Raw genomic sequence first — 72,089 nt, 5'->3', positions numbered from 1 at the left:
TTTGTGCACGCAATAACCGTGTTCCTCAATCGCTTGGTTTAGATTTTATATGAATTTAAATTTAATTATTATATATTAGAGAAAATTATAATAATTATTTTTAAAATTTGACATAATTGCAAGAATTACTTTTTTTGTTAGAAATAAAGTGATTTATTTTACTCTTTACTCTCTCTTTCTTTTTCTATTTTCTCTCTCTCATTTTATTTAAAAAAAAAAAAATCAGTGAGAACGAGTCACTGCCAACCATTGGGTTGTTTGAAGAGAAAGAGACGCTGGGATGAATTTAGACTAAATTTGAATTCATATAGGAGAGAGAGAGATAGAGAGATAATAATGTTGTCGCTATTGTTGTGAACCCACACAATTGCTAGTTAAGAGAGAAAGAAAAAGAATAAAGACTTAAGAAAAGAGAAAAAAATGAAAAATAAGAAAAAAGTCTTTAAATATAAGGTTATTTTAACTATTTTTAATGGTTAATTAAGATTGATTAGAGAAGAAATTGCAACATAATATTAAACTTTATTCACTATATATATATTCTTAAATGCTAAGGGTAGTTCTTCAATTATCCTAAATCTCAAGAGTACTGTATGTAAAGTTTCCTATATATTATTGATTTTAAAGTTTTGAATGTAGGATCAATTCAATTACAAAGCATCATAATCAAATTAAGTCAACTTAATTAAATTAAATTTGGGTTGAATTAGGTTAGGTCTCACTTCTAAGTTTATAAAATTATGTCTGAATTTTAAAATTTCAAATCTTTTAGACTCTAAAATATTTATTATCACTTAAAATTAAGTAAAGTTGAACTCTTTATGTATTAAGTTGACTAAATTAGTTTCAAGCATGGAAAAATAATTCTATGCAATGTAGATTTTATTATTTTGGATCCTATGTTATGTTCCTTCTAACATAAGGGCAGAGCTTTGTGAATTTGTATTTTGAGTTTCGTATTTGTTGGGCTACTAGAGTACCATAAAAGGTTTGTAAAAATAATAGTCACTCTAACCTTATTATAGTACACAATGTGATGTTTATGCTTGCTTTGTATGATCTAGTTTACTATTTATGTTTGAAGATATCATAATTTGATTATATAATCACCAGTAATGAAAGATGTTATAATACCCCAAGAGTTTAGAGAATGTAGTATATATCAAGAATAAGTAAAGAAACAAACAACACTACCTGGATATCTTTTGAACTGAATGTGGATAAAGAACTCTTGAGTTAAGTGTGTTTGAACCATGATAGCTTAAAGATGGGTGACCCCTACAAAGTTCATGTAGAGTCATCAGGGTAAGTTGATTTGGTCATTTCTATCACTCGATGCGAGATTTTACAGATGTCTCTCCAACGATGGTTACCTCTCTTCTATTCTGTAGAACCGAGAACAAAACTAGTGAAATAGTGCATTGACCAAGTTCCAGATTAAATCATCCACAATACGTGTAGCTTTGGAAGATCTGAGTATGAATGTTGTAAATATATATAGTTGAGGATCTTATAACTCAGTTTATATGGTTGGTGAAGATCCACATAGAGAAAGATGGTTGCCTAAAGTTTGCAAGAGATTTAAAAATATAGCATATATTATTTATTAAGATAGTATTTGTTAAAATGAGTAAGATAGGTTGCATCAAGATAATTTATCTGTAAAATTTAAAATAACTTATCCGAATAAATGTGAGATAAATTTATCTAAAAAGTTCAAGATAAAAAATTACATGATTTTTTTTTAAATAAATTTAACTAATACAATAGAAAGTACTTTTATCCAAGATGTTTTTCATATCTCATTTTTTTTTTCCATCTATATCTTAGTTAACAAACACAACTTAAAAAAAAAATATCACATTTTATCACACATATATACCTAATTTTAATTTTGTGTATGTGTGTATTACATAGAAGCAAATTTGTTAATTAAAGATGTATAACAATATTCAAATTAGAGCCAAAGTAATATAATAAGATGCATGATATAACTATAACTCAAAATTAGACACATGGTGTCATAAAAGATGACTTTAATTTCTATTATAGGGAAGGATTCGACATTAATGAGATCTCTATGGAGGGTCATTTTTTTTTAGATTACGCGCTATCAGTCGCGTTCCTGTCAAACCCGTTCCAAGATCATCACGAGAAAGGTAAATCAAGGATGTGCTTAGGTGACCAGGGTTTGAAACTGCGTCTACTGACACTTACTAAGGACTATTCCTAAAAAGATATAAATTTACCTCATCTAATAATCGATCACACACTGACAGTCTCCAATATAACTTTACAACCCTCTCATTTGTTACTCAATTGTACTCTTGGGGACATGAGGGTCACTTGATCCTATATAAAGAGAATTTAGTTCTCGCTAAAGTAGGTAAACTAGAGTACTATCTCTTGTATACACTTGATTGCCTGTAAATAAACCATGCTCATTGAAAAATGGTCATTAAGCTAATCCTTAGTTGATTAATCCTCGTAAGTAGACATGGCCAAAATTGAACCGGACCGGCGGTTCGAACCGGAACCGGACCGACCGGAACCGGACCCGGAACCGGCCGAACCGGAACCGGACTGAACCGGTGAAATTCGGTCCGGTTCCGGTTCAAGGTTCCGGGGAACCGGAACCGCCGGTTCCGATTCCGCGATTCAGGTTCCGTGAAACCGGAACAACCCCCCCTCCCCCCGTGCAGCACCCCTCCCCCCCCCACCACCCCCCCTCCCCCCCTCCCCCCGTGCAGCACCCTTCCTCCCGTGCAGCACCCCCCCCAACGGTCCAATTCTAATTTTATTAATTTTTTTTTAATTTTATAATTCCTATCTATATATACCCCTCCCTCCCCCACTCATTTCTCTCTCTCTCAAGTCTCAAGTTATTATTCTCTCAATTTTGTCTCTCATTTAATATTTCAATTTCAATTTCTTCAATCTTCTCATTTTGTTATTTATCAATTTATTCAATTATATTGTTAATTATTTATTACTTGTTACCATATCCAAAATTGAATACAACAATATTTAAAAAAAATTAAAAAAATTCGGTTTGAACCGGAACCGTTGACCGAACCGGTCCAAACCGTTGACTGAACCGGCACGAACCGGAACCGGAACCGAACCGTCCCAAACCGCCCTTGGGCGGTTCGGTTCAGGTTCAAAGATTTCTTGAACCGGAACCGGCGGTTCATGAACCGTGGCCATGTCTACTCGTAAGCATAAGTAATATAGAGGATCGATCCAATATGATAAAAGATCATCTTGTTTTATACCAAAAAAAAAAACCCACCCATAACAAACAAATTTGGGGCAAATTCAATGTAACCCATTGAGGGCAAAAACTTAGACAAACTAAGAAATAGTATAATAAAAAAAATATATTTTTTGTAATTTGAAAATGCATATTCTTTAAATATTTTTAGTTTAGATTTATATTTTCTAATTATATTTTTGTTAAACAAAATTTTATATATACATATTTAGTTAAAAATTAGAAGATATATTTCTCGTAATTAAAAAATATGGGTTAATTTGTCCTGCCTTTAATGACATATCTAAATTATTTCAAAAATATGGCATGTTCTTTTTGTATTGAAGTCAAATTTCAGGGTGAATAGTGTAATTTTCTTTTATCTTTTTGCTAATTGCCAATTCATTTCATTTCAAACACTTGAACTTCGACTGTTTTTTACGTCACACTGCACAGTGTAATTTACTTTTACTGTTTCTGTGTAATTATATGATTAGAGGATAATCCGTGTTATGTTATGTATATGAAAATAAGAAAAAAAAAAAGGGGTAAAGTTTCAAATAAATTATTATTTTTTTAGTGCTATTGTATTTTAAAAAAGACTGAAAAAATTACTACATTTTCAAACTCGAAATCAATAATTTAGTCGCATGTTAACCATTATAATAAATATTTTTTTAAAATTATTTAACAACGTTTTAATTTTATAAATAGTATCGTTCTATCCCCCGATCAAAATAATTTTGATATGGCACTATCTAAATTATAAGAATATTCCTACGTGCTAATAGTTTTGCTTGTCACGTGGATTGTCTGAGAGATTGACACGTGATAAGTTCATAATCTAGAGCGGAGTCTGAAAAATTCGGGTCGAACTGCAAAACCCGTTCCAACTTGATTGGAGTCCTCGGGAGTTGTGCACCTTCATCTCGAATTTTATTTCAAGTACCCTATAATGGACTTGTCTATAAAAAATAAAGGTTCTTACCAAATATGACAAGCTCTCCAACTCTTATATTTTCTACTACTCGTATTTATTCTACTGACTTGAGCATCGGAGTCTATTCTGAGGAATTTTAGCCTCATCACTCCGTTGTCTTACATGTTGTATTCTCAAGGTCTGACATAGCCAACTCTAAAGTTTTATTCCCAAAGTCTATTTATCAAGACAACATGTGATGGTCGATCTCAAATACTATCATCAAATTCACTCAATCACTAGCGCAATCAAAATAACTTTGAACCCACATATTTGCAAGTGCACAAATGGAACTTCAACTTCATATTTGAAAAATAATTTATATTTTTTGAAAGTACAATGATCAATTTAACTCAGACTCTTAAAATATAGTGTTCTTTCGCCTATTTAAAATATAATGATCAATTTGGTCTTAGAATTAAAGTATCGTGGATTAATTTTTCACTTTGCTTAAAAAAAATCAAATGAAAATTTATTGGGTGGTGCTTTACAGTTACAATTTATTTTTTTAATTAAAATTTTAAACAAAATAAGTTTTGATATTGTGGTAAAGTATTCATGAATTTGTTATAATTTAAAGAAATTATAGTTCAAATCTTATTAACATAGTTATAGTGCATTTGACTTCGAATTAATATCTAAAGTTGAGTTGAGGTGAGGATGAATTTAAGAGAATAGTTTTTTTATATTCTATTTTTGTTCTTTTATAATAACTAAAAAAAAATTAATTCATTGTGTACCCAATAAAAAAACTCACCCATACCCTTCTCTACTTTTTTTCCCTCACTTTATATATTTTAACAAATATATTTATTTTTAAATTACTTATAAATTTATTTTTATAGAATAAATTTACTAAATTATATATTCTGTGATTAAAAATTATATACAGATTTGTTATAATATACTTTATATGTAATAGTAAAATTTACATATAACTAATATATATATATTTATTTTATACATATTTAGATATAATTGAATTTTACGTCATTTTTAATTATTTAATATTATAACTCAATTCAATTTTATTATTTTACCAAATAGTTATACTTGAAATTCACTTCCTATCACTTACCACTCCTCACCTCAATCTCAAATGGGACTTTAATTTTTATTTTTAAATAACATATTAAAAATTATTTTTTAATTTAGAAATATAACAAAATTTTAAATAAAAATATTTTAGAAATATGATATTTTTTTTATAAACATTGGGTTATGCCAAGTCTCATCTCATTTGAATTCAATTTAATAAAACAAATTAAAAATAATATTTGTATATGTACTTTTATGAAATTAATATGATAAATTAGTTCTTTAAAATTATACACAGTTTATAATCTTGTGCAGAAATGTCACATTATTCTTAAACATTAATTAATAATTTTATAAAAAAGATCTTTTTATTTTTCATAGTGTACAATTGGTGAACAAATTCAGTTACAAAAATGATTGGGCCCAAATCAATATTAATGGGCATTGCATTGGGCTGGGCTTCATTTTTTAGAAATAATTTAAAGTTAATTTTTTAACATTTTAAGTTATGTAATATTTTAAATTAATAAAATTAATTTAAATAAATATATTTTAAGCTGATAGTTATATTGCTGTAGTTACTAGAGGTCGTAGCTGCTCGTCCATGGCTCAATAGATTGTGAATCGTTCTCCCACGACAGTGCGACCGATTGAATCTCTTGAAGCACCGTTAATGGCTGCTTCAACCTTCACTGCGCCCATCTTCCATGTAAAACCGGCTGTTTCTGTACCGAAATTCACAACGTCCAGAATCAGAACCAGACCCCAAACAACCAAAGTCAAGGTTTTAGCCCCTTTTGCGGCTCTTTCCGACCCTTTCGTCCTCCAAATCGCTGAAACCCTAGAAGACTCTCTCGCCTCCACCTCCGCTTCGCCGCCGCCGCCGCCGCTTCTCCAGAAGCTGAGAGACGCCTCTTCGGAGTCCCTTCTCTCCACTCCATGGCCGTCCCGCAAAGACGAGCCGTTTCGGTTCACCGACACTTCGTTCATAAAGCTCTCCCAGATCGAGCCCATTCTATCGCCGCCTCAATCTCTGGATTCTTTGGCCGTTTCCTCGGATTCCAATTTGCCCAGCCTCGTCATTGTCGATGGCTACCATATCAATTCTCTCTCTCGAATCGACGAATTGCCCAGTGGAGTGTTTGTTGGGGGCTTATCCAGCCTCGGTTCGGAAGCTATTATGAAAAGAGTGTCTGAATTTGTGGCCAGTTTCGAAGGGGACTTGTTTTGCTCGCTCAATGGGGTAGGCGCCCCGGATTTGATAGTTGTGTACGTTCCCGAGGAGTGTAGAGTTGAGAAACATTTGCATTTGAAGTATTACTCGATTGAAGGGGCTGATAGTGGGTCTAACAAGTTGCCGGTTTCGAATCCTAGGGTTATAGTGTTGGTGGAGAAGGGAGGGGAGATAGGTTTGATTGAAGAGTATGTGGGAGATAATGGAGAGAAGTGTTATTGGTCAAATTCGGTTACAGAAGTGGTGGTTGGAGAAGGGGCAAAGGTTAGCCATTCTTACATTCAGAACCAATCTCTGAATGCTGCACATATCAAGTGGACCTCAGTTCGGCAGGTAATTTTCATAACTTGCTCGAATTCTTATCATCATGCTTATACCATTCATATATCTGCAATCTTATCATCACGCTTAATGTTACCATCTGTTTTCTTACTTCAATCCGAGTTCTCATACTCTTTCCAAGCAAATTATGCAAATTGAAGTCTTTTGTGTTTGAGTGTGTGATGGATTGGATTATTCAGTTAGTGAACATTCGGCATAAGATTTGTCCGAAGACAGCTTCTGTTGTTGCTGATCCAACTGAGAGTTCTATTATTGAATTTTTAACCAATTTCCGTCTTCAATAATTATGCACTTAAAGCCTTGGGTTTGATTTTCTTTTTGGACCGTTGGGCTCCTTTTTATTTATTTATTTTTTGTATTTTCTTGATTGGTTACTCGTAAGTTGTGTACAAATCATGCTAGGAAGTTTTGAACCGTGTTAATCATAGACTATATGCTGCCAACAAGAGGAAATCAAGCATAAACAAAGGTTTGAGCGAAATTGAGAAAGAAATAACTTAAAGTAAACAACAGGTTCAAGAATCATAAACCATCACCGCACAAATCTTTTTAGGTGAATTTGCATTTAAACTATTAATCTCTTTGCAAGATTATGTAACAAGATAATTCACTGTTCTGGTTTTTCCTCTAAACATGAAATCAGGGTTAGGATATGAAACACATTGCACATTGAACACACATGAACTTGTCACATTAAACACACCACACATATTGTGAAGCACTCCTCACACTTATCTAAGTACTCTTCACATTCCTAAACAACTCTTTACTTCATGTTCCCATTCCTAGTATCTAGTTTTGAATATTTTAGTTTATTTTTTCCAATGCTTCCCCTTAAACATAAATATTTGCACCTCCATTAATTTTCTTTTTCCTCTGTGTCAAAAAATCCTTCTTGTGAACATAGTGTTAGTGTGGCACCTGCATCTGAAGAAGGGAGAACAACGACATTCAAGAAATATTTCCTTTGAAAACTGATCTGGCATATGGGCTCTCAACCTTATTATGGCCATAAAAATAATACTGCCTTCTTGACAATTGTTATACTTTACCCTCTTCTGCAACTTCTGACTTCCACGGGGTATGAATTTATCTAGCAACATGAGATGTTTATTTTTGCCATTTTCAGGAATCAACAAGCACCTATGAGCTTACAGAAGTAAGCACTGGTGGAAAGTTGAGCAGGCATAATCTTCACGTGCAGCAAGTTGGTCCAGATACGGTGACAGAGTTATCAACATTTCACTTATCTGCCAGTGATCAAATACAAGATCTACATAGTAGACTTGTGTTGGACCACCCACGAGGGTTTTCTCGGCAACTTCACAAATGCATTGTTGCTCATTCTATGGGACAGGCTGTATTTGATGGGAACATCAAGGTCAACAGGTAAGTGCCTCTGAAATTTCTTATTGTTCTCAAAGCACATGGTAGCTTGCCATCATAGTCCATCATTGGCTTATCTATTTGCATATCATTAGTGGTGCTAAAACTTTATAAAATAATACATGACTTCTATATTGTTCTGCTGAGCCTATTACCTGGACCATTTAGTAAATGGTCATTTGGGCTAGGGTTGGCAATTCATGTTCATGTGTTCGTGTTTGTGTTGTGTTGAGCTGTGGGTATAACAGAAAGTAGGTCAACACCAACACGACCCAATTATTAAACGTGTCAAAAACTTAAACACGAGCACGACCCATATATTATATGTGTAACACAACCCGACCCGTTTAACGAAAAATCATAACAAGATTAATAACACAACAACACGGCATGACATGATTAATCTGTATAAAGTTAATTTCTAAAAAAATTAAAATTCTAGTATAAACAATAAGCAGGTATCCAGCAACACTCTGTCCTATAAGAAGCTACAAACCCTTTGGGCCACCTAGGAGATCAATGCTCTCCTAGGTGTGTTATTAAATTAAAAATTAGAGGATTTTTATCATTATAATTAATTTAACTTCTCTTGTTAAATTAATTCTTTTCCCCTTGGCTCCTCTAATGAATTGCTTAACTCATTTTCCTTTGGTTAAGTAAGTTAACCCAACGATCACTAGAGAGTCTCACTCTTTAAAAATTAGAGGATAATCAATATCTCATAGGTGTGTTATTAACGAATCGCTTAACACATTTTAAAAATTAGATCTATTTAAAAATGCAACCATTTATTCTAAAATCATGATTAAGGGTGATAATCAGAGTTTCAATGCCTCTAAACGTGTTTAGATTGAATCTTAGTGATATTACCATTTCATACTCTTTTTGAGTAATCTTTAGCCCATCTGTAGACTTAAAGAGGCTTACAAAGTTTTTCTTTAATATGGTTGCTACTCAATATCTCATTGAAGTCGAATATTTAAAATACACAAATAGTCATCAAAATTCATGAAAATTTCACAACTATAACACTCATAATATGATCTTGTGTAAAAATATCAACTTCAAATAACAGTGTTTGATCCTTCGAAAATTTTCATAAAGTTGGTGGTTGTTCACAGTTTTGTTGTTGCTGTGGCACATTTCTGTATTTCGAGTATTTGACTGATCAAATATCTACCTTTTCATGAGAGTCATGCACCATTGGAAAGCTCACTTGATGAGCTACAACATACCCAAAAATCATTTTATTTTATTAAGGTTTGAATTTCTTGAATTTGACTCCCTAAGTCAGCTGGTCTAACCAAGCAACTGTACTGCACAATTGTTACCAACTTGAGCATATCTTTTTTCTCAAAAATAAAAAAGATGTGAAACCAGGTTTGCTAGAAACTAGATTTCCTTAACCATCATCTGGATTTTTCTTGTAATTTAGTATATTGTCTACCATTTTTAGGAAGCTAACAAAACAGATTGAATTGTACTAGTGTTTTGTTTTAAACTGTTCAGACAGGTTTCACAAGAAAAATTCATAACTAAATGTAGAAAAAATCATTTTTCAATGATTCTTTCTCCAAAAGTTCAGCAACACGCCTTTGTTTTTAGTAAAAATGTAGTTAAACATATAACCATATAGGCATATACTATAAAAAGCTAAAATGGTATCTGTAAATAACCATATGCCAATTTCTCATTCCAAAATATCTATGATACAATTGACTTACAAACCGATATCCAAATAGTCTACATATGTCTAGATAGGGTTTGTTTGTCATAAAAATAACATGTCTCTAACACAAAAATCCATCTTCAAAGATGGTAATCCAAAACATGCTGGACATAGGGATATTTAGATTTGACACAAAACATGTATATATGTAAAACATGTTTATTGCGTAAGGGAGAATGATTTCCTTCAAATATCAATCTACACACACACACACACACACACACACACACACACACATATATGTTTTTGTAGGAAAAAAATACATTTGGGGTGAGCTATACATTTGTCAAGCATTACATAAATATTTTAACATGTATTGCATTTCCAACAACTTTCGAATGGATCGAGATATACACATGTAATATGCTTTTTTCAAAAATACCTAACAAGCATATGGATAGCAATTTTCAGCATTTTTTTGTAAGGTATTCAAAATAGCAGACGGTGAGATCATCATGAGATCAAATCATCATGTATTTGCATTTGCACGTAACATGTATTTGCATTTTGCATTTTGCTTATGTAAGAAAAATTTACTTATACGTCTTACCTTTATAGTTTCTCCATTGTGTGCCTTAATTTCTCCTTTGCCTTTATTTTTTTTAAATTTCTCTTCCTTTTATATGTTTTTTTTTTTTGACTTTTCAATTTCTCTTCTTAATTTAATGTAATTTGATCATCTAGATTGAATAAACTTTTCATTTTATTGATCAGTTTATTTTTAAAGGTGAGGAGTGGCACGGTTTGACTATTACGTATTTTTATATATTTTTAATTTCACACTTACTAAATCAAATTAATTTTAAGTCTTACTATTTTGTAATGTGCATTATTCAATTACTAATGGAATTTATCTTGACCCAAATTTTACAACTTTTACTTAGAAAATATTTTTAAAATTTATTTATCACAAAAATTATTTTTTTAAACCACTCAAGTGTCAAAAATTTGAATAATCACTCTGATACTTTGAAGTTTTGAATAATCATCTATTAAACTCATTTTTGACGACTTCTTCTCTAGAAAATTTTGGTAATTTTGGTGGTTATACTAACACTCCAAATTCCTCAAAATTGATACTCCAAAATCCTAAAGAGTTTTGAGTAATCAGTAATCTCAGTAGTATATTAGAACTTTTAATTTATTCATCAATCACATGTATTTTGGCAATTCTTGTTTATAAATTAAGATTGCAAAACTTGGGGGTGTTGCAATATTTGTGATATCAAAATTGATGGTTGAGAGCAGAAAGAAGTCTTTGAAGGATGTCCTACTGTTTGAGTCAGTGCAGATGTAGTGGCATGGTGTCTTAATTTCTGGGTTGGCATGTTTTGCATCAGACAAACTGACTGAGGCCTTTTGGGTTTTGGACTTGATAAATAATCTTTTGCAGATATGCACAGCAGACAGATGCGGGGCAACTTACAAGGAGCCTGCTACTCGAGCCTCGCGCAAGCGTGAACGTTAAACCCAACCTCCAGATCATTGCAGACGATGTCAAGTGCTCCCACGGAGCTGCAATAAGCGACCTAGAAGAGAACCAATTGTTCTACTTCCAGGCTCGGGGAGTGGACTTGGAGACGGCTAGAAAGGCTCTCATCTTCTCGTTTGGAGCTGAAGTGATGGAGCGTTTGCCTTACAGTTTTCTCCGCAAGAAATTTGAAGGTCAGATCAAGGAATTGATTGATCCCTCACCACCAACACCACCACCCCTTTACCGGTGAGCACTGAGCAGTACTGATGATGGAATTGGATGCTGCTTTACAAAACTTTCCTAAATATTACCTTGGTTTGCAGAAGAATATAATGCATCTTGTCTTCTCAGGAAATTTTGTAATTTATCATAATATTAAATTAAAAAAAAAACATATTTTTTCTTTACATTTCTTTTGGGTTTTTAGGGTAGATTGAAAGTTCCCTTCTCTTCCACAACACTCGACAATTGTAATTGATAATTTGATATGTGTTTAAAGATACAAATGAGGGTCGTTTTTGATTCATTTTTGTTTCAAAGTTCTTCGGAAGTGAAATAAAAAAATTGTCTTTGGCTATTCATTTTCATTTTTAAAATTTTGGAAACATGAAAAATTTTCTTTGCTCTCTCATCCCTCCATAACTGTTAATAGCTTTTTGGTCCAATTTTTGGACCCAAATAGCATTATTCGTCTAGAATTTATAATAAAATACTAAGTTTATATTTTTTTCATCATTTATGGCTGTTAAACTATGGTCACAACGAAGACAAAAAAATTGTACAAAAGAAAAGGTATAAAAAAAAAAAAAATCAAACACAAAAAACTAGAGATAAAATAATTTGTCAGATAACATGGGATGTTTCTATTTTTAAATAAAAACAAAAGTTAAAGATGAAAAATAAAAATAAAACAATTGAAATCAAATTACTGCTTTTAAACCGTTTTATTGAGGGCCATAATTTCCATAAGGCTAGCTAATGCAAGAATTATTTGTACCTATTTGTTTAAGAATTATTAGGGTGTAATTCCTTCATATTTAATAATTAAAATTTAATTTGTATCAAAATGTTGTAATAGTATAATTGATTTTATGTTAGGTGTGTGTGTGTGTGTGTGTGTGTGTGTGAGAGAGAGAGAGAGAGAGAGAGAGAGAGAGAGAGAGAGAGAGAGTGAGTTTAAATTTTGTTCATATATATAATAAAATTTTATTACCTTAAAAATATTATCAAAATCTAGAAAAAAAAAAACATCAAAGTATTTCTGGATTAAATTTGAATAATAATATAGTTAGATATAAATGTATACTTTCCATATATTTTGATGAAATTTATAAATAGGAGATGGAGAGCCGTCTAATTTTTTCTTGCTTTTCCATTCCATCCATATTAATTTAACTAACTTTCTATATTATTCCCTTATTAAGCTTCAACTTTGGCGTGGTAAAGTTATTAGCAACGTCACCCTCCGGTCGCCGGTTAACTCAGAATGTCGCCGGAATCTGTTCTATTGTCATTCTTCTCACTACTTCTACTTCTGGCAGTAACAGTAGCAGGAGGACGAGATCCCTGCGATCCCACCACCCTGCCGGACCCACGGTCCCTCCGATCCGACCAATTGACGGTCCTGATCAACGGCTACGCTGAATCCCGAATCCCCCTGCTCCGCTCGATCGCCGCCGCGTACTCCGCCTCCCCCTCCGTCGCTTCCATCGTCGTCCTCTGGGGAAACCCCTCAACCCCCTCCCAAACCCTAGCCCAGCTCTCCCGCAACCTCTCCGCCACCGCCTCCGCAGCCCCGATCTCCGTCCTCCGCCAGCGTTCCGACAGCCTCAACTCTCGCTTCTTCCCCCGTCCTTCCATTGCCACCCGGGCCGTCCTCATCTGCGACGATGACGTCGAGATTGACGCCAAATCGGTCGATTTCGCCTTCCGAGTCTGGAATTCGAACCGGAACCGCCTAGTAGGGTTCTTCGCGAGGTCGCACGACTTCGACCTCGCGTCCCGGTCGTGGATCTACACGGTCCACCCGGACAAGTACTCGATCGTGCTCACCAAGTTCATGATCACCAGAACCGAGAGCCTCTACCAGTATAGTTGCGGCGGCGGGCGCCCGATGGCGGAGGCGCGAGCGAAGGTGGACCAGATGCGGAATTGCGAGGACATCTTGATGAATTTCGTGGCGGCGGAGGAGGCGAGCGCCGGGCCGATTCTGGTGGCGGCGGAGAGGGCCAGAGATTGGGGGGACCCCCGGAACGAAGGGCGGAGAGAGGGAGTGAGAGAAGCGGGGTTGAGCAGCAGGAGGAGCTATCATCGGAAGAGGAGGGGGGATTGTATAAGGGAGTTTCATCGGATTCTGGGGAAGATGCCATTGAGGTATAGCTATGGCAAGGTCGTTGACTCGGTCGGCGAACAGGGGCTGTGTTGGAAAGCCGGGAAATTGGTGTTATGCGATCGGCAGCTTCCCGCCTGAAATTGCCTCTGGCCGGAACTGCTTCGCCGACGGCTGCAAGTCTCCAAAAAATTGTGTAGTATTCGATTGTGATAAATAGTGATCTTTTCATGTACTAACAAATTTCCCATTATTCCTTATAACTTATTCATCTATATTTATATTATTGTACATGAGATAATTTTTAAAATAATTTTATCGCTATATCAATACTAATTTTATTTAAAAAATTATAAAATTTAAGCAATTATTATTGACGATTTTATTATATTAACCATTAAATAACATAATATTTACTTAACGTGGATAATTTGAAAATGAAGTGTGGCCTCGTAGGGGTGGTGGGACCCACATATACTCCCTTTGTTACACGAGTCACTCTTATAATTTTATTAATATATAATTATGTTAATATATGATAATATTGTTAAAGGTGTAATTTTAAGTAAAAAATTAAAATGCAAATTGACCATGCAACAAATAACTTTGGTTACTTTTTCCCAAAACTCCTTGAATATTTAAATTTAGTTAATTCTCATATAATTTTTAAAATTAGCTATAAAACCTTTTCACTATTAACTACACCTTTAATAAACTTTAGGCGTTTGACCCAAATATCTCTTGAACTCTTAAGTTTTACTAAATTAATTCTTGAATTTTTTTAAAGAGGTCATAACTGTCCTGCCCATTTTAGGAAAGTTCAAAAATGTATTCAAACTAAAGATTCAAAATTCAGATAGTGTATGATCAATTAATCTAAATCTATTATTAATGGGGTGTCGCGACTAATTTTAAAAAGTTTATAGATGGATTGAGTAAATTTTAAATTTTAAAAAATCTCCAAGTTAAATAGCCAAGTTTAAGGATATATGATTAGTTTACTTAAAAGTAAAAGATTTTAAATAAAAATTTATCACTTAATTCATCATATTGGTATCTACTCATCATTATATTCTCAAATAAAATAAATACCAACACATGTATATTTCTTCCCATAAGTTATTGATGTAGCCTTGTATGTCAAATCATATGTAACTAGCCTACTATGGCCTACTTCTATTGAAAATTCTTGTTATCAATGTTCAGAATTGATCTACTGTGATTTGTTAGCTTGCACGGAGAGAATAAATACGAATACAAAGAGAAGAAATAAATAGAACAAAGAACAAATTATACGCAAGAAAATTTTATATGATTCGGCCAAAATGATATCTAATATACGACTATCCTCTGATAATTTCGACAGAGTAACAGTATATTATTGTTCATTCCTTATTCAATAGTTGTCGACCCCTATTTATAGAGTGAGGTGTTTAAAATTTGAATGAGTTCTAAATGTAGAAGGATTCTGCTTCGTGGATGGCATTTCCTTATCGTCTTCGAGTTATCAGGAACGAACGCCGTGATTTTTGGGATTTGATTTGTCTCAAATAAGACATGTGGATATCGTCTCTGATTATTCTGTGATTTTCTTGTTATATGGGCTGAACAGTTCGGCCAACAAACAAAAAATATTGTTGGGAACTCGTTTGATTTCCACAGTTTGAGCTTGAATTTCGGCGATGTGCAACCTTACTTTGACGACTTCGATCTTGGGCCAGTTGGATTTTGAGAGATTGGACTGGTTTGCTGAGCCGTGTCTAACATATAAGAAGTGGTTTAGAAAATACCCATAACACTTGTATATATTAAATAGGGAAAAAATACATAGTATTTTTCAGATTTAGGCAAATTATGGATCGTATCTTTGACATTTCAGAAAAAACACAGATTGCTTTTGATATTATGTTATAGTTTTTTCCTACCTTTAACAATGTTAAACTGTTTTTAAATAATTAAAACACCCTTTATTCTTTTTCTCTAAATATATCTCTTTAAGCTATTTCTTTCTCATAACAATGACCAATCGGTCAAACCACCAACTACCATTGCCCTGGTTTTTCTCTCAGTTCAGAGAAAGAAAATCAATGTTGAATCACCCTACTATTGTTTCCATCATTGCCAAAGAAGACGATTGCTATCGCCATGATAGAAGGTTTGAGACTCTTGCTTGTATCCTAACTCAAATACTAACCCTATTATTGGCTTGCCTTGTTGACGGTTAAATTGTGAGCTTTAGGATTTAACTCCCAATTTAGGGGGTTTAAGAGCTTGAATTGGTGTTCTATAACTTGGAAATCTCCAGAGAGTTTTGTGATCCCTAATTGGATCTCCTTGAAAAACTTAAAAATGTTCTTGAAATCTCCATAGAGTTTTATTATTCTGAAAAACTGTTTTGTAAAATAAAAAATTAGAAAATGTATTCTGTTTAGAATTTTGAAAATAATTTTTTAATGATATTTTATTCAATAAATTTGATTATTTAATAAATTAGAACTATTTAATACTAATATATTATTAAGAAATATATACATTTTAAAGTTAATGAGTCTTACAACATTTTTTTCCGTTACAAGAATAAAATAAAATAAATAAATAAATTACCCCATCTTTTATGTGTTTTGGTTGTTTTGACTAAAAATATCCAAAATAACTTTTAGTTGTTTTGAGTTTTATTTACAAATTTTTTTTTTGTTTTTAAAAATAATATAGTAAACATGTTTTTACTGTCTTAAAAAATTGAAAACTAAAAATAATCTGAAAACAACAAAAAGAACGGGCCCTTAGTTGTTGATTGGGTATTGGGTTATCTTGATAGGTGATGTTGGTCGTTGATTACTTTTAATCCCATGGCTAGACATTGTTTGTTCTTTTTGTTGTAATTCATTTCTATGATTCTTAAACTATGTCACGAATCGCCATTATCTAGGTCATCTCATCACCATGGTCATCATCTTTCTCATTCTCTTTTATTTCTCTACTCTAATCCTCATTTTGCCTTCTCTTTATTTTCGACAACAAATGCGATGTTTGTTGATGTTCAACTAAATCCCAACAACCTTTGGGGTTGTTATTGAATACTCCAATAGTTGATGGGGTATTCGATGGCCACTGTAATTTTTTTTTTTGTTTTTGTTTTTGAAATTTGAAAAGGATGGGAGAGAAAAAAGAGTATTTTTGTAGGTTTATGTCATTTTTCAATGGCATGGGAGATTGTTACTTTTGCAAAATATAAGAGATAATTTTTACAATTATGACAAATCTCAAGGGTCACTAATGCAGTTTACCCATTTAATAATGATACTATTAAGTAGAATGGTAATTTTTGCCTTCTATAATTTTATTTTCAGATTCCATCTATCTATTCTATTTTGTTTTTATTTACATTTCATTCAAAAAAACAAAGAGCACTATATGTTAAATCAAATGTCTAAATCATCTCGAATTCAATCATCAACTTCAACATTTTGTTTTTGATCAACTAAGGATGCGTTTGATTGGCCACATTTTTTAGAAAATGATCATTTTCCACCCAAATTCTAAATTTTACGGTGTTTGATTGTCTAAGTTTTCCAGGAACTCCATCGCGTCAATCAACATTACAAACCAACTCCATCGTAGACCAATTCCATTGCGTCGAAAATAGACGATGGCCGCTGCAAACCAACTCCTAGAATCACTGATGGCGGCAGCTTCAACGACGACGTCTACATCGACGACGAATGGTGGCAAGTGCAACTGCGGATCTACTACTTTGCTACTGCGGGTAAGATATATATATATATATATATATAGAGAGAGAGAGAGAGAGAGAGAGAGAGATAGATGGGGATGTAAGGAGAAGGAGATGGGTTTGGGAAGGGGATAAAAAGATGGGAAAATGCAAGAAGAAGAATGAAGTGGGAATGGGATGGGGGAAAGAGAGATGAGAGGAGGCAAATGATGGGATTGAGGGGAGAGAGAGAAATGAGGGAGGCAGGGAGGAGACATGTGGATTTGGGGGAGAGGGCGGAAAGAGTGAGATGAGGGGAGGCAGAGAAGAGACATCGAGGTGGGGTTGGGGGCTAATTCCATGGAAATTAAATTGTAATCAAACACTAAAAAATAGAAAATTATAACAAATTATAGGTTAAAAATTAAATTAATCAAATATTCTTAATTGATAATTTCTATAAAAATGATTTCTAGGCAATTCAATTGTCTAGAACTTTTTTTTTTTTCCATACAAGTTCCATATTTGCAATCAAACACACCTTAACTGTTCAATTTTTTAATTTTAGATGTGTGACTTAAACACTTTTTGAACTTTATATATCACCAAATTAATCCTTGAACTTTCTCAAATTGGCCAAGACACCCCTTTACTTTAAGTAAATTAATAGTAACCCCCCTAAACTTTGAGTTTTAAGTCTAACTTCCCCTCTCCCTCTCTCCCCCCGAAACTTTGGATTGTTACCTAGAATATAACCTAAAAGGTAGCGACTTGGGTTTTAAGAAATTTTGAGTATTCTATAAAACACTCTTTGTAATTTGAGTATGATTTTAAGTTTGTTCATTAACGAGAAAAAATCAAACATAATAAACACAAACAAGCACAAATAACACACAAATTTTGTAGAGGTTTGACTTTAAGAGCTCATATCCTTTTTTTTCAAACTAAAACTTGAAGTTTTTACGATATTAAATGATAAAATCAACTCTAGCTTTTCACAAGGTTATGAACCTTAGTATAATCCCTTTGCTTGACAAGAACAACTCTTCAAGCAAGTATATAAGTCCCTTTCAATAAATATGAGATTCTCTCCCTTAATGTGAATAAAACAAAACAATAAATTACTTACAATCCATTTCAAAGTAAAAAATACAAAGAAAAAGTGATGAACAGAAGTAGATCAACTTAATGAATGCTTTAGTTCTTTGAAACAACTGATGTAATATTCAAAAAATTTAGAAATTTTGGATATTTAAAAAAATATTTTTAAATTAATTAAAATTATACTTAAAATGGGGTTTAGTGATAATTCAACAAATTATGAGACTTTAAGAGGATTCCAAGAGAAACCAAAAAAGTAATGAAGAATTGGGCCTAAGCATCATTTTTTTTGGAAAATATAAAATAGGCCGATTTAACTAAATTAAGGAGCTAACTTTGAACACAAATTTTGACCAAATCAAATGATATTGAGTTGAGCCCAATATTAGCCATCATAGACGAGGTTAAGACGAACTTGTTGAGTAATTTGTAAATTTATTAGAGTTTTGAATTGATGAGGATATATGATAATTTTTGTCAATGATGATGATCAAAATAGTATGTTAAGGTTAATATATGATAGAAAAAATAATTGAGTAAGGCATATAGATTAATCGAGTATAAATACTTATTACTCGAGTAATGTAGTGATATCTCAAGTCAAAAAGATGCGGTTCTTACAATCTAGTGTAAATTTCTATGTAATCAAGTATTTTTTTAATGTAAGTCTTTTATTCTAGTAAAAATATTTTATACTCAAGTAATGTTCTCTTTAGATAAGTCTTAAAATAATATCAAATAAGGCATGTTATTTCAATCGAGTAAATCATGTTTGTAATCGAGTAAGTAGAAGTTGTGTAAAAGATAATTGATTACAAGTCATAATATATTCGAGTAAAGATTATGCATTCTCGACTAAATAGGCTTTGTACTCGAGTAGATAATGTAAGTTTATGGCTAAGCAACATTAATTGAGTATGTAAATTTTGTAATTGAGTATTAATCCAAGTGTGCTCAAGTAAACTTATTTTATAATTGAGTATATAACTTCCACAAATGAGTTAAAATCTCATGACCCATTGTGTGATCGAGCACTTGAAATGTTAATATGTTAATCGAGTAAAAGTTTATGTTTACTTGAGTAAATATAGCTTTTCAATCAAGTATGTATTGTAATTTTTTTTTTTAAAAATTTAATCAAGTAAAAACAATTTGTAATCGAGTAAGTCAAAAAAATAGTCGATTACAAAATATCTATACTCGAGTAAGGACACAACTTAGTTGATTAAACAACAATTTGTACTCGAATAATATTTGGTAGAATTTGAAATTTATAGCTGTTACAATGCATTAAATACAATTGGTCTCTAGCTACTTTTCACAACATTAAATGATCTTCAAACAAATTGTACATGAATTTTGATGTTCTAACTGATTTTTGAGATGTTGTAAAGACAAAAAAATGGCAGTTAAGAAACAAAAATAACATTCTCTCTTTGAAAGAGAACTCAGTAGATGCATTAAAGAACAAAACTCTATATAAGGAGCTAGATGTCTAAAGAAAAACAGAATGTTGTGAACTTGAAAAGAAAAAAAAAAAAAAAACTCTCGAGAATTCAAAGTCTTTAAAGAAGTGTTGTACTATTTACATCCATCAAAAGGAGAAGAGAGATTGAACTTACATTTTTTATTCTTCTATCACTTTGTAAACCCAAGAGAAGAGTCTGTAATCTTGTTCATATTATACATTCTCTTGCATTTTATTGACATTTCTATTGTGATATTGTAAAAGTTAAACCTTATCTTAATAAAAAACATTAGTTGTGATTGATCATGTTTAAAAGCCATTGGTTGTAAAGGTTTGTAGCTGAATTTATTTTGAAAGTTATTTAAGTAAGTTGGTTGGACAAAATCTTTGGTGAGGAGCTAAGATAGTGGAGTAGACATAGCCAGACCACTATATATCTTATGTGTTGCATTCTTTCAATTTGTTTTTTTTTTTACTTTAACCTTTAAGTTTCTCAAATTTTCTTAAAAGGGAAAGCTTAATTCACCATTCTTTAAACTAACAAAGTTTTAGAGAACTCATGCGGCTTAAGTTTGTCAAATATCAATAAGCAAGTGAAAGATTATTTAAGCTTGAAGTTGGTTCAAATGCAGGATAGGTTAGTCAGATAACCTACTTTGAACTAGAATAACTTTTGAACGGGCTCAAGCTAAAACAAATTGAAAGATAAGGGTCAAAGTAGACATAAGAATACAATATCACAATTGGATTTCACAATTGATCGTTGCATTAGAAATAATCAAGCTCGAAAGATTGCAAAAAAAGTTACCCAAGACACAACGAACAACTTAGCTAAGCCATTTTGAGTTAAAATTTTGAGCAAACAATTACAAATCGAATTGAACCATTTTACAACACTCAAAAATGGCACCACATCGGTCTTTTTGAAACCAATTTTCAACCTTAGATAAGTAAGATATCGAAACTGAAAATTGATGGAATAATCCAAAAAAAACCAATGGAAATCATTGACAAACCCATTGGACAATACAAGGATCGGTCAAATATGAGATGAAATTGTTTGCATTTAACAACAAATGATTGAAAATTTGGAATGATGGAGAAATCTATGAGAAATCTAAAGAAATCTAGTCAACAATGACAAAAATCAAGTAGGAAATTGGATGGCGCATACATATGTATGCAAAATTAGAAAAATTGGTTTAAAAAATTGTGATGATAGCAGACATGCATGGTTGGGCTATAAAAGCAAAACACAACCACTATTAGAGGTGATTGACAATGATGATAGGGTGTCAAACGATGACTAATAATGGCTGGTGCTTGATCGATGTTGTGATGGTGGCTTGTTAGGGTCCTCAAACTAAGGTATGTTTTCTTTTAATCTAGAAACACCAAAAGAGAAAAAGTAAGAAGAACAAGAAAAATAAGAAGAAAAAAAAAACTAGAGGTTTGAAGTGGCCAAGGAACTAGTCTGATGAGTTAGGTCATTGGAGTAGACGAAGAGTCGATAATAGTTTTAACATTTTTCAGTGATGGGGGAATGGAAAATGGTGGATAACAACGTGATAGAGAAGTTTCTAGTATGAAAAATAGTTACTAAAGGTGATTGGAGGTCAGTTGAAATGTCATCGATGCAGAAGCAACTAACGAAGAAGAAAATGGAGGAAAAAGCAATTTTTGAAACTTTTGAAACTTTTTAAGGTGACAATTTTACCCCCAAAGTTTTGGGTTATTGCACATAAACTTGCTTATTTTTGTTTACCATGCATATACCCTCCAATTCTATTCAAATTGTAGAGTATGTTGCAATTTGCATTTTATTATACACGAGTGTGGAGTTTATGATTATTGTATTAAAACCCAATTTTAATAGCACACATGCATATCTAACCATATCATTATCTTTTATGACTTGGTGGATAAACGAGGAGGTACATTGTTATTAAGGAAGTGTTAGTATTTCACCCCAAACCAAATGACAAGGTTCACTTTATAAATAATGATTTGTGATTATCACCTCATTCGTCATAATGGGTATAACAAGTATATGCATATCATGTATTTATTCATATACATGAAGGAATCATTTTTAGGGTGTCACTGTTGAATACTGACCGTCAAGTAAATTTTTTATTTTATTTTTATTTATATATAGTTTAATTAATTTAAATTTATTTTTTTATAATTTTAAATGTTATAATTTTATATATAAATTAAATGTTATAATTTTATTTTTTAACTTTATTTTTTTTTGTTGCTTTTTAAAAAATGTGACATGTCTTAAATGTGATAATTGATTGTTAGGATAAATATGTAAAGTCATGTATGGATAATCATTTTTAAAATTTTGATTATTATTATTTATATAATTAATTAATTATTTAAATTGTCTTTATTTTATATATAGTTTAATTATTTTAAATTTATTTTTTTATAATTTTAAATGTTATAATTTTATATATAACTTAAATGTTATAATTTTATTTTTTAACTTTATTTTTGTTTGTTATTTTCTTAAAAATGTGACATGTCTTAAATGTGATAATTGATTGTGAGGAGAAATATGTAAAGTCATGTATGTATAATTAATTTTGAAAAATTGATTATTATCATTTATATAATTAATTAATTATTTAAATTATCTTTATTTTATATAGTTTAATTAATTTAAATTTAATTAAATTATAATTTTAAATATTATAATTTTATTTTTTAACTTTATTTTTTTTGTTGCTTTCTTAAAAATTTGATCTGTCTTAAATATGATAATTGATTATCAAAAGAAATATGTAAAGTCATGTATGGATAATTAATTTTGAAAATTTGATTATTATCATTTATATAATTAATTGATTATTTAAATTATTCTTATTTTATATATAGTTTAATTAATTTAAATTTATTTTTTAAATTTTTAAATGTTATAATTTTATATATAATTTAAATATTATAATTTTATTTTTTTAACTTTTTTTTTTGTTACTTTCTTAAAAATTTGACCAGTATTAAATGTGGTAATTGATTGCGAGGAGAAATATGTAAAGTCATGGATAATCAATTTTGAAAATTTGATTATTATCATTTATATAATTAATTGATTATTTAAATTATCTTTATTTTATATATAGTTTAATTAATTTAAATTTTTTTCTTATAATTTTAAATATTATAATTTTATATATAACTTAAATGTTATAATTTTTTTTTTTTTACTTCCTTAAAAATTTGACATGTCTTAAATGTGATAATTAATTGTTAGGAGAAATATGTAAAGTCATGTATGGAGAATGAATTTTGAAAATTTGATTATTATTATTTTATATAATTAATTGATTATTTAAATTATCTTTATTTTACATACAATTTAATTAATTTAAAATTATTTTTTATAATTTTAAATGTCATAATTTTATTTTTTAATTTAATTGATTATTGTCATTTATTTAATTATCCTTTTTCCCATTAATCTACACTGAAGATGTGTTATATGTTGGACTTGGAGAAATTAAATGCAAATTAAATTTGTGTTTTGAAAATTATGTTAAGTGAGTAAGATTCAAATTGTGTGGTAAAGTGTGGGAAAAAAAAGAAACTTAATGGTAGCATGTAATTTGATAAATTGAGAGAAATAGGAGAATTTAAATGAAGATAAATTAATAAAAGAAAGTAAATATCTCTCTCTTCTTCCTCTCAATTCCCGTTCAACCCTTCAATTTCTTCTCTTCTCCTTTCTCGATTATTCTTTTCAAATTTTCTCTCATTCTTTACTTTTATTTATTAAATTTTAACCGTATTTTTTTACCCAATTTGGTCTTCTGGTGTAACATAGCATCACTATTCTGTCAAGTGAGTGATGTGAATGCAACTAAGAAAAATTAAGCCTTGACAGTTCGTGTGGTTTGCACATATGAGATAAAAACACGTAAAAATGCCCCCCCAAAAAAGTCTACCCTTGAATGCATATTTCAAAATAAAGAGGTTGGTTATCGTTTATTTTTTTTTCCTGTTATTGTGTAATTTTTTTATTTTTTACGCATTGCTTATTGTATTACATGTTAATTTAGGTTTATTTTTACATGGTTTCGGGATAGAGTTATGTGCTTTTAATTGTTTGTCTACCCTTGAATGCATATAAGGAAATATTTCAAAATCTATAATCTTTTTATTGTATTTTCATGATTGTAACACGGTGATTTTATTTATTTTTTACTTCTTTATTGTGATTTTAATTTATTGTAACTATTAAATTATATAATTTTTACTTTAACAATTTTTTTTTTTTTTTTACGATATCCATTCATCCATGCATCGCATGGGTGATCCACTAGTACACATGAAGGAATCATTTTTAGGCTGTCACTAGGTGGTTCATCACTTATTTCGACATATTTAATTAAATGTGTCACAAGTGATCCAAGTTCTTGTAAGGAGAAAGAGAAGATGAATGATTAAAAGATAATTTTTTTTTTTTTATAATTTTGCTTTTAGATCTCGTTGTAGAGTTTAGTTTCATTGACTTCGAACATTTAGAACATGAGAAACAAAGACTTGATTTATTAATTTGATGTTTAATTCTCGATACTACATCTTGATAAGGTTCAATCTAGACTAAGTTCCATTCAAAACTTTGATTAGTCGTCTTAATTATAATTAATGGGATAAAAAAGAAAGAATTCATGAAATATTATGAGTGTAAGTGTAAATAAAAAAATTCCTAAATTTTTTAGGTGATGACACGATGGAAGGGCGAGGTGTTACAATTGGTATTAGAGTTAACTAAGGAGAAAGTTTGCTCATGATGGGAAAGTAGCCTGAGAGGTGTTAGAATTTGAACTAGAAATTGCTTGAACACGTAATTTTTCTTTTGAAAATTCTAATATGAGCTTTGCTTGGTGATAGGATGGCAACATATCCTAACCAAATTTAGGAGGTTTATCGTTGTGTAACATCCTATTAGACTTCTAGTTTAAATGAAAGAATTCTAAGGATTAACAAGCATATAATTAACTTTCTCGAAGCTATTAAATGCATGGTAATAGACTTTCCCCAAGACTTAGAACTTGGAATAGGCAACCCTGATGACTTATGAATGAGTTACATGATTGATATGTTATGCCTTCACTTAACTAATATTTTGGTTAGTTGAATACAATTTGAATCAATTGAGTGAAGATTTTCAGAGAGATATTTGAGTACAATAGGTATATACTCGATTAAGGAATTGTTAGAGCAATATTTGAGTATAGCAAACACATACTCGATTGAACTTCTAAATACTCTAAGGCTCATTTGATAAGACTTAATAAGATAGTCAAGTATGACATCATGTCACTCAACTTATTCTTTCCTTACTCAATTAAAGATTTAAATTATTCGACGAACATCACAGTTAGTTGATGTTAGTTGATTTGTCATTCTAATTATTTTAATAAATCTTTTAGCTTAATACTTGATGTAACGCCCCGTAAATGCCAAATTAAATTAATTTTGGGATAATTGGATTAAAAGAATTATTAAAATAAGTTGTTGGGATTAAATAAAAATTTAATTATATGATTTTATGGAAATAAGAAATTAAGATAATTAATTTTGTTATTTGGGAATTTCTGGAAAGAGAAAAAAATTAAAATAAATTAATTTGTGTGATTTTTAGAAAGTTCAGGCATTTCTGTAATTATTATAGGGGGTGATTGTGTGATTAATGGAAGTTGTGGGGTGCTGGCGTGAATCGCGGAAGAGGGAAAAAGTCACCTTAAATATAATATAAGTTATATATAGGTTAAGTGAAGCTTGCGGGCGCAAGCGGTCGCGCGCGAGACTGCCAGCGGGGAGACGCGGGTTCGAGCCCCGCTGGTGCGCGCGCTGTGAAGAAATTTTGGCTGATTTTCAGCCAAAATCCTTGCCCAAAACGGCGTCGTTTTGGGCAAGGCGGTGGCAGCCATGCGCAGCTGCTGGGCGCGCCACGTGGCGTGCTGTGGGCCGCCCCTTTTGCCTCTTTTAAAGCCCGAATTCGGGCACTTCTTTTGCTCAAACAGTGAGCAAATTTTTACAGAAAATTCAGCAGCGTGCGCGACGTAAATTGTGAGATTTTGGGGCTGAAAAATTCAGATTAAATTGCGTTTAATTCCAGATTTAATTATCCAGGTATGTAGAGCAGCTAGTAATTAATATTCTGTACGGTCAGAATTTCGTTTTGCGTCCAATTTTATTAATTTTGGCAAATAATTGGGATATTGCAGTTTGTATAACTTTTACTGCTTTTGGACCCAACGAGCCTAAGGATATCTCTGATAAGGCAAGTTCTTCTTACCTATCTCGTCGTTTCTGTCGTTGGCGATTTATTGGGCCTCCCTTCGTTTGTTTCGGCCATTAATTAATTATGAAGTTTTTAAACGGTTAGTTTAAGATTTAATTTATTAAATGGATCTCGTGGGTTTTATTCGTTGGTTGCCTACGGGGGTTTGTGCCACCCCCCTGCCTGTTGGGAATGATGCCGTACTCACCCAGGACTAGGTTCTTAGCGGTTCGGGTATTAATTGGATTTTTTGGTTATTTTCTGGCTGGAGCGGTTGTGCAGTGGGGGCTAGGATCGATGGTTCGGTGACGGAGTGACTGTCGTACGGACTACCTTAGGCCGCCGGCGAGTCTCTCCTACCCACTAACCGTTGACCGGTGCCAAGCACTGCTAACTTGCTTAGCCGTTATGTGATTATAGCATGCCTGCTTATATTTTATTCTCGTTGCATGGCTTGATGTGCACATGGGTACGGGCTGCATGTTGGGATTAACATGATTTGGTTATGCTTGGTCACGGGCATTTTAGCTTGATTATGATGCATCCAGCACGGGCATATGCATCGTGTGTGGCTTACTATATGGGCGGAGCATGGCCTGATGCTTGGATGTATGGGCGCCTGGTATCACGTTGATGCTCACTACGCCATTGCATTTTATGTGCATTGCATGGCTACTGATAGTATTTAGTTCTCGGACGGGAGTACCGTTCCGAGGGAGCCTATGGCTCGGTTGTCGGGAGTACCGACGTGGATACGGGTGACGGGAGTACCGCCCCGGGACAGTGCGCACAGGTTTGTTGAGGATATTGTTGCCTTCCAGGGCAGCGGCAGGTTGGTATGGGACTTGGGTGCCAAGTGTCTTGTGTGGGCCCCAAGGACCGGAATGTGCTTTCACTATACTGCACTGTTGTGTTGTAGCGTCTCATGACTTGTGTGTACTTGTGGGGCTGTGTTTGGGATGGTCTCTTCTTTTATTTATAGCCTTTCATTTCTTATAAACTTGCTGAGTCTTGCGACTCACCTTGCTTTCCATCATTCCAGGTAAGGGTAAAGCAAAGGCCGAGGGCGAGGATCGTTCCATTTAGCAGCCGGCCGTGTTGGTAAGGTGTATAGTTAGCTGCCCCCGTCATCTCTGATGTTTTGCTAGAGTCGCTGTCTTTTATTTTTGACTGTGCCAGGTTGTCATTTGTACCTCCTATTGTTGGCACAGGGTCTGTATGTATTTTTATATACTTCATGACCGCTGTATCAGCGGGGTGCTTGTGGGCATGCATGTTTACCGTTTTGCTTCCGCTGTTAAATTTCTTATTTATGCATGCCAGGGCATTTCTGTCTTTTGTCTATTCCTCTTCCCTTCTGTGAGCGCACTCGTTCGGATAGACCGGGTGGTTAGGATATCCGGGCGGGGGTGCTTACAATGTTGGTATCAGAGCGTCATTAAGTCTATTTGGGGGACAAGTAACTGTACACCAAGGCTGTTAGGTAGAGTTAGAGTGTTAGGACGTGTCTGTTATTACGAAATGCGTTCTAATTAATTCTGGTTGTATAGGTATCATGGACGCACAACGTGGGCGAGGTCGTGGTAGACCGTCGGCACGAGGTAGAGGACACCTTGTCCCTACTCCGGAGGTTCAGGCTACAGGTGCGGGAGAGCAGAGACAGCCAGGGCCACCAGATATGCAGGAGACATTAGCGGGTATTTTACGAGCTGTAGATGTACTGGCAGCATCTCAGTTGCGACAGGAGCGCAGACATGATGATAGGACCGCTACGGCCCAGGCGTCGCATTCAGGTACGTCGGGAGCAGGGGACGGTTCAGGTGCTACAGTGCTTAGAGATTTTATGGCCCTGCGACCACCAGAGTTTAGTGGAGGCGCTGATGCGACGGTGGCTGAGGATTGGTTACTAGCGGTGGAGAAGCATTTGAGATCCATAGACTGTGCAGAGGCCCACAGAGTTCGACTGGGGACTTTCTTGTTACGAGGTGACGCCGAGCGGTGGTGGGAGACCACCAGACAGAGATATGGCGATGGAGGTCCGACATGGGCACAGTTCGTCGAGGCGTTCAATGAGACCTATGTACCAGCTTGGATCAGAGAGCAGAAGGTGTTTGAGTTCATTGAGTTACAACAGGGCAGTAAGACAGTTACGCAGTATGAGACTGAGTTCGTGGCATTATCTCGTTATGCTCCTGAGTTAGTGACCCCTGAGTCGCGTCGAGTTAGCAAGTTTCAGAGGGGGTTACGACCAGAGATCCGTCATGCCATGGCTGGTATTGAGGCCCCTGACTTCCCTACGGCTGTTCAGCGAGCCCACGCGGTGGAGAGGGATCGACTGGAGGCCCGAGCAGAGCAGTTAGTCTTGAAGGGTGCAGGGAGCAGCGGTAAGAAGAGGAAGTGGGATGCAGGCAGCCAGAGTTCGGGATTTCCACAGTGCCGGCAGTGCGGGCAGAGACACCAGGGGCAGTGTCGGGAGGTACGTCGAGATGTATGTTATCGCTGTGGTCAGCCGGGGCATTTGAAGAGAAACTGTCCACAGGCGCCTAGACCGACTACACCAGCCCCACCAGCCCCACCAGCTACACCGGCCACAGGGCAGGAGATTATTTGTTTTCGCTGTGGACAGAGGGGCCACCGAGCGAACAGGTGCACCCAGCCAGCACAGAGTGGAGGGCCACGGACTGGAGGTGTGGGGCCTAGACCAGTTCAGAGACAGTCTGCACCTAGGACGCAGGGTGCAGGAGCACCATTACCTCTTCCAGCAGCACAGCGCCCAGGACCTACAGAGAGAGTTCAGATGCAGGGACAGGCATTTGCAGTGTCAGCGACCGAGGCAGCTGAGAGCAGTGATATAGTGCAAGGTATACTTACTCTCTATGGCCATGACGCACGTGCCCTATTTGATACAGGTTCCACCCACTCTTTTATAGCACCCCATTTGTTGCATAAGATCCCAATCCCGTGTAACCCCTTACCATATGATTTATCTATTTCGACACCGGGAGGGACGGTGTTGTTGGGGAGTGAGATGGTCAGGGATTGCGAGATAGGGATTTACGACCAGGTATTTGTGGGGGATCTTGTTGTTTTGGCGATCCAAGATTTTGACTTACTGTTGGGTATGGATTGGCTCTCTCGGCACTATGCTCGGGTTGATTGTCGTCGGAAGGTAATTTCATTTGAGCATCCGGGGAGACCAGTTGTTACATACCGGGGTGTGAAACCAGTGGTGACTACGCCGATGATATCGGTTATGCACGCCGAGAGACTTATTCGACGTGGGTGTGAAGCCTACTTTGCGTTCGTGACCGTGATAGCGGGGGAGAAGAAGGAGTTGGCTGCCTATCCTGTGGTGCGAGACTTTCCAGATGTGTTCCCAGATGAGTTGCCGGGACTACCACCGCACCGAGAGATTGATTTTGCGGTCGATCTGATGCCAGGTACGCAGCCTATTTCCAAGACTCCTTACCGTATGGCTGCCAATGAACTGAAAGAACTCAAGGTGCAATTGCAAGATCTTTTGGAGAAAGGTTTTATTCGGCCGAGCACATCGCCATGGGGGGCCCCAGTATTATTTGTGCGCAAGAAGGACGGGTCTATGCGACTTTGTATAGATTACCGACAGCTTAATCAGGTAACAATCAAGAACAAGTACCCCCTACCCCGTGTGGATGATTTACTGGATCAGTTGCGTGGTGCATCGATGTTTTCCAAGATAGATTTGCGGTCAGGTTATCATCAGGTGCGAGTCAGAGATGAGGATATTGCAAAGACCGCATTTCGCACGCGTTACGGCCATTATGAATTTGTGGTCATGCCGTTTGGGCTGACCAATGCACCTGCAGTATTTATGGATCTGATGAATAGGGTATTCAAGGAATATTTGGATTCTTTTGTCATAGTTTTCATTGACGACATCCTAATTTACTCACCGAGCCCTGAGACACACGAGGCGCATCTGAGCGTGGTTCTGCAGAAGCTCAGAGAGGAGCAGTTATATGCCAAGTTTTCGAAATGTGAGTTTTGGCAGACCCGAGTGGTATTCTTGGGACACGTGGTCTCAGGAGAGGGTATCTCAGTAGACCCAGAGAAGACTAGAGCCGTGATGGATTGGCCGAAACCGATGACAGTGACAGAGATTCGGAGTTTTCTTGGCCTTGCCGGATATTATCGACGGTTCATAGAGGGTTTTGCACGGCTTGCATCTCCCCTGACGAAGCTGACAAGGAAGGGCACCAGATTTATTTGGGATGAGTCTTGCGAGAGATCATTCCAGGAGTTAAAGCGGCGTTTGACTTCGGCGCCAGTACTGACGATACCCAGGTGTGGTGAGTTATTTACTGTATATAGTGATGCCTCGTATGCAGGGTTGGGATGTGTTTTGATGCAGGACGGCCGAGTGAATGCTTATGCATCCAGACAGTTGAAGAGGCACGAAGAGAATTATCCCACACATGATCTGGAGTTGGCGGCTGTCGTGTTTGCCTTGAAGATTTGGAGGCATTATCTTTATGGTGAGAGAGTCCAGATATATACAGATCACAAGAGTCTCAAGTATTTATTTTCTCAGAAGGAACTTAATATGAGACAACGCCGTTGGTTGGAGCTGCTTAAGGACTATGATTGCGAGATCCTCTATCACCCAGGTAAAGCCAATGTGGTAGCAGATGCACTGAGTCGCCGTGGAGCATCAGTTGCAGCTATGATGGTGCAGGAGTGGTTCTTACTGAAGTAGATGAGCGATCTTACTATCTCTGTGGCACCCGACAATCCTACACTCTATTGTGCTGCCATGAGTATCCATTCAGATCTAGAGGGTCAGATTCGCGATCGACAGCGACAGGATGTGGAGCTTGGTGAGATTATGGCTGATATGGAGAGATTTGGCCCATTGGGGTACAGCCAGAGGGATGATGGTTTGCTATTATTCCATGGGCGGATTTGTGTGCCGAGTGACGGTGATATCAAGCAGAGGATCCTAGAGGAAGCTCATCGTTCTCCCTATACTATCCATCCTGGAGCGACGAAGATGTATCAGGGCTTACGGCGTCAGTATTGGTGGAGCGGCATGAAGAGGAGCGTAGCAGAATTTGTATCGCGATGTTTAGTGTGCCAGCAGGTTAAGGCTGAGCACCAGAGGCCTGCAGGATTGTTACGACCTTTATCCGTGCCGGAGTGGAAGTGGGAACGCATAGCTATGGATTTTGTCTCAGGATTGCCACGATCCAGCCGGGGGTATGATTCGATATGGGTGATTATCGATCGGTTGACTAAATCAGCGCACTTCTTACCTGTCAAGAAGACCTATCCTATTCATCGACTGGCCAAGCTATACATTGATGAGGTGGTGAGACTGCATGGAGTCCCAGCTAGTATTGTGTCAGACAGGGATCCTCGGTTTACCTCACGATTTTGGGAGGCGTTGCAGAGTGCTATGGGGACCCAGCTGACTTTCAGTACAGCCTTCCATCCTCAGACTGACGGGCAGTCGGAGCGGACCATTCGGACTTTGGAGGATATGCTCCGCGCCTGTGTACTAGATTTTCATGGGAGCTGGGATGACCATTTGTCGTTGGTGGAGTTTGCTTACAATAATAGCTTCCAGGCCAGCATTGGGATGGCACCATTTGAGGCATTATATGGGCGGCCGTGTAGGTCACCGCTTTGCTGGACCGAGACTGGGGAGCGAGCGTTACTTGGACCGGAGTTGGTGGAGCAGACGACAGAAAAGATCCAGTTGATTCGGGCTAGGATGAAGGCAGCTCAGGATCGTCAGAAGAGTTATGCTGATAGACGACGCCGAGATTTGGAGTTTGATGTGGGTGATCATGTTTTCCTTCGAGTTATGCCGATGAGGGGTGTTCGACGCTTCGGAGTATCTGGCAAGTTGAGTCCTCGCTATGTGGGACCGTTCGAGATATTGGAGCGAGTCGGATCGTTGGCATACCGGTTAGCTTTACCCCCTCAGTTAGCCCATGTACATGATGTCTTTCATGTTTCTATGCTTCGCAAGTATGTGGCAGATCCCGGACATGTTATCGATTACCATCCGCTCGTAGTACAAGAGGATGCGTCATATACCGAGTTGCCTGCTAGCATTGTGGATCAGAAAGAGAAAGTGCTCCGTAACCGTACGATTCCCTACGTGAAGGTCCAGTGGCAGCGACATACCCCTGAGGAGGCTACTTGGGAGCTAGAGGAGGACATGAGGCGACTTCATCCTCAGTTGTTTGCCTAGCCAGGTACGAATTTCGGGGACGAAATTCTTTTAAGGGGGGGAGGATTTGTAACGCCCCGTAAATGCCAAATTAAATTAATTTTGGGATAATTGGATTAAAAGAATTATTAAAATAAGTTGTTGGGATTAAATAAAAATTTAATTATATGATTTTATGGAAATAAGAAATTAAGATAATTAATTTTGTTATTTGGGAATTTCTGGAAAGAGAAAAAAATTAAAATAAATTAATTTGTGTGATTTTTAGAAAGTTCAGGCATTTCTGTAATTATTATAGGGGGTGATTGTGTGATTAATGGAAGTTGTGGGGTGCTGGCGTGAATCGCGGAAGAGGGAAAAAGTCACCTTAAATATAATATAAGTTATATATAGGTTAAGTGAAGCTTGCGGGCGCAAGCGGTCGCGCGCGAGACTGCCAGCGGGGAGACGCGGGTTCGAGCCCCGCTGGTGCGCGCGCTGTGAAGAAATTTTGGCTGATTTTCAGCCAAAATCCTTGCCCAAAACGGCGTCGTTTTGGGCAAGGCGGTGGCAGCCATGCGCAGCTGCTGGGCGCGCCACGTGGCGTGCTGTGGGCCGCCCCTTTTGCCTCTTTTAAAGCCTGAATTCGGGCACTTCTTTTGCTCAAACAGTGAGCAAATTTTTACAGAAAATTCAGCAGCGTGCGCGACGTAAATTGTGAGATTTTGGGGCTGAAAAATTCAGATTAAATTGCGTTTAATTCCAGATTTAATTATCCAGGTATGTAGAGCAGCTAGTAATTAATATTCTGTACGGTCAGAATTTCGTTTTGCGTCCAATTTTATTAATTTTGGCAAATAATTGGGATATTGCAGTTTGTATAACTTTTACTGCTTTTGGACCCAACGAGCCTAAGGATATCTCTGATAAGGCAAGTTCTTCTTACCTATCTCGTCGTTTCTGTCGTTGGCGATTTATTGGGCCTCCCTTCGTTTGTTTCGGCCATTAATTAATTATGAAGTTTTTAAACGGTTAGTTTAAGATTTAATTTATTAAATGGATCTCGTGGGTTTTATTCGTTGGTTGCCTACGGGGGTTTGTGCCACCCCCCTGCCTGTTGGGAATGATGCCGTACTCACCCAGGACTAGGTTCTTAGCGGTTCGGGTATTAATTGGATTTTTTGGTTATTTTCTGGCTGGAGCGGTTGTGCAGTGGGGGCTAGGATCGATGGTTCGGTGACGGAGTGACTGTCGTACGGACTACCTTAGGCCGCCGGCGAGTCTCTCCTACCCACTAACCGTTGACCGGTGCCAAGCACTGCTAACTTGCTTAGCCGTTATGTGATTATAGCATGCCTGCTTATATTTTATTCTCGTTGCATGGCTTGATGTGCACATGGGTACGGGCTGCATGTTGGGATTAACATGATTTGGTTATGCTTGGTCACGGGCATTTTAGCTTGATTATGATGCATCCAGCACGGGCATATGCATCGTGTGTGGCTTACTATATGGGCGGAGCATGGCCTGATGCTTGGATGTATGGGCGCCTTGTATCACGTTGATGCTCACTACGCCATTGCATTTTATGTGCATTGCATGGCTACTGATAGTATTTAGTTCTCGGACGGGAGTACCGTTCCGAGGGAGCCTATGGCTCGGTTGTCGGGAGTACCGACGTGGATACGGGTGACGGGAGTACCGCCCCGGGACAGTGCGCACAGGTTTGTTGAGGATATTGTTGCCTTCCAGGGCAGCGGCAGGTTGGTATGGGACTTGGGTGCCAAGTGTCTTGTGTGGGCCCCAAGGACCGGAATGTGCTTTCACTATACTGCACTGTTGTGTTGTAGCGTCTCATAACTTGTGTGTACTTGTGGGGCTGTGTTTGGGATGGTCTCTTCTTTTATTTATAGCCTTTCATTTCTTATAAACTTGCTGAGTCTTGCGACTCACCTTGCTTTCCATCATTCCAGGTAAGGGTAAAGCAAAGGCCGAGGGCGAGGATCGTTCCATTTAGCAGCCGGCCGTGTTGGTAAGGTGTATAGTTAGCTGCCCCCGTCATCTCTGATGTTTTGCTAGAGTCGCTGTCTTTTATTTTTGACTGTGCCAGGTTGTCATTTGTACCTCCTATTGTTGGCACAGGGTCTGTATGTATTTTTATATACTTCATGACCGCTGTATCAGCGGGGTGCTTGTGGGCATGCATGTTTACCGTTTTGCTTCCGCTGTTAAATTTCTTATTTATGCATGCCAGGGCATTTCTGTCTTTTGTCTATTCCTCTTCCCTTCTGTGAGCGCACTCGTTCGGATAGACCGGGTGGTTAGGATATCCGGGCGGGGGTGCTTACACTTGAATTCCTTAAGTATAGAATCGTTTGAGCCTTTAAGAAAGCAAGTTCTATTCAATCTTACTGATAAGTTAATTGAGTATGGCATTTATTAGTCAATTAATTATTCTATTAAGCTCATACATTACTTGATTAATATTAAAGATACAACATACTTTATAAGAATGCAACTACTTGAGAAAACTGACTTCCTATTCACATTTACTTGATCAAAATCACACATTAGTCGACTAACTTTCCTATTACTCGGCTAAGACAAAACTTACTTAATTAAATCTTTAAACTCTAAAGCATCTTACTCGATTATCAATTTTGAATACTCGAGTAGTATTTGAAATATAGATACAACTATCGTTCCAAAACATTTTTACTCAATTACTTTTTAGCTTACATCGATTGACAACCTAAAGATTCAACTTGATCAATTACTTAATGCTTTATTCAACAAGTCCTAAATCCCTCAAACACTTGGAATATGTTGCTTACCAAGTAGGAAACATTCAGCCTTTAAGATCCTCAAATGTTCTTCCATTTTAGAACATTAAGAACTTTAAGTATTTGATATCAAATAGACAATTTAAACTCTATAGATTAGAACTCAAGAATCATCACTTGAATATATGAATATTCACTTAAGGATTTGATGTTTGTCACTTAAACATCAAGTATGTATTTTAAACACATTGCTCTTAAACCTTGAGTAATGCTAACTCCTAGACTTGATGTGTTACCAAATTAACATACTTTGAACTCTTAGGATATCATCTAATTCTAAGCTTGCTCTAAGCATTCGAGTTATAGGTGAAACAGTGTTTTTCAGAAAAAAAAAAAAAAAAAAAAAGAGAAGCCATGCACGTGGGTGTGAACCTCACGCCGTGTTGCGTGTGGGCTTTGTGGCCTGGCTACATGGTCTCTTGTGCCGCATGCACTTGGGCCATTGGGTGTCAGACGCCCCCTACCTTTGCTGTACCTATTATTAGCAATGAAATATTTTAATCACTAATAGCAACATAATTTTTTGTCTCTAAGGCTTTTTTTCCTATTGAATTTTTTGCTTTAGTGACGGATTTTTCCATCTCTAATTAGATACCGATTTAAAAATCCATCGCTAAATAATTAGCAACGTCCCTTTAAGTGACAAATTTTAATACATGGCTAATTTTGTCACTAAGTAATTAGCGATGGAATTTTAGGCATTTAGCAATGGATTTATTCCATCACTAAAAACCAATTTTTTGGTAGTGATCGAGAGAGTGAATATTTGTACTTGAATTATTAATCAACTAAATTAAAGTTGTAGTCAAGTAAAGTCATATTTTACTCAAGTATCATAAAGGCTTACTCGAGTAACTGTGTCTTACTCGAGTAACATCAAGATTAATCGACTAATGATGCATTAAATTTGAAAAAACTAGTTGTTACAAATAATATTAAATGGGTGTAATTTTTACTTTCTCAAACATCTCAATTTCATTAAATGCATTCTGATCATTCTTTATACAATTAGCATGAAATTTGAGTTCAAATTGAATATTAACCATTACTTTATGCAAAAAGAAAGAATGTTTTGTTGCAAATTTTCAAGTGAAGCCTTTCATCCATTGGACAAGTCAAAGAGTTCATTGAAGAAGCCAAGACTATAAATATCCATGGCATGCACGAGATTGAGGGAACTAACTCAAATGAAGAATTCCCTTGAGTAGAATGAGAAAGAGAAGAAAGAAAAAGAAAAGGCTGAGCTGAAAACCATCCTCTATGTTCATTTGTCTCAAAATCTCTTCTTACCTAAAGAAATAGTGAAGTGCTTTTCATTTTCTATCTTTTATATATACTCTCAACTTGTAATCTGGAAATCCCTCTTGAGCTTTCTTTCATATCCTTCGAGGGTCTATTTTATATTGTGAGCTTCTACTCATATTTCTTTGAGTGTTGTCTTTATCATGAGCTTTTGCTCTACACTTTTTTCTCACAAACTCTGTGAAGGTTATAGCTAAGTCTTTAAAAAACTATTGTAAAGGTTGTAGTTTAGCCTTATAAAAGCTACTAAAAGATTATAACTGAGCCTATTAAAAGCTACTATAAAGGTTATAGCTGAGCCTTTAAAAAGCTACCATTATATAGGATAATGCCTGTCTCTTTAAAAAGGCACTCCTTAGTAGATTTAAGAAAATCCTTGGTAAGAAGCCAAGATAATGGAGTAGGCTGAGTTGTGCCGAACCACTAAAAATTCTATGTACAATCTATTTTGATTCTTTTACATTTGATTTTCAATTTGTCATCACTTTCAATTTATATATTTACAATATTGATTTCAAAGGTGTAAAAAGGTTCAAACAGTTTTTATACAAAATTTATATCAAACTAAAAAAGTTTTGGAATGCCCAATTCACCTCTTGTTGGGTCGACATTCCAACATTTTTAGATTATATTAGCAGAGCTACCAGTATCAATTAGTGTCCTCTTGATATTATAATTGGCAATAACAACAGTGTTAACCAAAACATCAGTGTGTGGAAGCCTCAACCCCAGGGGCAGAGCTAAGTGAGCCCAATGGGGGCAATTGCCCCCACTAGGCGAGACAATTTTTTTATTTTAATTTTTAATAAAGGCCTAAGAGAGCCAAGAAGCCCAAGCCCACCTGTGACCCCATTAGGGCTCCAGCCTCCCACGGTCCCACCACTTCCACTCTCCCAACTTCATTTATGTTCTTCTTCTCATTACAGTCTCTTTCTCTTTTCCAAGTGCGTAAATCAAAGATTTGTTGAAATCTAGCTGTTCGATCTTAGATTCAATCGCATTTTCACCATAAAGCGACCCCGATCTATAAGAAGGTAAGATTTTTAGTTTCATCAGTTCTATTTTCAGTATGGATTCGTGAAAATGCGGACTATTTTTTTGTTTTGATAAAAAATTAAAAACTAGATCTACAGTAATCCAACCGTTAGATCTAGCCCATTTTTGGATATATTAACCCTCTTGACTTGGCATTTCAAATGGTAGCATTTGATCGTGGAAATTGCTGGTCGGCGGTGGTCGTCAGCTACTGCTAGTGGTGGCAGATGTGGCTGGTATTGGATATATAGATAATAGACTTCCACTGCTAGAAACATCAGTGATGATAGATGAATAACTAATCTTTCAATAATCCTATAATTTTATTTTCTTTTAATTTTATGTTCTTTTCATTAATTGTTATTTTTTTACTCTTTGGAGCTTAAACAAAAAGAGATCATATTATCATATTACTTATGAAATGTGCTGACAGTGACAGTTTTGGGTTGAGGAAGAACCACCGGTGGGGGCTGGAGCTTGATTATCAAAAATGTGAGAATGAAAGCTATGAATATAATGCATTCTAGTTGGTAACAACCTTACTTCTAGTCTTCTACTCAAGGTATATGCATTTTACACATTTCTTTACAAGAATAAAATGTTGTTCATATAATCCATTATCCCCTATTCTTATACATTGTTGTTTCTATTTTATTTTTATAAGATGAAAAAATAATGATAATTTGGGCAATTTAGAAAGGCTTGACGTAGGTTTATTGGGCATATTAATCATTGGTTATTTATGAAATTCTTGTTTATTTTTCAGGAAGATATGGAAAGATATTTTAAAAGAAAGTCTCTATTTTCAATTGAAGAAAATAGTGGGGTAAAGAAAATAAGTGTTGAGGTAGATGATAATCATGATATGCAAGAGAATGATTATACACATAAAGCAAGTATTGAAGAAAATTCTAAAGCAAAGAAAGCAAGTGTGGAGGAGGAAATTCATATTGAAGAAAATGAACAAGTTAACAAAGGAAGTATTGAGCAAATTGATATTGCACAACTTCCTACGAATCTTGGGCTAAGAACTCCAATAATGGATTACAATGTTAATCTTAGAGATCAAATTAGAAGAGTCTACTTGCAAAGAGGTCCGTGTCAGCCTCGAAATCATGCATTTCAACGAAAAAAATTAAGACGATTCATTACGGCTTGGTTCAATGAATTTAGTGATTGGTTGGAATATAGTATAAGCAAAGATGTTGCATTTTGCTTATATTGTTATCTTTTTAAAACAAATAATGGGGAACAAGGAGGTGGTGATTCTTTTGTGAAAAAAGGGTTCAGTAATTTTAAAAAGAAAGATAGACTTCAAGTTCATGTTGGAGATGCTAATAGTGCACACAATCAAGCTCGAAGTAACTGTAAAGCCTTAATGAATCAAGAGTAAAATATTGAGATAGTTTTCTTCAGGCAATCAGAACAAATACAGTGTGATTATCGAATTCGTTTGAATGCATCAATTGATTATGTTCGACTTCTTCTACGATAAAGACTAGCCTTTTGTGGTCATGACGAGTCTGAAGATTCAAATAATCAAGGTAACTTTCTTGAACTATTGCAATTTCTAGCCAATCATAATAAGGAGATTAAGGCTGATACTTTGAAAAATGCTCCTGAAAATCTCAAGTTAACATCACCTGATGTTTAGAAGGATATTGTAAAAGCTACTGCTATTGAAACGATTGATCTTATCATAAAAGATGTTGGTGATGCATACTTTTCAATTCTAATTGATGAATCTCGTGATATCTCAGTAAAGGAACAGATGTCTACTGTTTTGCATTATGTGAATAAAACGGGACATGTAGTTGAACGATTTATTGGGATTGAACATGTTTCTAGTACTACTGCCTTATCACTTAAGGCTACTATAGATAAATTATTTTCTAGATATGGGTTAAGTATATCTAGATTGCGGGGGCAAGGTTATGAAAGGGCTAGCAACATGCAAGGTCAGTTTAATGGTCTCAAAGCACTTATTTTGAAAGAGAACTTGTGTGCTTTCAATGTTCATTGTTTTGCTCATCAACTTCAATTGTCACTTGTAGCTATAGCAAAGAAACATGTGCAAGTTACTTCGCTCTTTAATTTGGTTTGTAGAGTGGTGAATATTGTTAGAGCGTCATCAAAACGTTGTGATCTTTTGTGAGAGAAACAAGAAGCCATAATTTTTGAAGCACTCCATAATGGTGAGATTTCAAGTGGCTGGGGTCTTAATCAACAAAGTACTATTACTCGTTTTGGTGATACTCGTTGGGGATCGCATTATGGTACTTTGATTAGTTTGATTTCCATGTTCTCGCTTATAGTTGATGTTCTTGAAATGATTGTTGATGATGGATTTACTGAACAAAAATGTGAGGCAGATGATTTATTTGACTCAATAGAGTCATTTGAATTTGCTTTTAATCTACATCTCATGAGAACCATCTTAGCGATTTCAAATGAATTGTCCAAGGCATTACAAAGAAAAGATCAAGATATTGTAAATGCTATTACTTTAGTGAAAATATGCAAACAAAGACTCTAAGTGATGAGGGACAATAAGTGGGATTTTTTTTTGAAAGCAGTGGTTTCTTTTTGTGAAAAGCAAAATATTGATGTTCCCGACATGGATGGTGTTTTTATATGTCGAGGTTGCTCATGACGTAACACTGAAGAAATGACAAATTTGCATCACTTTCATGTGGACTTGTTCTGTGCTATCATTGATATGCAACTTCAAGAATTGAATGACCGTTTTTCTAAGGTTAGTACTGAGTTAGTTCTTTGTATAGCATGCTTATGCCCAAATGATTCATTTTCTACTTTCGATAAAGAAAAATTAATTCGTCTTGCTAAGTATTATCCTTGAGATTTTTCAAGAGTAGAACTCATGGCATTTGATGATCAGGTTCAAACTTATATTTTTGATATGCGTTCCAACAAAGAGTTTGAAGAATTACGGGGACTCGGTGAACTTGGACAGAAGTTGGTTGTGATGAAAAAAATATAGTGTACCCATTAGTTTATAAGCTTGTGACTTTGACATTAACTCTTTGGGTTGCTACTGCTACAGTTGAAAGGGTATTTTCTGCAATGAACATTATGAAGAATTGATTGCGTAGTAGGATTGGAGACCAATGGATGAATGATAGCTTTGTTGTGTATGTTAAAAATGATGTATTTAACAAAATTGATATGATGAGGTCATTATGCAACGTTATCAAAGTATGAAAAGCCACAAACAACAATTGAAATTTTTTTTTGCATTTTAATGTTATCATTATTGTCTTATCTTGGAAATTATATTTTTTGTATTTAAGTTCACCCCCACTGAATGAAAATCCTGGCTCCGCCCTTGCTCATCCCTTCCAAGTCACAGTCAGAAAACGTTATCATATTATCATATTCTACCTGAGGCTTCTTTCCTAACACAGAATAAATTTCTCCTATAGCTATATAAGTTAGCTTATTCATACAAGAAATGGGTCCCAAATGTCCTAGAATAGTGTTAATGTCTTGTCTAGCCACTTGATGTGGCTGGCCATAATGTCCATGATTCCTAGCTGTGAGGTCAAAACCTTTCAGAATACTCTTTATCTTCTTCCATTCCTTAGCAGAATTTCATCATTATTTACTCTTTTATAAGGTAATTGTGCATTGCCTTAGTCCAACTTTTATTCATGAACCTTTGTGGCTTGTAACCTCTTGCTTAATACTAGCTCCATTTCTTTCTTTAGCTTCCTACACATAGCTATACTATGTCCAAACTTGATATGATACTCGTAGTAAGGTTTATGTATAGCTAATTCAACTCTTTATCTTTCTTCGACTACCAGGTTATTTTAATTTCAACTAATTCTTGAAAACTTTCGATGCTCCGTGGCTTTAGAAAATTAAAATCCTTACGCCATCTCCAACAAAGACAGCAAAATGGCAAAATCCACCAATTTTGTTATTTGTCGTTTCTAATCGAGGCATCTCATTACACCATAATGGCTTGATTTTTGGCATTCCATTGTTCACCCGTGACATTTTTTCCATGGGAATTTATCCCCAAATTTCCTTCCCTTCCAATGTGGAAAAATGTTATCCCCATTATGTCCATTCTTAATTTTGTTTTAGTATGTATAATTATTGATTTTGGCCTTAATTTGTGTATTTAATTTTATCATTATTTTTAACAACATAATAAATTAAAATTAAATAAAAAGACTATAATTATTTAACAAGATAAAAAAAATTATTCCATAAAACTTAGAAAGTTGAGAACAACATGAGCAGTACGACAATGTAAATATTAAAAATTAAAATGCAACATACACTAAATGAAAGACAATTATTTAATATTCCAATAAATCATTTTCAGATCCTCCAAAACCAACAAAATAATGACCAAACGAAGTTGAGAAACTTTCAAGTTCTTTATCCTGTTGTTCACATTTTTTCTTCATGATTCTTCTATGTTCTTTTCGCATAACTCATAGAGTTCCCGATTTGAAATAGAGCTCAAATCTTTTAGTAGAATCTTAGTTTCGAAATAAAATTCTATCGTGCTGACTTATTTTTTATATTACTTTCAATTCAAGCCCTTTGAATTTTCTAAAATTCTTGCCTATCCTCAATTCCCTTACGTATGACTTTAGCGAGTTGATGTTGCTCTTTCCTCTTTTCTACAATCATTTTTGAAAACTCTTCTTCATTTTTCCTTTTTGATTTTGCCTTTTTTATCCCAATAGGTTGTTGACTCGAACTGCAGCTGGAATTTTCTTCATTATTATTCAAAAGAAAATGAAGACAATCTAAGAGACGCTGAGGTAGGAGTCTCTGAAGTTAGAGACCCTATTTGTTAGATTTGAATATCAATGGCACCAACACCAAGAGAGGAGTGAATTGGGTTGTTTTAAAATTTTGATTGAATTTGAAAGTTCTTTTGATGAAAATAAAAAATGAGGATTATTGAAATGTTTGGAATAATAAATGAAAGAAAGAGCATAAGCAAAGAAGATACACAACGATATATAGTGATTCGGATTAAACCAAGCTTAATCCACTACCTTAGTTCATCACTAAGGATTTTTCAATCAATCTACTAAAAACCTCATATCTCTTTGGATAGGTTCTTTAACAACAAGTTAGGAAATTACAACCTCCTGCTTAGATAAGCAACCCCTCTAGCACTAAGCTAGGTATTTCAACCCCTTGCTTTAATAAGTAAGTCATCTAGCACAACAAACTAGGAATCAAAATCCTTCTACAAGCAATGTATACCCTCTAGTAAAACAAGCTAGGAATAATACAAAGAGATACAAGATAAGAGAGGATCTAAGAAACAAAATTCTCAGTTACAAATTCTCTCAAAAATAAAGATAAGGCTTGATAATAAATTTAACAAAATGAATACAAAGCCTTGGAGAGAAACTAAATATACCAATGAAGCACAATAATGAGTTTAGCACTTGGGAGCTTGTAATATAATCTCTTGGTTGTGATGATTCATCCCTTTGATCTCTATTTATAGTGCATTTCGAGCCCATTCAAAAATACAGCCGTTGGAGACTTGAATAAAGGAGAATCTAGCCATTGGAAGTTGTCTGTGACATAAATTATCGACATTTGATGAAGAACTGTCGACAATATTGAAGAATTGTTGACATTTTTTATGCAGGAGCTATCGATATTTAGATACAGAGAGCAAGGTTTGAAACTGTTAACATCTTAAAATAAACTGTTGACATTTTGCCAAGATAAAAATTCACTGATGCAATAAAATTAACTTTTCTTTGAAGATACAAACCACAACATATTTACATTTCTTTAATTTAAGTAAATGTCCACATTTTCTTTTATTTATATTTTACCTTCCATTTACTTTAATACATAAATGTAAATAAGAAAATACCCCTATTTGGATTCAATAAAAATATCTAAAAAATCAAAATCCATAACAATAAGAAATTAGAATTTTGGTTTTAATACAAATTCAGGATTTAACAATTTCATCACTCTCAAAATACATACCTTCTATTTTTTGAAAAATTCATTAAAAATTATTTTAACAACAATAAATATTAGATATCAAAATACCGAGAGATAGTTTTTCAAAATAAAAATATTTTTATATTTGTCTCCTTATAAAGTACTAATCTTCTATACTTAGAGAAAATTATAGATCATTCGGTTTTCATTTTCACATAGGTACTTGAAATTAATTTTTGTTAAAAACCATAAACTTGACTCATGACTTGGGAATCAAAACCAAATATTATTTTTCATCATCAAAACTAACCACTAACCACAAATGTAAAACATCACTTGTGACGATACAAAGTTGCCACCCTTTCTTTGAAACCTTGGTAATTCCACTTACATGTTGTTTCCAAATTTTTTGGTATCCTTCAGGAGAGGCTAGACATGGTCAAACTTAAATTATTTCTTGTATTGGTCATCCCGTGACAACAATATTTTGGCTCGATCGATCTGCAAAATGATATCAATGTACATGTTAACATTTATTTCTTGTAATATTAGAAAACAAATTTTTCAATCAATGCTTACAATATCTTATTTAGAACACAACTTGGATTTAGATTTTTCACTTGTCGAATGCATTCCCGCAATTTGTTAATAGCTTTCGAAATAATCATGTAATAAGTCTGCAATGATCTTAGGGGTCGAGTCTGAATGATACATTTTGATAATGAGTTGTTGTAATCGGTCTCAACTCGAGACTATAATCTCTATTTTGTTTGATTCATACCTACGATCAGGTTTTGAGAAACATCTAGATATACATGCATAAGTGTACGTCTTCTTGAATGGTGTATGAGCAACTTCATTTGTTGGAACTCATTTTTTGTTGATTTCGATGAAGATGACAAAAGATGAAGAGGTGGCACACTATTTTATAATAAAATTAAAAAAAATGATATGGTTAGATATGGGGAATCAAATCTAAGGGGTGAGGTTTGATGATATCCAATTAACGATTATTATGCAAGTTCGCAGAACGATGTAAGATTTGCGGATAAGATAGGGTTAGTTATGAGGAATCAAATCTAAGGGATGAGGTTTAATAATATCCAATCAATGGTTGTGATGCAAGTTCCCAAAATAAGGTGAGATTTGGGGATAAGATAGGGTTAGATATGGGGAATCAAATTTAACAGGTGAGGTTTGATGATATCCAATTAATGGTTGTGATGCAAGTTTGTAGAATGAGGTGAGACTTAGGGATAAGATATATCCGACAACTATAAAATGTTGTTAAATATGATCCCTAAAGACCAATTCTAGTGACACAAAGAGACTCGATCTTGTAATTCTTTAAATATTATTTAAATGTCAAGTTTATGTTTTATTTAAATTGCAATATGATTTAAATTATAAAACATACATCCATTAGTATAATAAGGAGTGTATACCATTCTTAAGCGTTAAGAATACAAGTTACAGATAATCCACAGTTCGTTATACTATAAATATGTTCTTGGCCATAGAATTCCTAATTTGGATAATAGCAACACGTAAAGGCTAGCACATCGTCTTCTTCCTTATTCAGTATGAGATACTGAAAGATGAGGTTGGTGAGTCTCGTGCCATTCTGTATAAGATATAAAAGGAAGATGAGTGGGTGCTCGTTACAAGAACGAGTTCACTGAACGGAACTGTTAACATTAAATCACATGGGTTATTTTTCACGGGTCAATGATTTAATGTTACCTACAATTTTTGCAACTAGTCCTTAGACCTGAGATGACATGGATATCTGTGGTTATTCTAATCAAGGATAATCACACGTATCTATGTGCCTGATTCAGTGATACATGAGGTATGTGTGCATCGGACATGGAATCTATCACTTCGAGATTTATGAGGAATATATCTTATGCGATCCAGTAATCACTTGAGGATAAATCCTTGGCCGAGGTAATATGACGATGGAATTTGTTCCATACGGGTTGTGTCATAATTAGTTAAGATTGATTTTGGATTTAGTCATATGACGAGATTAAGATATTCGACCTACTGACCATGATCTCATGTCTTGTCGGGATATAGGATGATAGAGGGACCGTATTGCATAGTAATGTAGTAAAAAGTTCACAATACCCGCTTTACAATAAATTGGGTAATCATGACATATTACTAGATGTCACTCGTGATTTACAAGAATTAATTGTTGATTATTTTTGTTGCCAATTTATTTGTGAACCTAGAAAGTCTCACCCAAAAAGAAATCACTTTCAAAGAGTAAATAGATAAATTAGTAATTTTATAATTACTAATAATAGTGCATTTATTTATAAGATAAATAAGAATAATTAAATAATTATATTATGAATATAATTGTTTAATCATTAATTGGGTTGGGCCTTTTGCTAGCACATTAGGCTTGGCCCAATAGCACTATTAGATTCAAGTTAACTTAAATGATTTGGGCTTGGCCCAATTACATTAAATGAAATGGGTTTGAGAAAGCTCAACCCATTTAATGTATATATAAGCTCTCCATCTCTTCATTTACTTCACTTGATGTCTTCTTGAATCACTTGAAGGTTGAGAGAGTTTTGAAGAAGTGTTCTTGAATCCAAAGAGGTAAGTTAGAAATTTTTGTGAAAATTTTTTTTGCTTATCATTCTCTTTGAAATTCTTGGATAGAAGTGATTTCGGGTGGACCGACTCGGCATCCTACACTTGGAGGATTAAACAGTGGGAAATCTAATGGTGAAATCGGATTTTATCAAAAGAGGTAACCTTTCGTTTTGTTTCCAATAAGTTATACCATAATTTCTGAAAAACAAGATACCTGCAAACTAAATTTTAATTTTCGCTGTGCATATGATAAGATCTATGTAATCCCAACAAATGCAACACTCAGTATTTGTAAAAAATCATTGAAAGATCTACCTTATTGACTAGAATGAATTTCAATCTCGAAGGTCGCTCAAATCATTCTACTTCTTTGACATCGTTGTCCGAAAGTGATAATAATCGCAAAGTGGAACTTACAAATCACTTAGCAACGATTAATGCCCAAATTGAAGCCGCCAATCTTTTGTATAACAACAACAACATCCTTCTCATTCATCTGCTCAATTAGCAACAACACCAACTGATACATGGAGGCTCAATACTTGGTTATATAGTCATTCATCGCGATTGGGAGGCTGTTGGTGAAAAACTGTTCAAAAACTACTTTGTCGAGAACCCACGTTATGGTGAAAGGATGTTTCATCGTCGCTTTCGAATGCCACGAAGATTATTTTTGTATATACTTCAAGCCGTAGCAGCTTATGACAGCTATTTTGTACAGAAAATTGATGCTCTAAGAAGACTTGGCTTGTCTTCGATTCAAAAGATTATTGTTATGTTTCGGATGTTAGCATATGGTGTCGCAGCAAATGCAACTGATGAGTACACCTAAATTGGGAAGTCCACTACTATTGAAAGTATGAAGAAATTTTGTTGTGCTATTGTGGAGGTATTTGAGGGTTTATATCTGAGATCACCAAACATTGACGACATTACAAGGCTGCTCTATGTTATTAGACAACATGATTTTCCTAGAATGTTGGGTAGTCTTGATTGTATGCACTGCAAATGGAAAAATTATCCAACTGCTTAAGCCGGCTAATATGCAGGTCGAAGTGGATCTCCAACAATTATCCTTGAGGTTGTAGCAGAATACGATATTTGGATATGACACATACACTTTGGTATGCCGAGTTCAAAAAATGACATCAATGTTTTAGAGGCCTCCCATCTGTTCACCAACCTAGCTAAAGGTATTGCTCATCCATCTAATTACGTCATATAGGGACGTGAATATAATATGGGTTACTATTTAACAGATGGTATATACCTTTAGTGGTTTACTCTTATGCAAACAATTCGTGAGCCACATGGTCTAAAAAAAAAATATTTTGTAATGAAACAAGAGAGTTGTAGAAAAGATGTAAAACAGGCATTTGAGGTTCTAAAATCTATGTTTGCAATAGTCGTAAGACTGTTACACTTTTGACAAAAAAATGTCTTACACGATATAATGACTGCATGCATCATTATGCATAACATGATTATCGAGGATGAACGTGATGTTAAGACACCAATTCAAGATTAGGTAAAAGTGCTAAGTCCAAATGTTGAGATGGTTGCTAATGAAGGCACCCGATTTCAAAAATTCCTCGTTTGATACAAAAAAATCAAGAATAAAGAAGCTTACATTGCACTTCAAAATGTATTGATTGAACATTTGTAGGAGGAAAATACTAATTCTCAGGGGCGGACCCAACCCATGGGCAGGGTGGGCTGGAGCCCCGCCCCCAATTTTTTTTAAAAAAGTAGGCTTTTTAGTATTAAAAAACTAATTTTTTTTCCCAAGTCCACCCCAATCAACCAGCCCAAATATTATTTTTTTCAAATTTGACAAGAACTAACCAGCCCAAGCCCAAATACATTATTATTAATTAACCCAAACCTAAAATCCCTAATTTTATAACCTAAGCTATTGGTTCAAATTGGCTCCTGCAGAGCATGGCGGCGATCTTCATCTCCTTCTTCAATCTTCCCTCAACAGTCAATAATCAACTTTAGCTTTTTGCTTCTACTTCTTTCAAAATCAAGATTTCTCAAGTAAGCCATCTATTCTATCTATTTCTTCTATTTATATATTTCAAAATCTATTTTTTCTACTTCTTCAATCTTCGTTGATGCTTCCACTTTAGCTTTCTGTTTTATTCTATCAGCTTTAGCTTTCTATTTTTATTTTGGCTAATCAAATAACATCTCCATTGAATATATTTATTTCATCTATTAAGATATAAATAAATTTGTTTATGTTAAGAGCCTAAGGATATTTGGTAAAAATAATAATATACAAGAATTAATTTATTTTAGCAAGAATTAATTTATTGCTGAAATAATATACAAGACTAAAGGTAAGTTAATTTATTTGATTATGTTCTATTTTGTTTTGACTAGTTTAACACTTGTGATAGGTTTATGAATTAGGACTTTAGAGTTTAACTATGCATTTGACTTTTTGTTAATTATTATTTGACTACTGCATTTAGTTAGGAATTGCCTTAACTGAGATTTGTTAATTGTCCTAGTTGGGATTTGTTAATTGTGATTGAATATTTGAATTGCCTTGGTTTTGATTTTGTTAATTGTTATATACATGTATATTAAAATGCACAACCGAAATATCTTTTAATACTTCACTAAGAAAACTGATGATCAATCATCAAGTAACACAAATGGTCCCTGCAATGCTCCTTCTTCAAGTTCTATATCACCATCCAAAACTAAAAGATCCAAGCCATCAGATGAATGTACTATTGAGCCATTTAAAAGCAAAGTCTCATATTATGAACGTGATCTTGGAAAACGAATCCCAATATCACAATATCCATTAGATAAACAAGATGAGGTTCGAAGAGCATATATTGATATGGGATCATGTCAATCTATTTATGAGTATCCTCATGTAAAATTTGGGACTCAAAATTGTCGATTTCAATCCACTTGGTTCACACAACATCCATGGCTTGAGTTTTCTGTGGAGAAAGAAAGTGTATTTTGTTTTCCCTATTATTTATTTGAAAGTAATACATCACAACCTGAAACATTCACTGTCAAGGGGTTCAAAAATTGGAAGAGAGTTAATTGTAAAGATTGTTCACTGAAAAAACATGAATGAGATGGTAATTCACTACATTACATTGCTATGAAAAAATAGAAAAACTTGAGAAATCCAAGTCAATACATTGAGAGAAGGATACACAAATAGACTAAAAAAGAAAAGAAACAAAATCGTTTGCTTTTAAAGACCTCCATAGAGAGTGTGAAGTGGTTAGCATTGTAAGGTTATGCATTTAGAGGTCATGATGAGTCTCTCGAGTCTATTAACTGTGGGAATTATATTGAATTAATCAAATTGCACGGAAGAGCAAACAAAGAAGTTGATGATGTTGTTCTAGAAAATGTAGCTAAAAATGCCAAGTACACATCACCATGTATTCAGAAAGAGATATTAAAAATTATTGCTGATTGTGTGCGACATAAAATTCATGAAGAAATTGGAGATGCTAAATTTTGCATTCTTGTTGATGAAGCAGTTGATAAATCACATAAAAAACAAATGGCTATTGTTTTAAGATATGTTGATGGTGATGGATTTGTTAGAGAACAATTTTTTGAAGTTATGAGTGTTAAAGATACAAATGCTTTGACTTTGAAAAAAGAGATATGTACTGTATTAAACCAATACAATCTGTTGGTTACAAATTTACGAGGTCAGGGGTATGATGGTGCTAGCAACATACGGGGGAATGGAATGGACTGCAAGCATTATTTCTTAGAGAATGTCCATCTGCTTATTACATTCATTGTTTTGCTCATCGTCTACAGTTAGCTTTAGTTGCAGTAGCTAAGGATGTACATGATGTGTGGCTATTATTTCAATCATTAAGTTCTATTGTCAACTTTGTTAGTGCTTCTGCTAAGCGTCATTCTCAATTAAAGTCAATTCGAGATGATGAAATTGTAGATTTGATAGTAGCAGGAGAAGTTCCAACTGGTACTGGGGCTAATCAGGTTTGTACTTTGCAATGAGCTGGAGCTACTCGTTGGAGTTCACATTTTGCCTCTGTTAAAAGATTGATTGAGATGTCTGGTTCTACTTGTATGCTTCTTGCAAATTTTATTAATGAGGGGTCGAACAATAATATACGTGGGGAGGCTAAGGGTGCTTTGAAAGTTATGAAAACATTTGAGTTTGTATTTATCTTGTTGTTGATGCATGAAGTGTTGGAAAAATCTGATATTTTGTGTCAAGCATTGCAAATGAAAGATCAAGATATTTTGAATGTAATGAATTTTGTCTCAACTACAAAACTTCTTCTTCAAGAGATGCATGATGATCGGTGGGAAATTTTTATTTGGTATGTGGTGCAATTTTGTAGAAGTAATGATGTTGATGTGCCAGAATTAATTGATCGTTATATGGATGGTACAGTGGGGGACTACAATCACTTTTAGATATTCAATGTTATAATAGATTTTCAGTTGATGGAGTTGAATAATAGATTTATCGAGAAAACAACAAGACTTCTTAAGTTATGCAAGGCTTTAAGTTCTACAAATGGTTTCAAATCATTCTTTATAGATGCTATTTGTGGTTTAGCTAAGGAATTTTATCATTTGGATTTTAATAATGAAGAAATAAGTGATTTGAGGAGACAATTGGATCACTACAAGTTTGATGTAATTCGACATTCGTAGTTTCAGAATTTTAATTCTCTTCCTGAATTATGTCGAATGTTGGTTGAAACGAATAGGTCATGTCATTATTTCTTAATTGATAGATTGATTTGTTTAGTATTAACTCTTCTAGTTTCTACAGCAACAACAGAACGAGCTTTTTCAGGGATGAAACTCATCAAATCATCACTTCGCAATAAAATAGAAAATGACTTTCTAGCAAACGTCATGACTATCTACATTGAGAGAGAGATTGCTCTTGGTATTGATATAGAAGTATTCATTGACAAGTTTGATCTTTTGAAGAATCACAGGTTGCGACTTTAAATAGTTTTATAAGGTATTTGTATTGTAAATTTTTTTTGTATTTTTTGTTTTCTCTTTTTAAGTTAATAAATTATGTTAAATATGCATATAAAATTCATTAAACTCTCATTTTTATTTTTTTATTGATAAAGTTCACGATTGGAAAAAAAAAATTTGAAGCCCCCCAAGTAAAAATTCCTAGGTCCGCCCCTACTAATTCTGATAATTAAATGACACGATTAATTGCATTTTTTTGTTCAAGTAATCTCTTTTGAATCTTGTCATGTTAAATTATAAATCTTGTAGATTATGATATTATAATATCGTATTTAATTTTTTAAATGAATATAATATTTTATGTAAATACGTGTAATTTTTTTACATATTTAAACTATAATTATGTAAATAATTAAATATTTTTTTAAAATTCTTTAATTGTTATGAATTAAAAAAATAAGAAAATATAAATAACATTGTTCACCTAGTATAAGATTTGGTATAATGGATTGGAGATGACTTATTAGAATAGTACCATTTTAATATAAAAATTATACCATCTTGAAATTTTAGATTAGACATGATCTTAGCAATCTTTCTTAAAAAAAGTATGTGGGCAACCAAGCACAACACAAGAGAGCCTTAGTCGGAGTTTTGCAATCCATGCCAGCTCTATACCGCGTCAGGTGAGCTACAGGATCGTCTATTCCGTCGTATTGCTCCGATTGCGGAAAATTCAAATGAAACGAAAGTTGTGATCTAGAGATATCCTCTGTAAAAGGATTGAAAATCACATATACAGAAGAACTATAACTTGAACTAGCTGTACAGAGTCAATTCAGTGCATGAAAATCAGAATCAATTCCAAATACTTGAGTTAAAAAAATCAGATTATAAAATTTGATGGGGCGACAAAGTAAAGTAATTAAAAAGATTAAAGCAGGTACAGTGGGAGAGCAGAGCAGAGCATGCACTCAACCGTGAGAAAGTTAGGCATCATCACATCAGCCATGGATTTGGCACGAGATAAATCATTTTAAAAACATCACAACTCGCACACAGACAGGCATCTTTCAAAGACCTCGTAAAGTCGGTGCGCCTCTGATTCAGCCTCCATTACTTTGCCCCACTTCCCTCCCTCTATTGCCCCCACTCTTGCCTTTTTATTTCCTCAAATGCCACTCCCATTACTTTTAAAAGTATTTTGTGGCCCAAATAATATTCAACGCTCTAAACCAATAATGCGTCTTTACATATTTGACCATATTCCGCAGTTTTGCAATGTTGGTAGGGGTAGAGATTAGAGAGCAGAGAAAATGGCCAGTTGCCGGAGTGACATGACGAGGTGATGGAAAGAGACGGGTAAAATGATGAATTCAAGATGATTTGTTAATAGGAGAAAGATGCATTTAAATTTTTTTTTTTTTTTTTGACCGAAGTGTCTTAGTCTCATCCACCTAATCTTGAAAAGAGCTGTACTCTCCCTAATTCGTCTTTTAAGTAAATTTAGATATAGTTATAATTTATACACATCTAAATTAAATTTTTGAGAAATGACTATCCTTCTTGTGAATTTCACATTTACGTCGTGCGGATGAGACTCTAAAAGAGTGACAGGGCATACCATAATTCTGTCTTCACGTGAACGACTTGCCTTCCTTATTATTTAATTTTTGAGACGATTGTCCTTACGTAGCTCCTAATGCTCGTGTTTTCGATTACGATAAGAAAAGTAAATCGCATGTTGGGTTTTGAATAGAGCGGCACTCCCTTAATTCATGTTCGAAGTAAATTTGAATATAGTCATAATTTATACATATTTAAATTAAACTTTTGAGGAACGACTATCTTTCTTGTGAATTCCACATTTACGTCGTGCGAACGAGATCCTGAAAAAGTGATAGAACATACCATAACCCTGTCTCCACATGAGTAACTTGTCTTCCATACTATTTAAATTTTGAACTCATAAAAGGTGGTCAATGCTTTTACTAATTTTTGGGATGATCGTCCCGATATTCGTGCCCTCGATTACGATAAGAGAAGTAAATCGTAAGTTAGGTCTTTGGCTCTTGTGCAGAACGAAAATTGAACTTTCAATCCACCATATTGACACTAACATATTACTTATCCAATCACTTGATCTATACTCTAGAAATTACTTTTACCGATCCTTAACGTTATTAGGTGAAATCTACCCTTTTATCTTTTAATATATATGAGAATTATTAAATAACTACTAAAATTGTAACTTAATAATAGGTGGTGGAGTTAATTAACTCCAAATCTCAAGTTTGAGTATTATAAATTTTAATTACTCTCAAGTGATATTTTCTTGAAAAAAAAAATCTCAAATGATATAATTTTATTAATAAAAAATTAAAATTACAAGAAGAAGGAAAGCACTTATTGAATTTTGGTATTGATTTATTAATTTTTATTTAGTAAAGACAAAGACGAGACAATTAAAATAACAATCTTTAAATGTGACCATAAAAATGTTTTATCACTAAAGAATAAATTTAAACTGTAGCTTTTGTTTTACCTAATTTTCCTTTGCCATACTTTTTAATCACTAATACATAAATATGATATTTTGTATAAGATGTGGTATCTTTTGAAAAATAAAATGCTCGTGCGTGCAGGCAGTGCTCAGGAAGCTTCGCAATTGAAGGTGGCTGCTGGGGGCATTTGTGTAATCTAACATGGACCAAATTCTAAAGTCACACTATACCTGCCTTTTTCCTTCCGTGGAGCTACTATGGCGGCTGCTTTACTTTCTCCTTTTTCCGTCGCTCCTCCTTGTATATAACCAATCACCTAGCTCCTTCTTCATCTCTCTCTCTCTCTCTCTCTCTCAGTAGCTTACGGACGAAGAAAGCTAAGTCGGCATATATAAGAGGAGGGAGGTGAGAGTAGTAATACACACTTCTGTACACACATACATGGATAGAAAACGAGGGGAAGAGCAGGCGCCGCCGCCGTTGATCTTCGGGGATATGAAGCGAAGCCCCTCGGAACTCGCTATGGAGGAACTCTTCAGCAAGGATGATGATCGGAAACCAGTCGGCGGTGGCGAAATTCGCAACCAGAGCCAAAGAGCTCGTCGCGTTTTCGCCGACGCTGCCGACGCTCTTCTCGCCGGTAATAGCCTCCTCCATCATCAGATTACTCCTCCTGCCGATCATCTTTCCTTTCCAGCTTCCACTAATCCGGTTAGTTTTATTCTCTTTTCTCTCTATTCTTAATTGTTTTCAGTTCAATGTGAATCTGTTCGTCGAAAACGAAAAATAATGTTCATATTCATACAGAATTGGACATTTGGCTGTCATTTGCGTCAGCAACACTGCATTTCGTCCATCTAATTTTATTTTGATTCTTCAAGCAAACAAAATATATTTTATTAATTCTGTTCGAGACACGACAGATAATGGACGCACACAGGGCCAGTCACGAGCAGTGCACGTGACTTCGCTATTATTAGATGGGGCTACGTCCATTAGGAACTGAACGTAATTTCATTAATTAACTATATTGTTATTTTTAAATTATTAAGTATATTATTTATTAATACGTGCGGCAGCGGCGAATTTAGAAAATAGGCCTAGGGTTTTTATTTTAATATCAAATTGTTATTTTATTAATTTTTTTTACTATAATTATATTCTAATACAATATAAATCACACGTATATTTATAATTTAAATATAAATATAAATAATGTTAAAATTTCTACTATATCTGACCTTAATTAGGAATTTTGAGGAGTTAGGAGGGGCAGTGGCCCCCTGTATCGGCCAGCGACGTGTGGCCAATCGACCCGTAGCACGTGTGACGTGACATTTCATTCGAAGAAGCAGTCTAGCACGTGGGGCCTGACATTACCACATTTATGCGAGAGCAAAAGGACATTGAAGCAAATTTGGTAATTTATAAGAAAGGAAAGGGCAGAGCTGTGAAAGGAGACAGCAATATTGGGCCAAGATTTGGAAACGGGTTGGGTCCAGAATCACCAAACTTTTTGTGAGGTGGACATTGAAGCCCAACTCAAGTGTAGGACATGTTAAAGGAGAAGGAATCCTAACGAATTAGCAGGAATGAGGAATTCAATAACAAATTAGCAATTGCATGTGTTTTAGAAAGGTCAGGTCCACTTGTTTCTTAAAAATGATTATAGGTGGAGTCCAACTCTTTCTTTTTGAGGACATGAGTACAAAACATTGGTTTGCTAAGTTGCACAATTCATCACTAGAAAGCCTTGAGATTACAACATTTACCTAACCAAAAAAAAAGTGTAGGGCCTTTGAGATATGATAACAGAGGAATCCCACTAGGTGGGGCTCACTAAGTGAATTCTTCCTCTCGATCCCTAACCATGTGTTTTATAAAGTTATTATATTCCATGTAGTAGCTAAGGTTCCTTTACTGTACAAATTATGTTCAATCAACTTTCCTCCTAGTGCATCTATTAGCCTTCTCCCCAAATGTCTAAATTATCCATAATCGCCTCTAGCCCATCTTATCTTGAGTAGGCACACCCTTCAACCTTAGTACAGATAGCTTGATGGTGAAGCTTTGATTTGTTGACAATTAATAGATATAAACTTTAGAATTATTTTCTAATTAGGATTTTTTGATATAAAGATAATGCTAATCTAATTAAGATTTTATGACATAAAAGAAATTAAAAAATTAGGAAATAAATTAAAATAAATTTACTTTTACGTCTAAAATATTGTTTCTTGAAATATTTATTTATATGATTTTCATCACATGAACTCTTTAGTGGCTCCAAAACCTGATGGAGTGTAAGGGATTTTTCTCAAGGCCTACTGTGATGTGGTTAAAGAGGATTGTAACAGCCTGGTGAAGGCTTTCTTCATAAATGGTTTCCTCCTTGAACAACTTAATTATCATACATTCAGCAATCTTGTTCCTAAATATTCCAATTTATGCAAGATTGCAGAGTGTTAGGTTCCAAGTCTTGCACTGAGCTTACAATATAATATCTTAGTTCTTGGGCAACTGATAAAAGTCTGTTCCTGATAAGATACTCCTCTAGCGGTTTTTTGTTGCAGGAAGAAATATTCAGGATAGTACAGTGGTAACTTAGGAAATACTTGATAAGCTGAAGAGGAAGAAAGGTGATGATGGCTACTACAATGGAAATGGCCAAAGAATACCATAGGTTGGAGGGGAGCATCATTTCATGCTCCTAGTTATGGGAAGCACCATTTTGGAAGAAATTTAGCAAGTGGACTAGAATTGCATTGTGACTCCTACTTTTTCAGTTTTGATGAACAAAGTCCACTACCATCATCATCACAAGCCTTAATCTCACCCGGTTAGGTCGACTACATAGATTTTGGCTCTCCAATCATCCTTACCTATGTCTATATCTTCTGTAAGACCACTATATCCTAATGATATCTAATATTTTTTTTCTTTTTATTGAGTAAATGATGTCTAAAGATTTTTCACCAAGTGTTTTTTTTTTTTTGGTCATTTGCCACTCAATACTACAAATTCTTCCATTTCATCCATTTCCTCATAGGTGCTAATTGATCTTTTCTCTTATGTTCAAATTACCTTAATTGTCTCTCACACTTCTTATCTTTTAGAGGCACTACCCCGGCATTATCACAAATAATCTGCTTTCTAGTTTTGTCTTTCTCTCTCTCTCTTTTTTTTTTTTTTTGGTATGGTTATATGTCAATTTACCATTCTCATCTCAATTACACTCATATTTGCGCATGTAGGTACTTAATTGCACAATATTATGTGTAATACAATACAACAAAGATAGTCTTATAGTCATTTCATAGAACTTCTCTTTAATTTTCAAGAGATTTTATGATCACACAAAATGTTGAATGTATTTCTCCACTTTAATCATCTTATATTGATTCTTAGCATCCTCAGTTAACCTCTCTTTGTTTTTGAGCAATTGATTTAAAATATCTAAATTGATATTTATAGGTTGAACTTGATCTTCAAGCTTCACCATGATATCATCCACAATTTTATTTTAGTAAACTTATCTCTTATATATTCGATTTTGGTCCTGCCCAACTTGAAGACTTTGGATTTAAGTGTCCCTCCATGATTTGAGCTTAATGTTCGCATCTTCTTTTTTCCTATCTACAAAAACAATATCATCTACAAATAACATGCACCAAGGTGCCTTTTCTTGGGAATTCATTCACCACAAGAGCGAAGAGGTAAATTCTCAATGCAAATCCTTGATGCAATCAAACTGTAATTGGTAAAACTTTAATATCTATTCCATAAATCTTTACTAACTTGTACATATGCAATTTGGATTCCTTTCTTCTCTAAAACTCTCCACAAGACTTCTCTAGGACTAAGTCCATGAACATGATATGCAAATCTTTTTGTTTATCTCTAAGCCGTCCTTTTGTTTTTCTCTAGGCCTTTTCATTATGCATGTCACTAAATAGACCTAGAAGCTGGGCTTCAATGAGGTAATAGACACTGTTTTCTATGAGCTGGGGATTTTATATGTAGACCTAAGATGTTAGAGGTAGGTTGAGCACACAAATTGAACTCTAGTAACCAAATTGGGATGGCAATCTTGAAGAGGAACGATTCTGATCACAGAAGCTATGGGGTGGGATTCTTATAAAAACATATAAGAAATACAGAATTCCTTGAATTTCCAAAGAGAAGCAGAGATTTTTATATCTTGAAAAAGATACTGGAATACATAGAAAAGATCAAAAATGGAATTTGTAAGATCATTGATGAGAAATAAATTGATACTTGGGGATTACCCCCGGGTTCCTGGTATGCAAGTTTTTGGTGCTTGTACTACTTGGGTTAGGTTGGGCTACATCAATAACCTTATCAATTGGAACTTTCCCATTCTTTCAAGACTAGTTTGTTGAACATGTTGTCAAAGAACTGTCAGTAACATGCAAGATTAATCATAATATTTGAGAGATGATTCCTACTTGAAAAGTAAAGACAATACGTGTTTGTTTCAGAAGCCAATTTATCAACCTATTTTCAGGTGCAGCAATGGAGCTATCGGACCCATGAAAAACCCTGTTTTTAACAAATATGTATTGCCTTTGCAAGCATGCCTATCATCAGAAAAGAGGAGAGGTACGAGAGGGATACAATAACAATGCCATTAATTCTATAAAAAGGATCAAAACTATTTAAAAAATGCCACAGCCCCGACATATTCAGGCTGAAAGAAGTGATAGAGAATTATTCTCTTGATACAGTTAAGACATGTACGTAACCTGATGTTGTGGTTCAGAAGGCAATCCGTATCCATGTTGAAGATATCAAAAATGCTGTTGAGCAAGAATAAAGAGTGGGAAAAAATGGCTGCTGTCCATATACAAGGCAGCACCTGATCTAGCTAAATGAGTTTTAAGAACGGTTTCTCAGAATGTAATTAGGATGTTGATACAGTCTGACGCTATGGGTGGTTTTTTTTCTGTTTTTTGAAGCAAATAATGGTCATAATTATATCCGTATATTTTGTACCTAGAGTAAATGATAGGTTGCAGGTATGGCTAAGGCATACTGAAAGTGTCTTGGATTTTCCATGCATCTTCTAGGCCACAATTTTGACTACTTAACAGTATATAAGGCTGTAACGCTACATTGTGTTTTGTATTTTTCAAAATAGTGAACTTGCTACAGCCCAAGACATAGACCGTACCAAGTCACATCTTCTCAGGTTTCAGTTTGTTTCATAATTTTATTATAACTGTACATTGCATTGCACGTACATGCTAGACTCCTGGATTCTTGTGGCAAGTGTTATAGACATTTGTCAATAAAATCATATAAACCCCTCTACTCTCATTAGTCCCACTCCTAAATTGAGGGGATCCCGGGTGCCTGAGGATCCTGGCTTTGCAAGGCTGGGGGAGGGTTGTCTCCGTATATAGCTAAACAAAATGGATGTCTTTGGGCGTTTTCTATGTTAAAACAGTTAGGGTGTGTTTGATAGCATGGAAATTCCATGGAAAATGTCACATCCGAGGAATTAAATTTCATCTTTACTGTTTGACACATTATATTTTTCATAGAATTGAATTTTATGGTACAACCATTAAAGCATGTTTTGGCCTATTTTCCATGAAAAATTCCATCTAAGGAGGGGGGGGGGGGTTGTTTTCCATGCAAATTGGAAAATGTTTTCTTTTCCAACTAAATGCTATCAAACACACCCTTAAAATAATATATGTTATCTATCTGTTCATAAGTCACTATCCATTCCGTTGGGATAAATAACTTCTATAATTGCTTGTATATCAAAATAATTAAATTGTTACATATTTCTTACAAATTTCCAGGGGATAGTGAACAATTATCAGAATTGTATTGGAGTAACAGATACACCTTTATGGTCTCAAACTGTCACTTCAAGGCAGTCCAGCATCACAGCAACTATTGATTCACAGTCATCAATATGTGGTATGAAACTTGTTGCTTTTCGATATCTGCTTATGCACATATGTGCTGTACTAGGTATCTATGCATACATGGAAGCTTGCTAGTAATTGATCACCATACGGAAAATTAGGTCTCAGATGTATGGCTATTGTAATCATAACTTTTATAAATGTATTACCATGCAGCTGGTTGTTGATAGAAACTATCCTTAGTCACCTGTAAGCAATCATAGTTGACACTTGCCTGCTTTTTAACTTCTCAATGCACCTGTCTTGGTCAGTTGGCAGGCCAAACTCAGGATCTCAACCAAAAGACACAGGTAATCCAGCCACAGGAGCGACCAGTGGTTCCTCATGCGAGCAATCAGATGATGATGACATGGATACAGAAGCAAGCCCATGTGAACAGGGCACTGACCCCATCTATGTAAAACGCATCAAAAGGTAAATCAGTATCTAAGAATTGTTATAAATAATGGATTAGATCTTGACCTGTCTATGGCTTTGTTGCTGCATTTCCAGAATGATTTCAAACAGGGAGTCTGCTAGGCGTTCAAGACGGAAAAAACAAGCACATCTGCAAGACCTTGAGCGGCAGGTAACTAATTTTCCGAGTACATCTTACAAGATATGTGTTACAAATAATAGGGGATAGCAAACACTTGATCAAGCCAAAATCACACACTGCTGAATAAACACAGACGGCCGAGAGTATAAAAATATATAACTCAAACACAACAGATATCAAAAACAAAAACGTAACAAGAGGCATGAGATTTATAGCGGTTCACCGCAAATAAGGGTTACGTCCACTTGAGCTCCGGTGAGAAGAGCTCACTGCACTATATGAATAAATCCGATTACACCCATATAAACAAGATCAAGACTGGACAACCCTGGTTCTATAAAACGCTCAAAAAATCACTTAATACAGGTTAAGAGCTTACCTTAAACAAACCAGAAAACACAGAAGAATGAAAGGAGAACGAAGACTGTACAAAGCATTTACACAGAGAGAGAGAGTAAAACCCTAACAAAATGAACAACTCTCGGCCACCCCCTCTCTTTCTTTGTCTTCCGATGGCTTCACCAATCTCGAAGCCGCACGATAAATAATGCAACTGGATGGCTGCGATGGAACAGCATAAAGGCAACAGCAACGACTGGGATGTCATCATGCAACATGATCTGCAGCAGGCTAACAGACAAAATTAAAGGGCTTGAGTTTGGATCAAAAAGAGGCTACCAAAGTGACCATCTAGTGGGTGCCCAAAGAGTAGCCCACGGTTGCCAAGTGACCCCCCATCTTTTTGGCATCATTTGATGCTTCATAAAAAACAACAAAATGCCTGAAAGTAAAGAATAAGCTGAGTGTTTTATATAATTGTCTGAATTCCTGTCAAGTAGAGAGGAAAATGGAATTAGCTTTACATTTGTTTCAATTGTGGAAAATGCTCAATGTTTATCTCTATTTTCATCCATACTCTTGCAACCTGCAGGGAGTAAGTAGTGAACTAGAACAATGAGTCCCTTATATGAGAGAGGTTGAGTAGTTGCTTCAATTGCAAAGTGGAAGTTTATTTTTCCTTCAAATTAATTTTAGAAGAAAAAAATGATGAATAAATATTAGGTTGTTAGAATTTTCTCTTAAGTGTTGTCTCTAGTTTATTTGGATGGTTGATTTGTGGATCTGCCCCAGGTTGAAAGAATGCAAGGAGAAAATGCAACTCTGTTCAAGCAACTTACAAATGCTACTCATCAATTTAAAGATGCTACCACCAATAATCGAGTGCTTAAGTCAGATGTTGAAGCTTTGAGAGCCAAGGTATTATTATTATTATTTCATTTCCTTGTTGGTCATTTAGAAACAAGTGGTGGTTTATGCTAAACATAGTTCCTTCTCGCAATTGCAAAAACAAAAGATATTCCTCTCACAATTGCAAAAACAAAAGATACTCAGAGCCAACAGGCCTAGTGGAACTAGAAGCTAACTTGGTTTGCACTAATTAATATTGATCCTGGGTTCACATTCAAATGATCACCTTTCATTTTCACTGAACTCAAAAACTTGGCAAACCTTCATATCCAACTGCTATTAACACGGGCAACGGGTGCTTACTGGTGATAACAACTGTGACTTCAGGTGAAGCTGGCCGAGGATATAATTTCCAGAGGATCGTTAAACTCTAGTTTGAGTCATCTTCAGAATCATTTGAGCACTCCCCAACCATTTAGCAGCCACAATATGCCCCGGCTGGGCAATGTCACGCCTACAATCACGGTCCACGGAGACGATGTCTCATTTTCTGGAATTACAGTTTCTGGGCAAAATTCGACTATTGGACTTGAAAATGCCGACACCTATAATGGTAGCTGCACGACCGGCAATATCAGCGAGGCTCTCAGCTGTGTGTCGGAGACATGGCCCTGGGAATCTCATGCACCAGCCATTTCCAAATAATCCTGGTTTACTGCAGTGTTCAGATTGTAATCCTGGTTGCTTTGGAGCTTTTTATTGGTCTTTGGCATTCACCGGGATGGCAATTTTCATATTGCTTTCTTTCTTGCTTGCTTTCTCTCTAAACTGGCGTTGTGGCTTTGCATGTTATGCTCCCTAGTTGTGAACTCTGGTTTGGAGCAGTCTATAAACCCGTAGCTAAACTTTGATGTTTGGAAACTGTAGGCGTTGGCTAGTCCATTTCGATGGAACGTAATATTGTTAGAATTGTAACCATCATTAGAATTGTGGTTACATTGGAATAAATTTTCGAATGATAAGATAAATATTTAAAATTTAAATTTATTTTAAATTTACTCATATTTGAATTTTAATAAGATAATGAGATAAAGTGATTAAAATTTGAATTAGATTTAAATTTTTACTCATTTGAATTTTAAAGAGATGTGTCTATACATATTTATATGTGTGTGATACATATAAATAAATATAAAATTCAATAAAAAACACAACAATCAAAATTCGTTTTTGATCGTTCATATACTATTTTCGATGTTATCATTTAAGCTTCGGACAGACAAGGAGTGAATATATAAGAAAATTTGTATAGTTTTCTTTTACGGTGATAGTTAGACAAATTAATTTTTATTATTTTCTATGATTCAAGTATTTTACATATCATTTCTAATTTTATTAAAAATTTTATAGTGGTATCAAAGCCAGTTTTATTTGTCTACACTGTTATGATTGATCATTCGTAGTCACGGTTTTAATAACTTGTGATATTTTCTATGTAAAATATTTTTTGGTCTCTCTATTTGTTGTGATTCAGCCGTGGCTGAGGCAGTCGCTGACGGCTGCGTATGTCAGAGCCGCTGGGCTTGCTGCTTGTGGGTCTTCTCTTATGGGTTTTTTGTGAAATCTTCGGTGTGATGGATGGCTGCAAATGTCGCGGTTCGTGGGCGATGCTTTGGTGTCGAAGGCGCTCAAAGGAAGACAGACGTGGAACGAGAGTCGTCCTCGCGGTGGCTGAGGCCGTCCTTGGCGATCGCATACGTCGCGGCTAGTGAGAGGTCCATCGCCAGCGAGTGTTGGGTGGTTGTGGCCGTGGTCGTGGTCAATGACGCCATGGTCGCGACCTTTTGACTTCTACCATGGACGATTCACGTTTCTCCTCCTTCACCACGCATCGTCTCTGACCAGCCCTTTTTTCCAAGCTTCTCCGACCGATCACGATGGTCGATCGCGGCTCACGGTGGTTGCCTTCAGCCATCTAAGTTCGTTGTGGCCAATTGCTTGAGGCATTTCTTCTTGTCGTGGCCACTTTCCTCTCGGTCGTGGGGCGATCAATTTTTCCATAGCCATGGCCAACAGTTTGCTATGGTCGCGGCCTCTTCTTGTTATCAATAGGCTGCCTCTATGGTTGCCATTAAAGACGACGGTGAGGGGAGAAGAAGGAGAAAAGGTGGCCGACGGCGATGAAAGGAAAAGGAGAAAGAGAGGTGACCAACTGCGAAGCAAGGCAGAGAAGAAGAAGGCGGCAGTGACGCTGGTTCAAGCGAGAAAACCCTAACTGTGTTGGGGAAGAAGACCCACTAAGTGCTGGGTTGACCCACTGGCCTTATCCGAAACAAGAGGTCTGGGCCAATGGATTTGTTCCAATTGGGCTGGGCTGGGCTTGGGCTTGCCCTTGGGCAATTTGTTTTATTAAAAGTTAGATCAGTTTTAATTAAAATTATTTGAGCCTCATTTTGCCATATTGTGGGTTTTTATTTAATTATTTAGATTATGCTTTTGGGCTATGAATTAATTAGTTTAATTTTGAGCTTAAAATTATAAATTAAAAAATAAACTCATTTTGAGATTAAAAAAAAATCAAAATTATTTTTTAGAATATCCAATTATGGAATACTAATTTTTGTAATTAGGAATATTATTTTCATGACATTTATTATGTGTTTTAATTTTTTTATGATAATTGTTTGGATTATTCTTTTAGACCATAAATTAATAAGTTTAATTTTGAGTATAAAATTATAAATAGATGTGATATGACATGTTTTTGCTTAATAGAAATCAACTTAATTAATTATTTGTTGTCTGTAAATATTTAGTTTTATTTGCTTATTGATAATTAATTTCAGGCCTTGTATGGATCCTAAAGTATTGTTGGATTTTGTGAATTAGTTCCACATAACCAATTGAGTTATAGCATTTTAATTGTGCATAATGGGCAATGACTTTGAAGCCTAGCCACCTGTTGATCCTGAAATGCATAGCTAAATGTTTGATTTAATTATTTGTCTTGAACATGTGCACTGAATGTCTTTTATTATCCCTAATTTAGTGATCAATGGCCACTAATTCAGTCATTGGAAACATGACTAGGATAGAAAAGTTGGATGAATCCAACTACTCTACATGAGAGAAGCAAATTCGGTATCTGCTTCAAATGGAGAAAGTATGGAACATTTTGTAGACTTCTTATCCCATGTCGCAAGGGGAAAATGTTTCCTTGGTGACACAGCAGGCCTATGATAAATGGCTTGAGAGGGACAGTTATGCTCGTTTTGCGATGCTTGTTAGCATACGGGTTGACCTCATGGGCTAGTTTGAGCCTTGCCGAACTACCGTGGAAAAGTGACAAAAACTAAAATTCACTTTTGGTCAGACATCTGCAACAAAATTTTGTGCGTTACAATTAAAATTTCAATAGTATGTCAAGGACCTAAGACACAACATGGCTGAGCATTTGAGAATGATGAGTTCACTCATCAGAGATCTTCAAAGTGCCGGAGTAGCGCTTATTAATGAGCAGCAACTCCTAGGGGTTATCAGATCCTTGCCTGACCTTGAGTGGTCTAGATGAAACTCTTTATAACATACATCGAAAATATCAAAATATTTCACGTCACTTGGAGCTTGAGACGGAGCGCATCGAAGCGAACCGTGTTGCGGCTTTTGTAACTAAGGTAGATAGACGTGAGGGCTTTAGGCTTAAACGCAAGAGACAAGGATCGAGGGTATCAGGCCTGACACCTAAGATTGGCAATGGCAAGAAGGCCAAGAGAAAGGCACGTGAAAAGAAAGACTTGTCCAAACTAAAATGCTACAATTGCAAGAAGAAAAGTCATTTCGCTCAAGATTGTCCAAAGTTGAAAGAGGTACTTTCATCTTCTTATTCCTCTTTTATTCATGTTTGCTCGAATGCATTAGTTGCATACTCACGTCATGAGTGGATTGTGGATACAGGAGTAACACGACATATAAGTGTTGAGAAAGAAGAGTTTGTGGATTACCATTGGGTGCCAGCAGGGACTTAGTACATAATGCTTGGGAATGGCACACAAGAAGAAGTTCTTGGAGTTGATTCGTTCCAACTCAAAATGAAGAATGGCAAGAGTCTACTCCTGAAAGATGTTATGTATGCTCCTACAGCTTGGTGTTATCTATTATCTGTAGCGTGTTTATTAAGACAATGTTATTCTTTTCTTTTCCGTGAGACTGGCGTGAACATCTATTTAGATGATACATTTTTTTTGTAGTGGTTTCTTAGTAGATGGATTTTTCAAACTTAATTTGAATCATGTTTATGATAACCATTAATAGTTTTTGTAGTGATTTCTTGATGTATGTGGATGAGGAGCAACATTTAAAATTTTATGATCTAACTCATTCATTATTTGTATTACCCCTTTAGATATCCACATTTGTACTATGTTGTTTCTCTTAGGTTGGGGTTTTTATCTAGGTTGTTTCCATTCTCTCTTAGATGTTTTGTACCTTGGTTTGGGTTTTGAATTTTTCTTTGAAATTAATGTAACTAAATTTTTCTCTATTGCATTCTTTTCCACTAATAGTTTATTATTTTGAGTGTTTAATATTTTGTTTTCTTCTTTAAGATTAGTTAATTGATCTTTTAATTTATCTTCATTTTCTTTCTTGAGGTCTTGTAATTTTTCTTTTAAGTTCTTTATTTCACTCTTTAATTTCTCGATTTCTTCTTTGTGAGATTTCTTAGAATTTTTTAATTCTTTCTTAATGGATAGAAATTTTATATATAGTTCTTCGTACGCTTTTTGTAATTCTTCTAGCTCCATGTTATCTTCATCTTCTTCATCTTCTTCTATAGACATAAAATATTTCTCTTCATTTACTTTTAAAGCCAAGGTTTTCTTATCTTTCTTGCCCTTCATGTCTTCATTCATTTTCCTTAGCATTCTAAAAATATTTGAGACTTTTTCGAACCATCAATTCAAAATACTAATTGTCTCACTAATCCATAATTTACATCTTTGATATTGAGACATAAGAAAACTCATCTTAAAATTATTAGTTCTTTTATAAATTCTCTTTAATTATTTCCATAATTCATGAGATATAGAGCATGAAGACAATTTTTCGCACTCACTAGGCATTAAAGAACTAAGAATTAAATACTTTCCCCTATGGTCAATTTCTATTTTTCTTAGGTCTTCCTTTGACCATTCTTCCTCATATTGAAAGGATATATCAAATCCATCCCTAACAAATCTTCATAAAAGATAGCTTATGGAAATGATATAGGATTCCATGCTAATCTTCCAAAAAGCATAATCCTTTCTAATGAGCATTGGAGGACTAGAAGGGATTGAGACATCACCTATGGATTGGCTAAAATAAGAGGCCATTATAAGATATTATTCTAAAATTTGATATTTGAAACACAAATATTTTTGGACCCGCTCTAATACCAATTATTGGTCCTTTAGGGTATGGCCACTCAAGAGAGTGGGTGAATTAAGTGATTATTTTTTTTTTTCAATTTTAATAAATATTCTTGATTAATGATTTTATTAAAAAATATATATTTAATAAATATAATAAATTATATTTGAGATTAATAATAAATGTAAACCACAAGATATAACAAAAATAAATACAATGAGGCACAAAACAATTTTTAGTGGTTCGGTGTCGTCACATACACCTAGTCCACTCTCCCAAGGTCTAACCACCCTTGGGGTTCTACTAAAATAATTTCACCAAGGTTTTCACATTAGCCTACCTTGAAAACTAGATACACATCTAGATTACAACAAGTTCTAGACAACCACTACACCAAGGTTTTCTCCCTAACTTACCTTAGAAACTAAATTCACCTAGATTTTAACGGATTTAGGAAACCTATACAATTCTCAATAATAATTTAAATGTTTACAAATAATTTGTCCATATTTGGACACAAATAAGCAATTAAGAACAAATTATACAAGGCAATAATATTTAAATAAATAAATAAATTTATAATCTCAAATGGAGAAGTTCAGATTTGTCGTAGAAACTTGAAGAACTTTTCTTTTTTTGCTTTATAGCTCTTCGGTGGATGTGCAATAATATTTCGAGAGTCTCGAATTGCTTGGATGCTTTGTTTGAGAGCGTTTGAGAGCTTTCGGGTATTTTGGATATACAATAGAAGTACTTGAATATTCAAAAAATGAGTTTGAGGGGTATTTATAACCATTTTAACCACTAAAGAAATGGTTAAAATGAAGTTTGAAATTCAAAAAATATTTAGACTTTCTCAAATAATAAGAAAACATGTATCACCTTTAATTCAAAATAAATTTACTTTTTGCATGAGAAATCAAGATTTGAAAATTCAGATATAAGCTTTTGAGATATAAATGATTAAAACAAGAAAACATGTCTAAAAGCAATCTCCTTTAATTCAAAATAAATTTACTTTTTGTTTGAGTAAGAGAAAATATGTGTAAAAATAATTCTGCTTTAGTTCAAAATTTAAAAATTCAAATATAAACTTTTGAGACATAAATTATTAAAACAAGAAAACATGTCTAAAAGTAATTCTCTTTTAATTCAAAATAAATTTACCTTTTGTATGAGTAAAAAAAGTATATTTATATCATAAAAATATTTTTGTTAATCATCAAAACTTAATTAATTAAGCAAGTTGGCTCAACAGTGTGCCATCTCAAATGATCCATATATGGTCTCCAATAGTCGTCTAGACAATGGTATCTATGGTTTCATGAAGCCGTCACCTCCATTGGTTTGACCATGATGGAGGAAGACTATTGTGTGTATGTCTAACGAATAAGATATGGGTTCTTTATTTTGTCCTTATATGTAGATGGCATCTTATTAGTTGGAAACAATTTGGAGATGATCAACGCTATTAAGGAATGGCTATCCTCTATCTTTGAGATGAAGGATTTAGGGGAAACGAGTTATATCTTCAGAATTAAGATCTCGAGGGATTGCTTAAGGAGGCTTTTGAGTCTGTCTCAAGAGACTTACCTTTGTAAGATCCTTGAATGATTTAATATGAATAACTCAAAGCTTGTTAATACTCCAGTTGATAAGGGTTTCACCTTGAGTACTAGTCAGTGCCCTAAAATAGAGGAAGAAAAGAAACTAATGGAAAAGAAATCAGACGCCAGTGTTGTTAGGAGTCTCATGTACCTAATGAAGTGTACTCGTCCTAATATTTGCTTTGCCGTTAAGCTAGTAAGTAGATACCAAAGTAATTCAAGTGAGAAACACTTGAAATTTATCAAGAGAATCATGAGGTATCTACGTGGTACTTATGATTATGTCCTGGCTTTCCAAAGTGGAGATATGAAAGTAAATGGTTACACTGATGTTGATTTTGGCTGAGATATAGATGATAATGTCTCCACATTAGCATATGTTTTCACTCTTGGTGAAGGCTTTATTTCTTGGCAAAGTAAGAAGAAGGATTGCGTTGTTCAGTCGACCATGGAAGCAAAGTATGTGGTTAGCTCAGAAGCCAGAAGACATGCATCCTGGCTTAGTGTTTTCCTTCGAGAGCTCGGGGTAACAGCTCAAGCTAATGAACTTGTCGAGATTCGTATCGACAACATGGTTGCGATGCAGTTCACACACAACCCCAAATTTCATAATAAAAGAAAGTACATAAGAAGAAGATATCACTACATTAGAAAATTAATCATGGACAAAGAAGTGATCTTGAGTTATATTCCTAGCATTGAAATGTTGGCTGACCCATTGACAAAATCATTTAGTATAACTGTATTTGAATCCCATGTGAGGTGTATAGGATTACGTAGAATTTGAATTCTACATTTGATCACTGTTTACGACATTCATATTGATTTATACTAATGGATATTTGTTATCTTTTTTCTATTTTGATTATATGATATTGTGTTGTTGATACGGAAAACATTGAAATAGTTTCACATGTTTGTGAATGTCACCAGGCTTGGATCGATCTTCTCATGCGAATGATCGTCCTGACACCTGTGTGGTGTGCAGGATGAGACAACTTACTCTTGAACTTATGTGGTTAGTGTAAGTGTCTTGATATATGAGGGGTATTCAAGGTCGTTATTGTCACCTTAGTACAACTAAGATGAGACTTATTTGAATAAGTCGAATATGGATATATTCTGAATTCTATATTAAGTCTAAGAATAGAAGGATGTGAGCACTCATGAGTTGAGTGACTTAGGCTAGTGCTTATGTGGTGATTGGGACAACATCTGTATGGTGTTTTGAGTGTGACATCCCTTATTAGTGGGAGTTCTATCGTAGCATGCATGTCATATAGCAAACACTTGTTCGACGACTATAAGAAAGTGACAAAATTGTTCTCTCTCTGTCACTACATGGGACCCTATTGACATATACCTTCTAACCTAAAATTGTTTTATGAAGTTGAGGTTCAATTACACTACTTTAGCATGTCACCCAATTGGCTAGTAAGAAAGAAGCTAGGCGAGCCATGACTAGGCAAGTGGTTAAACCAAGAGATGAAATAATTTGAATTTTAGGAAAAATGATTTATACCACATTGTATAAGTTTTGTAACTCATAGTCCGGACAGTCATTTGTGTAATGGTAATGAGTGCAACAACTTCGATTGATGATCAAATGTTATTCAAAGTTACTCTCAAGAGATTAAAAGCATTTGATAGATGTGTATTTATTATCTAAGGTATAGATGGCATTGCCCTTGTTTATTTATTTTTGTTGCATTACTATGTTGGCATTGGTGATTGTTTGATATAGTACTTTTATCATTGTCATTAAGTTCGCACTCCTTAACGTCCTGTATGAGGAGATGAGTTGAACATTATCTCATGTACCCGAGTGGGAGATTATTAGAATTGTTATTACATTGGGATAAATTCCCTAATGATAAGATAAATGTTTAGAATTTGAATTTGTTTCAAATTCACTCGCATTTGAATTTTAACAAGATAATGGAATAGTGATTAAAATTTGAATTAAATTCAAATTCTTACTCATTTGAATTTTAAAAAGATATGCCTATACATATCTATATCTGTGTGATATCTATAAATAGGCATAGAACCTAATGAAAAACACAACAACAATCAAAATCAGTTTCTAATCGCTCATATATTGTCTCCGACTTCACCATTCGAGTCTCAGATGGACAAAGGGTAGACGTATAAAAAAGTTTTTATTGTTTTCTTTTACAGAAATTGTTAGATAAATCAATTTCGATTATTCCGTTGCAAATTCAGTGAACTCCCGTTTGGAGCAGACTATAAACCTGTAGCTAAACTTATGATGTTTGGAAACTGTAGGCGCTGGCCAGTCCATTTCAATGGAACTGAATATTAAGTCCAAGATAAAACAAAACAGCATGAACAACTTTTGTGGAATACAAAGCTCACGGTAATCAATCTTTAATTTTCATTAAAAAAGACGATAATTTTTTATATATATACTTACTTTACCTTGTCATAAAAGCCCTGAAGAGTGCCACCTGCAAGGGTGGGTGGGGAGATAAAAATTAAATTTTACATTATATAATTATACAATCTAAATAAATTTAAAAATAAAAATATAACCAAAATTATGTTTTTATATAATAAGACATTTTGGTATTAATAGTGTTTGGACGAGTATATTTAATCATTTTTCTTTTATAATAATAACAGTTTTAAATATAATTAATGATAAAATCTTATAGATAAGTGGAAGTGGTGTCTTTTGGTGTCTAGCAAGTGCGACTCTCAACTAGATGGAAGATAAGGCCATTTAAGTTAAATGAATCCAACAATGGCATGGCGGCTCATATATTTTTTTTTTTGCCAATTGGCCCGCCTGCTTATTTTGGTGTGTCATGATTTTATGAAGTGGCACAGCTGGGATTGGAGGGTATTTTAGGATTTTCATAGATATTACAAGGCTAGAAAATTCTAAGTAATTCTCCCAAGTTCAAGATATTTTGATAACAAATTATGTTTGTATCTTAGTCTTTTATATTTTGTCTTATGTTTTGAAGTTATATTATATTCTTTAGAATGTTCTAGAGTTCTAGTTGTAGTTGGAAGATGTAGAGTTAGAGTGTTAGCGGATGCCAATATAGTAGTTGGTAGATGAGTTAATAAGATAGATAAAAAGATATATTTATGTAACAAACTCTGTATAAAGCATTAAGATCTTTATTTGTAAACATTTAAAAAACTTGAATCAAATTAGAATTCATCTCTCTAAAACCTTTTCTTTTCGGTGTTTACGTTTGATTAAGTCTTAGACTAACTTAACTCGTTTTGAGAACAAACTAGGTGTCGATCTGGTTATTGCCTTAATTTGGATTGTAACATAATACTTATATTTTCTTGCATAACAATTTAGAATTTCATAATATAAGAGACAAGAAAATACCATCTAATTAAACTCGCCAATTTGTTTTCAACCCAACAACCTCATTCTCAATAAAAAGAAATTGCAAGATAAAAAGTGACAGCATTAGAGGCATCCCTTAACCAAATGTATGTACTTCAACCAAGAAGCAATATGTAATTCTACCTTGCAAAATAGCCAAATGATGACACTCAGGGTCTTGCATGTAATGCCCCGCTCATTTCACTACAAGAAACAAGATTTTTAGTG

At 34.7% G+C, this 72,089-nt stretch overlaps 3 protein-coding genes across 3 annotated transcripts; all 3 read left to right on the top strand.

Annotated features, from left to right (window-relative positions):
- Window positions 1–5,856: 5,856 nt before the first annotated feature.
- On the top strand, window positions 5,857–11,961 carry LOC127813633 (protein ABCI7, chloroplastic). The gene is made up of 3 exons (XM_052354693.1): window positions 5,857–6,837; window positions 7,976–8,235; window positions 11,355–11,961. The coding sequence occupies exons 1-3, from the start codon at window positions 5,944–5,946 to the stop codon at window positions 11,683–11,685; spliced, it is 1,485 nt and encodes a 494-aa protein (XP_052210653.1). The 5' UTR covers window positions 5,857–5,943; the 3' UTR covers window positions 11,686–11,961.
- An 844-nt stretch (window positions 11,962–12,805) lies between these two features.
- On the top strand, window positions 12,806–14,055 carry LOC127813249 (glycosyltransferase family protein 64 C3). The gene has a single exon (XM_052354131.1). It carries the CDS (start codon window positions 12,922–12,924, stop codon window positions 13,903–13,905), a length of 984 nt encoding a protein of 327 aa, XP_052210091.1. The 5' UTR covers window positions 12,806–12,921; the 3' UTR covers window positions 13,906–14,055.
- Window positions 14,056–54,038: 39,983 nt separating this feature from the next.
- Window positions 54,039–63,928, top strand: LOC127813183 (basic leucine zipper 9-like). Its single transcript, XM_052353999.1, has 6 exons — window positions 54,039–54,491; window positions 59,615–59,735; window positions 59,995–60,157; window positions 60,236–60,311; window positions 61,413–61,538; window positions 61,857–63,928. The coding sequence occupies exons 1-6, from the start codon at window positions 54,222–54,224 to the stop codon at window positions 62,172–62,174; spliced, it is 1,074 nt and encodes a 357-aa protein (XP_052209959.1). The 5' UTR covers window positions 54,039–54,221; the 3' UTR covers window positions 62,175–63,928.
- The last annotated feature ends 8,161 nt before the right edge of the window (window positions 63,929–72,089 follow it).

The sequence above is a fragment of the Diospyros lotus genome, chromosome 11 (genome assembly GCF_014633365.1).
Source record: "Diospyros lotus cultivar Yz01 chromosome 11, ASM1463336v1, whole genome shotgun sequence".
In the NCBI taxonomy this organism is placed as follows: Eukaryota; Viridiplantae; Streptophyta; class Magnoliopsida; order Ericales; family Ebenaceae; genus Diospyros; species Diospyros lotus.
This window is presented reverse-complemented; position numbering and strand designations above follow the sequence as displayed.

Excerpts from the sequence above, each read along its gene's own strand:
- LOC127813633 (XM_052354693.1), top strand. The coding sequence starts at position 5,944 with ATGGCTGCTTCAACCTTCACTGCGCCCATCTTCCATGTAAAACCGGCT. Across the intron at positions 6,838-7,975 it reads AGTGGACCTCAGTTCGGCAG|GAATCAACAAGCACCTATGA; the intron begins GTAATTTTCATA and ends TGCCATTTTCAG. Across the intron at positions 8,236-11,354 it reads GGGAACATCAAGGTCAACAG|ATATGCACAGCAGACAGATG; the intron begins GTAAGTGCCTCT and ends AATCTTTTGCAG.
- LOC127813183 (XM_052353999.1), top strand. The coding sequence starts at position 54,222 with ATGGATAGAAAACGAGGGGAAGAGCAGGCGCCGCCGCCGTTGATCTTC. Across the intron at positions 60,158-60,235 it reads TATGTAAAACGCATCAAAAG|AATGATTTCAAACAGGGAGT; the intron begins GTAAATCAGTAT and ends CTGCATTTCCAG. Across the intron at positions 61,539-61,856 it reads TTGAAGCTTTGAGAGCCAAG|GTGAAGCTGGCCGAGGATAT; the intron begins GTATTATTATTA and ends CTGTGACTTCAG.
- LOC127813249 (XM_052354131.1), top strand. The coding sequence starts at position 12,922 with ATGTCGCCGGAATCTGTTCTATTGTCATTCTTCTCACTACTTCTACTT.